The sequence below is a fragment of the Miscanthus floridulus genome, chromosome 1 (assembly GCF_019320115.1).
Source record: "Miscanthus floridulus cultivar M001 chromosome 1, ASM1932011v1, whole genome shotgun sequence".
Taxonomy (NCBI): Eukaryota; Viridiplantae; Streptophyta; class Magnoliopsida; order Poales; family Poaceae; genus Miscanthus; species Miscanthus floridulus.
In genome coordinates this window covers 188,298,630-188,369,515 of record NC_089580.1, presented here as the reverse complement: position 1 = coordinate 188,369,515, position 70,886 = coordinate 188,298,630, and the positions used below count along the sequence as shown (strand labels likewise).

Genomic DNA, 70,886 nt, shown 5'->3' with positions numbered 1-70,886 from the left:
AAATATATGATGAACCACCGAACAATGGTGCAAATGACTCGTCCTTCCCTTATTCGCCTTAGCTGATGTCTCAGCGGCTGAAAGGCTATGTTGTTGTTGTTGTTGATGTCTCAGCGGCTGTATTAGAACAAGGTTCTGATTATTGCGCACATTACATCACTCCACCAGTCAGTGACTTCACCGTATCACAGCTACGACGGCAACGAAGTGCAAATGCTCAAGGCCTGGTTAGGGCTAGATTTTTCCGCCCAATCAAGGACCAAAAAAAGTTGCTTTTACTTGTATATGAGAGCATCTCTGCCAGGTCCAACACCAATGTAGTGCACGGGAACACCAACAAGCTCTTCTATCCTCTCCACATAGAGGCAGGCAGCTTGGGGAAGTTCATTGTAACTTCGAACAGACGAAATGTCACTTTGCCACCCAGGCAGAACCTCGTAGTTGACCTGAAACACAAGGCAAGGCATATAAGAGATGAAATATATGCATTCTTAGTCTCTTATACCTGTTTAAATTGTCACTACTAACACCACAAGCTTTTGAGACAAGGATATTATATTGCATCTTAAAACAGAGAATAATGTACATTCTCAAAACAATGCTATGTTTCTACTCAAAGCGGCTTTACGCCGCGAAAACACAGTGAGAAGTGCATGCCAAAGCTTACCTGTACTTGCTCAAGGGTATCAAGATCCCCAGGGAAGGATTGTAGCTTCTGTCCATCAGGTTGGCTATAAGAAACACCCACCTTAATTTCTGACAACCCGGACAGAACATCAAGTTTGGTCAGATTAAGTGATGAGAACCCATTGATTTGGCAGCAGTACTTAAGCGCAACAATGTCAAGCCAACCGCATCGCCTTGGGCGACCCGTTGTTGTGCCAAATTCCATTCCAGCTTTCCTAAGGCGGTCACCTTCCTCTCCAAATAGTTCAGTTGGGAAAGGGCCAGAGCCAACTCTTGATGTGTAAGCTTTGACCTGCACGTAAAGCATACATAATATATAAGCAGTAGAGCATGAAAGAGGACTGTAATAATGAATAACGGTGGGTTTAACTTACCACTCCAATCAGGTCACCAATTACCCTTGGAGCAATCCCTAGGCCTGTGCATATCCCACCAGCTGAAGGGCTAGAAGAAGTCACAAATGGATAAGTACCAAAATCAATATCCAGCATAGTTGCTTGTCCACCTTCAACCAGGATTTTCTTCTTCTGCTGAATAGATTCATTTAGCACATGCACGGTATCAGCAATGAAGGGCTCCAAGCGATCTGCGAACTTCTTGTACCTCTCGACCTCTTCCTTGAGCATGCTTTTGCTGTACTGAAAGCCTTGAAATCTCGAAGCAGCGTCTTTGAACAATACATCAAGCTTATCCCCAAAAGTGTCCATGTGCCTTAGATCACAAACCCGCAGTCCATTTCGAGTTACCTTGCTGGAGTAACAAGGACCAATGCCTCTCTTAGTTGTCCCAATAAATGAATTCTCAAGCTCAGCTTCCCTAAGTCCATCCACAACCTGGTGCAGATCAAACAGCAGATGTGCACGGTCGGATACCAGTATTCTTCCATCACAGCGGACTCCATTGGACTCAAGACCATCAATTTCTCCAAAGAACCCTGGAACATGGATCACTGCTCCATTGCCAACAACACAAAGTGTCCCTTCATGGAGAATACCAGATGGAACAAGATGAAGGGCAAATTTCTTGCCTTCTGCGTTGTAGATTGTATGTCCAGCATTTGCTCCCCCCTGATAAAAATGTGGTTGAAACTCAGATAAGGCTACTAAACTAAGGAGAAGTAGCTAACTGATACTGACTGACTTGCCGTACTCGAAGACCATTATGTTAAGCATACAAAAATTAAGAGTGGAAAATGCAATTACACAGAGAGAAGTCCTGACAGACTATAAACATTCACCACAGAAATCAAGCAAAAAACAAATAAGTAAGGGACATGATGTGACCCCCAGGAGCATTAGTAATACTACATGTTACTGAAATATAGATTACTCTGGGATGCAAAACATGGTGAAATCTCAAGCTTGAATTAGTTTAGCAACCCACAAGTATTTGCTTTAAGAGCACGAAGCAACTTGCAGTACCAGGGCTTAACATAACATAGAAGCTTTGCATTTTATAAGTCTCTCCATCATATAACCAACCTTACAGGACAAATTCTTATGTGACCAAATAAAAAGAACATTCTCTTGCTTGAATTAACCAATCTATCCACTTGGACCATAAATCTATGATTTATCTACACTATGTATGAACATTCTAGCATGGTACAAAAGAGATTATCACAGATGCATGTCTTTTAGTCATATACCAAGTGTTTATCAGTAGCATGTTCAATTGGTCGTATTTGGCTTATAAGTCATGGCTTATCAACCAACGAACAGTATTTTTCTCTCACATCAAACCAGCCAGGCTTATAAGCCAAACCAGTCCAAACGAAGAGGGCAGCCAACATCGAGAAGATTCAAACATCCTAACACTCCTGTAAGAAACCAAAGGTGCAGCCAACATCGAGAAGATTTAAAAACCCATCATCTCCAAAACGACTATAAGGCTGGAGCTTTACTCTCCTTAATAAATTTCGCGTAAATTATGGTCATCAGCAAGGTGAAATCTAAACACAGATCGCTCTTTCAGCAATCATCATCAAGCCTAATCCACAAAAATAGCACCAAATTCCAACGATTGGCTTCGTGAACGACCAAACTTTGACCATCGCAGAAGCACGGCTGCGCCACAGAACTCAACTCCTCTAAGCATGGATTAGCACAATCAAGACTCCTCACCTGGCAACGCGCAACTATGTCGAAGCGGGGGGCGAGCACGTCGACGAGCTTGCCCTTTCCTTCGTCGCCCCACTGCGACCCCAGCACGCCGGAGACTTGGCTCAGCGACGAAACCCTATCCTCCGCGGAATCCGCGTGAACAGCCGCGGTCGCTGCGGAGACGGCGGCGGGGACAGGGGCCCGTGCCTTGGGGAAACGTACGGACTGCACCGCCGGGCCAGCCGGGAAAAGGAACTTTCCGCTCCCGGTGGCGGCGGCGGCGGCGGCGGGGTGGCTGAGTGTGGAGAGCGACATGCTGGTTCGAGGGTTTTAGGACGGCCTGGGTATGTGTCCTTTTCTCCGTTTTGTACGCGAGGGGGAATTGGATACCGCATTTTTTCAAAAGTGGAAATATACTTTTGTATATAGAGATGATGGGCCAGTTTGGTTGGCTGTTAATGCCAACCAGGCTCCAGAAAGCCAATTTGCAGCTGTTTGGTTGCCTGTAAATATAGATGGCCATCGGGCCAGCACGGCACGTCGTGCCTCCCGGCCCGTGCCGAACTGGGCTTCGTGCCTTACCAATGACCCAAGCACGGTCTGTCGGGCTATTTTTCGGGCCGGGCCGGTCCGAGAAGCACGGCCAATCCACCGTGTCGTGCCTGCCCGAGGCCCACGAGGGAGCGCCGCTGTCGGAGGAAGCCGAGGTCGCGGCCGTAGCGACGGAGTCGGAGAGGGAGCCTCCGCGCTGTGCCTCCAGGCACGACCTCCACGCGCTCGCTGAGGCAGGAGCCAAGAGGGAGCTGTCGCCGCCGCGCATTGCTCCCACACGCTCGCCGTCGGATCCGCACGGCCGGAGGCACTCGATGCCGGATCTCTATGGCCGGCGAGCTGATGGAGTGGAGGAGACGTGCTGGAGGTGAACCAGAGAGAAGCATCGAGAGGAAGAGAAGCAAGTGACCGGGGAAGAGAAGGGCGACACCGCGTGTGTGGAGGCGGAGTCGTGTTCGCGCGTGTGCGGTGTCGGACAGGAGGTTGCGGCGGCTGCGGCTGGGATGGAAGGGAGTTAGGGTTATGGAGGATAAGAATCTCTGTGTGTGTGTGTGTGTGTGTATATATATATATATTTGATTGGGGTAGCGGCCCTTTAACGGGCCTGTGGCATTTTTTGGGCCTTGTTGTGCCGCCCGTCGTGTCTAGGGAGCGGCCTAGGCATGGCCCTATGCATCGAGCCGTGCCGTGCTCGTGTCGGACCAAAATACCATGCTTCAGGCGGGGCTATTGTGCCACTGACTGCATGGACATATATACCGATAAATAGCCCAAAGTCAGGCTCAGCTAAGCCACTTTATAGGCCTTAACCTGGCTCTGGACAAAAACGAGATTGGTTTCCGTTTTCTGCTGTCCAGGCGGCCAAGCCGACCGCTGAAGTCTCGCCACCTCTCGCTCGGTCGCTCTACTCCTCGCTAGTCTTCTGCTACCGCCGTGTCGGTGTCGTCGTCCTCCTCCACGACCTTGGGGATGGTTGCTCTGCTCCTAGCTCACCTTCGTCCTCCTCTGGCGTGGGATTCAGGCGACCAGTGCCGTTGTCGGGGGCAACATCGCCAGGGATGCATCACCGTGTTCCGCGAGTACACGACGAAGGCACTGCCATTGAAGGGCCCATCGGTGAGCTCGAAGTCCATGCCGAGGACGAGCGACAGCTTGCCCCTGCCGGATGAGCAGCCTGTTCGTTTTGGCTTATTCGCTCGTATCTGGCTTATAATCCACGACTTGAACATTGTTTTTCTCTCACACCAAACAGCCAGCAGTACTTTCAGCCATGGTTTATAAGCCAATTCAGCTGAAATGAACAGGCTGGAGATCCATAGCCCCTACGTGTTGCCCACCACCTTGGACTACGGCGAGGGGCCCTCGGTGAGCAGGTCGTTAGTGGCGTACAGGGAGCTGAAGGGCACCGAGTCATCGGGCCTCGGGTCGCTACTGCTTCGAGGTGCAGAGTGTGAAGGTGGACAAGTACAGAGTGTGATTAGCATTTTTATAGCTCAAGATTTTGATACGATTACGGTAATCAATTGTGATTGTGAATGGTTAATGAACAGTGTTTTCGCTTGAGCTACTTTTCAGTCATGGAACAGTGTTTTCTCTCACAACATTTCAGCATAAGCATCAGCATAAGCCAAATTTCAGCATAAGCGAACAGGGTGATGAGTGGCAAGCCGGTCTCCGATAGGACGCACGTGGAGGTGCTCTTCGGCTCGTCGGCTCGTCGAGGTGCTCGCTACTGCTTCCTGCTGCCCACTACATGTTCAACAAAATGCCACAAAGGAGGTAAACTTACCCACTCGAAGAAGAGGTGACTCTATGCAACACAAACTAGACAACCAAACACATCCTGCACTAGCCAGACTTAGACAAAGGCAACCAAACACACCCTGCGCTAACCAGGCTTAGACAACACAGATAACCAAACAACAATGGATTGGCTTTGTGTGACTCTATGCAACACAAACTAGACAAACCAAACACATCATACGCTAGCCAGACTTAGACAAGGCAACCAAACACACCTTGCGCTAGCCAGGCTTAGACAACACAGATAACCAAACAACAATGGATTGGCTTTGTGGGAGTACGCTAAGGCTAACCAGGCTCCAATCCTAGCCAGGCTAGGACTAAGACATGAAACCAAGCACACCTGATATACTTTCGCATTGACTAGCGGTCGCTTTTTTTGAAAGTGGGAATATACTTTTGTTACTCATCACATACTTATATAAAGCTGATATACTTTCACATTGACTAGCGGTCGGATGTCCACGGCTGCTCCACCCCATCCGCTTGAATTCTTGCATCTTCTGCGCCAGCTCTGATTCCCACGCTCGCATCCGAACCGTCCGTTTTAGATCCACTGCCTACACTGCTCGAATGACTCATCCCAACCCCTTCCACATCAACGTGGCACACGTCTCTTCTAGGACATCTAGAAGATTCGCCCTCGCCTCTCCCACAACAGCATCGCGTGGCCTATGCCTCCTCCCCACATAGCCGGTGGGGCCTATGTCTCCTCCACACGTCTGTGGCCGCGGCTGGGCCCTATCTGCCCTGATGGACACCAACGCCGGTGATCTACACTTACAACATGAAACACTCAAATACAACATACATTTAAAACAAATAAAACATTTTGGACATACACTTGCAACATGTGTGTGAAACATATGCAACATCTAGATAAAACAATTGTAACATGAAAAAACACTTAATGCAACATAAGATTGAAACAGCTAACATATTTGGAACATATTTTTGCAACGTATGTGTGAAAATATATGCAATATCCAAATAAAAAATAATTACAATATACATTTGAAAACTGATGAAATATTTTAAACAAATGCTTACAACATGCTTCTAAAACACTTGCAAGAGGCCAGACTCGCCCCTTTGCGACTCGCGCCCTAGTGTCGTCGCCGTCGCCACAGCCCCCGCCTCTACCACTATTGGTCCCCCTCTCTTCCCCCTCTGACATCTCACTAGAGTCCAGAGGGACTAGGGATCCATCGTTTTTATAAGTTTTCCACTAGATCGAGTCATTTAGGGTTAGGGTCTCTCCATGCTAAATTTCTTAGTAATGAGGATTTATCTCCTCCTCCTCCCCCGTGACGGCGAGGGGTCAGGATGGATTCATTTTCTTCATGGAGAGTCTATTGAAGATGAGGGTGATAATGACGTCAACAGCTTTCTCGGCTTGACGACATGGAGACTTGGCTTTCTAGATGGCTGAAAGGATCAAGATGCCCAAGAAGGGGGTGAATTAAGCTAATTCTAAAATTTTTTGCAATAATTAAACCCTACAGTTAGCCCACTTCACCCCTTGTGCCTAGAAAGTGTTTCTATTGTTCTACCGCATAAAAGTTTAGCAACCTATATTCCAATCCTACTCTAGCATGACAATTCTATGAATGTAAAGACAAGAGTTGAATTGCTCAAAGTAAAGAGAGAAAGTGGAACGCGGTGATATTTTGTTGAGGTATCGAAGAGTCGCCACTCCCTACTAGTCCTCGTTGGAGCACCCGCGCAAGGGTGTAGCTCCCCCTTGATCCGCGTAAGGATCAAGTGCTCTCTATAGGTTGATTCTTTGATACTCCATCGCGGTGAATCACCCACAACCGCTCATAACTTGAGTTGGGTCATCCACAAGCTCTACCGGATGATCACCAAACTCCCAATCACCACCAAGCCATCTAGGTGATGGCGATTACCAAGAGTAACAAACAAGAACTATCATTTGACCACAACAAGCCTAATGAGAAGGGTGGATGCACACTTGCTACTCTCTTTTCACTAATGAGGCCTCTCTCTTAGATTCTTAAATCTCAATCACCTCACTAGGACCTTGCTCTCCTTGGCACTCTCAAGGGTATTTCTTAGCTGTTAAAATGAGCAAAAGTGATCCCTTGAGTGAATAGAGGAAGTATTTATAACCCCTCATTCAAAACGAACCATTATGTGTCACTACGGGGTGACCGGACACTCCGGTCAAGTTGATCGGACGCTTTGGTCAGTTCTCCCTGCCACCGAGCAATTAAGTTGTGACCGAACATTGACCAGACACGTCCGATCACAAAAACTGCTCTCTAGAACCTTACTGATGTTCACTGAACTCTGACACCCAGCGTCCGGTCACTTTGCTGCTCAGCGTTCGGTCAGTAGCTAGAACCTGACCAGCGTCCAGTCAGCACTAACCGGACATGTCTGATCAGGATTCTCCCTCTCTAGAACCTTGTTGTCGTTGACTGGACTCTGGCACCTAGCGTTCGATCACATTTCTTCTCAGCGTCCGGTCACAACCGGATGACTTCACCTTGATCTAATAAACTGACCGAACTCTATGCCAGCATCCGGTCACACCAGAACCAGCGTTCGGTCAACATTTGACCCTCCATTCACTTCCAACTCACAATCATATATGAATGAAGTTTGCTCTAATTGATCTAAGGGCTACTTTGGAGCTACCTAGTGCTAGATTTAACAAGTGTGCACCACACCTAATCCACTAGACTCACCTAGGTCAAGCTACCCATCCATACCCCCTTAATAGTACGGCCAAAGAAAAAACAAAGTCCTAAACTACTCTAAGTGTCTCTTCAATACCAAATGACACTTAGAACTAGTCCATCATTTCAAAACCAAAACGATTTCCATCGTAGGGGCATGACAACCATGATTGCATAATCAATTATTGTTACCATGACCTAACTTAATTGCATCTGCAAAACACACGTTAGTCACAGTAATCTTGTATTGTCATTAATCACCAAAACCCAACTAGGGGCCTAGATGCTTTTAATCTCTCCCTTTTTGGTGATTGATGACAATACAACCTCAAGTATGTAAAAAGAGATGAGGTTTTTAACATGCTTAGTTCATATAAGCTTTTGACAAAAAGAACAAAAGAGTTAGGCAAGCTTATTTGACCCAAGCCAACATGATGCATTCAATAGATATGGAATAAGCATGAGTATAGGTAATAAAACTCATTTGCATCGGAGTAAAAATGCGGAAGCAAAGCAAATGAGCATAACCAAGTGACACGACATACATAAAGATCAAAGTAGAGAGCACACATGTCATATATCACATAAATACCACAATCACATTAATATCACATGTACGTAGTTCAATGCATGAAGGTAAACATGAATGCATAATAGAGTATCACGCATAAAAATCCAAATATAATAGATAAGCTCCCCCTAGATATATCGCTCCCCCTAAGTTTATCATACTTGATCCCTCTCCTCCTTTGGCGTCAAACACCAAAACCAAAGGGTCGATCGACGGGACTGTAGCGGACAAGTCGGGCGCTGAGGTGCGATGAGCAATCTAGAACTGGGCAACATTATCATCTGATCCTGAGCTCTAAGTTATATGACCCTTTGTCATTGGAAGTGACGCTGAAGCGGTTTGGGTCAGATTTAGGACTAGTGTGGCCTATGACTCTGCAGGTATCACTGAAGCAGGTGGCTTTGATGATGCAACTGATAAAGGGAGCATCTCTGTGGTCCTAGTAATAGGAGCAACTATGGAAGGACTAGGGACATGTAGATCTAGCGGTGTCGGTAGCCCTATCAACTCATTGAAGGTAGCACCAAGGCTCTTAGAGACTAGGGTGTCTCGCACAAGCATCGACAAACTTTGAGCTAGTGTGAAGCCCGTATGTAGCGGTGTGAACCACGGGCCCTAGGATATCACTGGCGAAGCAAACCATTGGGACACCTGCTCTGTAGATGAAGCAAACTGAGTAGCTGTCTATCCCTGACTCTAAAGCCCACTAGGCTATAGAACTAGAGTCTATGAAGTGGTGGCACGCTGGCCAAGCTGAGGTGTAAGCTATGGCGGTGGAGCCCCAATAGCAGTCACAACATGCTGCATGAATCCAAGTAACTGTTGCTGCATGAGGAGCTACTGTTACTACTGGATAGCCTATTGCCGACGCTAGAACTCGTCATGTCTAGCCTATACCTGTGCTAGAGCAGCTAATGTCTCCTAGGCCTGACGAGCCTGATCCTGCCTTATCCGCTCAAGTATAGCAAGAAGAGCGGGGTCTATCTGCGGTGTAGGTGGAGCTGAGCTAGAACCACTGGCCTCATCATCATGTCATCGAGGAAGCATCTAAGGGATATCCTGGCAGTCATCATCTATACTATCGCTGGGGTCGCTCTCAACCATACCCTCCTACTGAGCTTCTAGCTGCTCCTCTTCTGTAGCTGCTATGCCCCTGATAATCTTATCCTGCTGGGCTATAGACTCTAGCACCTCTGGGCGACGACGTGGCTAGCTAGGTGTCCTCGCTGTACTATGGCAGAGCATCTGAGTCATGTTGTAAGCTGGAAACTCTATAGCAGCACCAGAATACTCTGCCAACATCTCAGGAGGCCTCACTATGACTGCCCTGTGAATCAGAAAGGTGATCCAGTGAGCATAGGGCAACTGTCGGTGACCCCTAAACCCCTCTGCAAGTGTATCCTCCATCTTAGATAGAATGATATCTCATACATCAAACACTGTCTGCTAAATCAGAGAGTTCAGTAGCCATAAGTGAATACGAGTCAACCCCTCGCGACATCCCATCCTTGGTAGCAGGGTCCTCCTCATGATAGCATCAAGCAGTCTGGCCGTAGGAGTAAGATATCTAGGTGTCCTGCTTGACCCATCGTTGAATGGCTCTATGAAGCAAGGTCGGATGAGATCTATGGGAGGCACAAGACCACTGTGAGAGCGTCTAGGAGGCTCTGTGTGTCCATAGCAAACCTCGTGAATGCGGATGGGTGACTCCTGTAACCTGAGAATCTCTCTGACCCTGAAGCTCATCAGCCTGTAGTCTCTGCCTCTAAATGCAAAGTGAATGAACCTATGAGCTGGGTCAATCCAAAGTGTAGCATAGAACTCATAGACCCAAGATGGAATATATCTACCTGTCCGTCCAAGTAAACATGTTAGCCCTGACAAGTAAGAGAGGTGAGGACGGATCTGCTCTCCAGCTGCTGCTATAATGGCCTTAATGGAACAAACTCGCTGAAATCTAAAGGCCACCCCATTGTTAAGATATGCATTATAGAAATCCTCCTGCAGTGGTGTATAGAAACCCTCTGAGGCACGCTCATCCCTCCTTAGTGGGAATCAATCCTCAAACTGCACGAACCTGAGCTGCTGCACCTGCTTGGCCGTGGCGGCCCTTAAATCCAGATGAGTCACTAAAGACGGACCCTATGATCTGGAAGGCGGATGAGAACCCCTCCGTTGTGTCTCTGCCCTCGGTGTCACCTAGGTACGAGTACGACCAATGCAAGTTGCCCGGATGGGCACACGCGAGTGCATGCCATGCATCCGGCGGCAGCGGCACCTGGATAGCTAGACACCGGCACGACATCCCATTGCTTGGTCACACACTCACTCGCAGCTAGAGCTCGGTCGATGGGTGGTGATCCTAGCCAGGCCACAGAGGTGAAAAATGGCGTCGCGCAGGCCCCCATAGCGCTTCTCCCCGTGTGGCGACTCAGCTATCCCGGGTGCACGACATCGTCTATCTGATGGCTGGCCATCGTCGGGAGCGAACAACGAGGGATGTTATTATGCCCCATCGTGTGAGTCGTGCTGGCACACGTCATCCATCTTCCATCAGATTAGATCAAGAGCATCCGTTCATACGTCGTCTTGCTATAGAGTATCGTCTGGTTAGCTTGGCTTATAAACTGTACTTTTTCAACCAACGAACATTAATTTTTCTCTCACAACAAATCAACCAACATATCAGCAAAGCGAACAGGGCATATGTTCTTAATAGTTGGTCCCACACCCTGGCTTTGTGTGTCCTATTTTTTTTACGAAAATCCAATGCAAAATCATTTATTAGCTTTTTATTATTTGATAAAACTTGTAATATATAGGTAATAGAGATCATGAAACAAGCTTAAATTTACTATGTATTTAAATTTGTAGAACTTTTCTTAATATATATTCGTGTATGCCGCAAGTTGTGGCAACCATAGGCCACAAAAAATTTATGACCCAGATGCAACGCACGGCTATTTATCTAGTTATATAGAAAAGATAAAGCTTGTTTCATGATCTTTATCAATTACGTTGTATAGATCTGGTTTATAGAAACCTAACAAAATCGTTCTCCCCTTCACTTTCTTCTATCCACAAATCAAAATTTCCCCAACATTACTCTAACCGAATCGAGGTTTCTTTGGCCAAATGACGGCCCTATCGACCAAATCTGTGGTCACCGCTGTTTTTTTTTCGACTATGGTCGCCGCTGCTTAGGGAAACGACGGGAGCACATCCTCGAAGGCGCTGGTGGTGGAGGCAAGCGAGGTGAACCCGAGTCCCAGCGCCTTGTGGAAAGAGGAGACCCGAAAATCGCAGCGCACGAAAACGCAGGAGCAACCCGCCCACTCGCCACCATGGCGCCGCTCGTGCCGATGTCGCAGCCATGGGTGGAGAAATAGTAAGCCCGCACCCCTCCCTCTCTTCCCCCACAATTTCCCCCCGGAATTTGGAATGGAGCACTGGCGGTTCTCTCTAATCGCGCTTGTTCTTGCTGGGGTTGCAGCCGGCCGAGGCAGGTCAAGGATGTGGCTCACCAGGAGGAGGTGATTCGGGTGCTCACCAACACCCTCCAGACCGCCGACGTGAGTAAACGCTAAACCCTAACCCCTCTTCCGCCCCCACAAAATTTCTTCTTTTTATTTGCGGAACCCCCTTGGAGATTTTCTTATTTTATTTGCTGTTTGGTCGCTTGCAGCTGCCGCACATGCTGTTCTACGGCCCGCCGGGGACGGGAAAGACCACCACCGCACTCGCCATTGCCTACCAGCTCTACGGGTATACCCTCGTGCTGGACCCTGTCTTTTAGTGTACGATTTCTTAATTTGGTTGTGCTAGCATGAGTAGTGTGCTATGTAATCTTGGATTGCCTGAGACTTGCCAGCATGAGTAGTTGCTACTGCAATGGAGCAATTGATGGCGAGTGCAGCTTGCTATAGTTGATCCTTTGATATTACTGACGATTATATATCCTTCAATGCCACAAAATACTCTTTTTTTCTTTTAAAATGGTAAAAAAGAACAGCAACGGTTGTGGAGATCCCTAATTTACTTGCATTTTCAGCCCATTCTAAGGTTCCATAGGCATTATTTAGCTTGAATGATTAATTTGCTGGAGGTCCTGTTAGAGGCTCTACATATGTGTGAGAATTTTTTTTGGAAGGTTGATTATTTCCATCAAGGATGGACCATCAAAATATTCGAAATTTATAATCTTGTTTTTATGGGGCGAAGATTGGCATGTCTGTTTGTACAATCTGTAACCCATGTATATGTTGGTGCTTATCACTGAGTCGAATGATACATAGTCAAGTTACCTTTTTGATGCAACAGAACAGCAGCAAAATAAAACTATATGTGTTTAAAATAGCCATTTAAGAGGAACTCTGACTAATACAAAAGTAGCGAGTATGATTTCCTCTTCGACTCACAATTGTTTTTAACTTATTGAGAATGACTGTCAGACAACCAGCGTTGCCTCTGTTATCTGTTTTATGCATGTGGTTGTGATGGTTAATTCCTCAAATTTATTCATGAAATTTGCATATCCATGCTAGTAAGTGTGGAAATGACATTAGAAACTGTCTTGTTTTGAAAAAAAAAAAACACAACACTACTCTCAGTTGGTTTGGGGACTCAGTTTTCTTCTCCTCTTTGGATGTTTCAGTCCAGAGCTGTATAAGTCGAGAGTTTTGGAGCTCAATGCTAGTGATGATCGTGGAATTAATGTGGTGAGGACGAAAATCAAGGACTTTGCTGCTGTTGCTGTTGGTACTGCACGGAAAGCGTAAGCTCATCAAAATTAGAAAGCTTTTCAATTCCATCCGATTTTTGTATTCCTTACAAGTTTTCTTGTTGTGATGGACTTCAGTGGTTATCCCTGCCCACCTTACAAGATTATTATACTTGATGAAGCAGATTCAATGACAGAAGATGCCCAGGTATATTGTCACACAGCATTCTTCTATATGTAATAAATGCTTCAGACCTAATACATATGTTAAGTTGATATTTTATATCCTTCTGTAGAATGCTTTGAGGCGTACCATGGAGACTTACTCCAAAGTGACCAGATTCTTTTTTATATGCAACTATATCAGCAGGTATTTTGTCAACACTCAACACCAACACCAACACCAACACCAACAAAGTCTTTAAGTCCTAAACAAGTTGGGGTATGCTAGAGTTGAAACCAGCAGAAGCAATCAAGGTTCAGACACGTGAATAGCTGTTTTCCAAGCACTTCTATCTAAGGCTAAGTTTTTGGGTATATTCCATCTTTTCAAGTCTCCTTTTATTGTCTCTACACAAGTCAACTTTGGTCTTCCTCTGCCTCTCTTCACGTTACTATCCTGACTTAGAATTCCACTACGCACCGGTGTCTCCGGAGGTCTCCGTTGGACATGTCCAAACCATCTCAACCGGTGTTGGACAAATTTTTCTTCAATTGGTGCTACTCCTAATCTATCACGTATATCATCGTTCCGAACTTGTCCCTTCTTGTATGACCGTAAATCCAACGCAACATACGTATTTCCGCGACACTTATCTATTGAACATGTCGTCTTTTCGTAGGCCAACATTCTGCACCATACAACATAGCAGGTCTAATCGTCGTCCTATAAAACTTGCCTTTTAGCTTCTGTGTTACCCTTTTGTCACATAGGACACCAGATGCTGGGCGCCACTTCATCCACCCTGCTTTGATTCTATGGCTAACATCTTCATCAATATCCCCGTCTCTCTGTAGTATTGATCCTAAATATCGAAAGATATCCTTCTTAGGCACTACTTGACCTTCGAAACTAATATCTTCCTCCCGAATAGTAGTGCTGAAGTCATATCTCATATACCCAGTTTTAGTTCTACTGAGTCTAAAACCTTTGGACTCCAAAGTCTCCCGCCATAACTCCAGTTTCTAATTCACTCCTGTTCGACTTTCATCAACTAGCACTACATCGTCCGCGAAAAGCATACACCAAGGAATGTCCCCTTGTATGTCCCTTGTGACCTCATCCATCACTAAAGCAAACAGATAAGGGCTCAAAGCTAACCCTTGATGTAGTCATATCCTAATCAGGAAGTCATTTGTGTCTTCATCACTTGTTCGAACACTAGTCACAACATTGTTGTACATGTCCTTAATGAGCTCGACGTACTTCGTTGGGACTTTATGTTTGTCCAAAATCCACCACATAACATTCCTTGGTATTTTATCATAAGCCTTCTCAAAGTCAATAAAAACCATAGGTAGGTTCTTCTTCTTCTCCCTATACTGTTCCATAACTTGTCTTATTAAGAAAATGGCTTCCTTGGTTGACTTTCCGGGCATGAAACCAAATTGGTTCATAGACCTGCGTTATTGCTCTCAAGCGATGCTCGATAACTCTCCCATAGCTTCATAGTATGGTTCATCAACTTAATTATCCGGTAATTAGTACAACTTTGAATATCCCCTTTATTCTTGTAGATCGGTACTAATATACTTCTCCTCCACTCGTCAGGCATCTTGTTCGATCGAAAAATATGGTTAAACAGCTTGGTTAGCCATACTATAGCTATGTCCTCAAGGCATCTCCACACCTCGATTGGGATACCATCCGGTCCCATTGCCTTACCTCGTTTCATTCTTTTTAACGCCTCTCTGACCTCAGATTCTTGGATTCTCCGCATAAAGCGCCTATTGGTGTCATCAAAAGAGTCATTCAACTGAAAGGTTGTGTCCGTATTCTCACCATTGAACAATTTGTCAAAATACTCTTGCCATCGATGTCAGATCTCATCCTCCTTCACCAAGAGATGCTCCCTTTCATCCTTAATGCACTTAACTTGGTTGAAGTCCATTGTCTTTCTCTTCCGAACCCTAGCCATCCTATAAATGTCCTTCTCTCATTTCTTCGTACTCAAATGTTGGTAAAGATCCTCGTACGCTCTACCCTTTGCCACACTTATAGCTCGCTTTGCAGTCTTCTTTGCCACCTTGTACATCTCTATGTTGTCCACACTCCTGTCATGATACAAGCGTCTATAGCATTCTTTCTTCTCCTTAATAGCCCTTTGGACTTCCTCGTTCCACCACCAAGTATCTTTAGCCTCGCCTCCACTTCCTTTGGTTACTCCACACACCTTTGAGGCCACCTTCCGAATGTTGGTTGCCATCTTCTCCCACATGTTGTTTATGTCATCTTCTTCCTTCCAAGAGCCCTCTTTGATAACCCTTTCTCTGAATACTTCTGACGTCTCCCCTTTCAGTTTCCACCACTTTATTCTTTCAATCTTAGCTTATTTATCCCTACGGCCATGCACCTGAAAAAGAAAGTCTACCACCAAAAGCTTATATTGAGAAACAACACACTCCCCTGGTATCACCTTGCAACCCAAGCATGCTCGTTTGTCCTTTCTTCTTGTGAGGACAAAGTCAATCTGGCTAGAGTGTTGTGTGAAGGTCACTAGATGAGATTCTCTCTTTCTAAAGAAAGTGTTGGCTATCATCAAGTCAAAAGCTACCGCGAAGTTCAGAACTTCCTCCCCCTCCTGATTCCTACTACCATACCCAAAACCTCCATGAACTGCCTCGAAAATTGCACTTGTAGTACCTACATGCCCATTAAGATCTCCTCCTATAACAAGCTTCTCACTGCTAGGTACAGCTCTAATCAGGCCATCTAAGTCTTTCCAGAACTGTCTCTTAGCACTCTCGTCGAGGCCTACTTGGGGGCATACGCACTAATTACATTCAAGACCATATCACCAATGACAAGTTTGACTAAGATAATCCTATCTCCTTGCCTTCTCACTTCCACCACACTATTCTTAAGCCTCTTATCAATCAAAACTCCTACTACATTTCTATTCGCGACTGTCCCTGTGAACCAAAGCTTGAAACCTGTATTGACCACCTCTTTCGCCTTCTGACCCTTCCATTTAGTCTCTTGAACGCATAATATATTTACACGTCTCCTAGTCGCGGTATCAATTAATTCTCTTAACTTACCTGTAAGCGACCCTACATTCCAACTACCTAAACGGGTTCTAATTGGTTCAACTAGCTTCCTTACCCTTCGCACCCGTCGATTCAGATGGGAAGACCCTTGCTCATTTTTTACTACACCCGGGCGCCGATGTAGCGCGCCAGCGCTACTAAGGATGCAACGACCCGATCCTTGCTCATTTGACACCGTGCCCAGATCACGACATGGCGCGTCACGGGGGTGACGACCCGGCCCTTGCCTATTTAACACCATACCCGGGTCCCAATATGGCGCGTCGCTAAGAGGGTTACGCCCCAACGGTTTTCTTTCGGGTTTCATCTCCATTAGAATGGCTAGATTTAACGTTGGCTCGCCACGCCTATCACAATCCTCCTTCTTTACGAGGGTGTTGTGGACTCCTTCATAGGTTGCCATTATAGGCGCCAGATAAGGAGGGCCACGGCCAGCAGTGCCTAAGGCAGTATATATTAGGAAATAAGAAATAATTAGGGAGGATTTTTAGGATCTCAACTAGAGTTTGTTGGAATGCACCTGGACTATAAAGGCTGCATTTAGGGATGTAATCGGATCATCGAAGAAGAATAGAACCTCCCAGCGGGTGGGGTTCCTCTTCGACGGTGGCTGCGCGCGGTTCTGCCGTTGTCGCCGGCGATTCCCCCACCGCGCCATTGCCTCGCTATCCTCTTCGCTCCAATTCCCAGTCTCAGCTCCTTCTCCAGTCTCCCCTGCGTACTCCACGGCGGCAACGCCGTATCAATTTGGTATCAGAGACCCCTGCCGGTGCATCGACACCAATGTCCGGCACCGCGCCTGATCCTGTGGCCATGGACGCAAAAAGCTCGATCGGATTCTGGGTCAACTCACCACCATCAACAACCGCTTGAACTCCCACGCCGCCCGCCTCGCTCGTGTGGAGAATGGCAAACCCGACGCCGGAAAGGGCGCTGGCGGGGAAGATGAATACGGCGCCGATGACGCCACCTACCGCGACGAAGTGGACGCCGACGCGCTCGACCTCGAGTGAGACCACGCCTGGGCCACCTTCCGCGAGCGCGTCCTTCGCGAGCGGGAGCGGTTTCAACGCGGCTTCGACTCCAATCGGGACTTCTACGGTCGGGGAGAACGTGGCGGCGACGGTCGCGGCTACGACGACCGCGGGCGCGGCTATGACGACTACCGCGGCCGCGATTTCGACGACCGCGACTACGAGGATCACCCGGGCCGCCGGTTTGATGGTGCTGGCCGCGAGTACGGCCGCAGCTTCCGCGACCACAGCCGCGACTTCGCCTACGGTGGTGGCCGGGCCCTCGATCGACCACGCGAGCCACACAGACCACCCAAAATCCCCTTTCCAACCTTCGACGGCGAGTCTGATCCCCTGACGTGGCTCAACAAGTGCGACAACTTCTTCCGTGGCCATCGTGTTCCAGAAGATGAGAAGGTGTGGATGGCGTCCCTGTTCCTCGACGGTACCGCGGCTGACTGGTACTACCAGATGCAACGTGACTTCGGTATGGTCTCATGGCCACGGTTCGTCGACTTCGTCAACCTCCGCTTTGGGCCGCTGATCCGCACCAACTCCATTGCTGAGATCAAGGCCTTGGTCCGCACAAGCACCGTGGAGGACTATTCGCGGCGCTTCCTGGCCCTGCTCTCGCGCTGTGACAACCTCACCACGCGGACGGTGATCGACCTCTACACGGGCGGATTGGGGCAGCCGTTAGCCCACGACGTCGAGATGCAGTACCCGGCCAATCTTCAGAAGGCCATGAGCCTCGCGCGGGCGTTCGAGCAGCGCCAGGCGGAGGCCTCTGCTGTCAACAGCTCTGCGGCGCCTAAGAGCTCGAGTCGCCACGCCATTGCATCGGCCGCCCCGGCTACGTCGGGCGCCACAGTGTCGGAGGGGCCGCGGCCGCGCTTCCGTCGCCTCACACCGGCAGAGATGCAGGAGAAATGCCAGAATGGGCAATGCTATTTTTGCCCGGAGCCGTACAGCAAGGAGCACAAGTGCACCGCCATGGGCGTCTTCCTCATGGACTTGGCAGACGGCGAGGACGACCCCTTCAGCGAGATCAATGACGTGGAGATCTCTCTCCACGCGCTCACCGGCCTCAACTCCGCTGACTCCATGTTGCTGCAGGTGACGGTGGGTGGTGTCCACCTACGAGCGCTGGTGGACACGGGGTCCACGCACACATTCATCCACTCGACGCTGGCCCAACGCCTCGGCCTTGCTGTCACTCCACGCGCCGGCCTCAACGTCTTGGTGGCCAATGGCGACCGGGTGCGCAGCCCGGGCGTCTGTCTCGCTACACTAGTTATCATTGGTGGCGAGGCCTTCTCCATCGACTGCTTCGCGCTCAACTTGGGCGGCTTCGACTTGGTCCTTGGCGTCCACTGGCTACGGACGCTGGGGTCGATCGTCTGGGACTTCGGCGCCCTGGCGATGTCGTTCTGGTACAACGGCCGATCTCACCACTGGACCGGCGTCAACAGCAGGGGATTGGCGGCTCGCGCGATCACCGATTCCCGTGCTGTGTTGGAGGAGCTTCTACAGTCATACGGCGACATCTTTGAGGAGCCCCGTGGTTTACCACCACCACGCCGCCACGACCACAGGATCCATCTCCTGCCGAACTCTCTACCGGTGGCGGTGCGCCCGTATCGGTACCCACAGCTCCTCAAAGACGAGATCGAACGGCAGTGCGAGGACATGCTCGGCCAAGGGATCATCCGGGAGTCGACTTCACCCTTTTCCTCCCCGGTGCTCCTGGTCCGCAAGCAGGACGATAGTTGGCGCTTCTGCGTCAACTACCGCGCTCTCAACGACGCCACCGTCAAGGACAAGTTTCCAATCCCAGTGGTGGACGAACTCCTGGACGAGCTGAGGGGTGCCCGCTTCTTCACCAAGATTGATTTGCGCAGCTGGTACCACCAGGTGCGCATGCACCCAGATGACGTCGCCAAGACTGCCTTCCGGACGCACCGGGGGCACTTCGAGTTCCTCGTCATGCCCTTCGGCCTCACCAACGCGACGGCAACTTTTCAGGCGCTCATGAACGATGTGCTGAAGCCGTTCATCTGCCTCTTTGTTTTGGTTTTTTTTTATGATATCCTAGTCTACAGTCCCTCGTGGGCTGAACATTTACAGCATGTTAAAGCGGTGTTGCAGATCATGCGCGATCATCGTCTCTTCGCCAAACGATCCAAGTGCTACTTCGGCGAACCGTCCGTGGCCTACCTCGGCCACATCATCTCCACCGAGGGAGTCACCATGGATGCTGAAAAGGTCGCAGCAGTGGAAGCTTGGCCGCGGCCGCGTACAACACGTGCCCTGCGAGGGTTCCTCGGCCTCACTGGATATTACCGCAAATTCATCGCGGGGTACGGCGGCGTGGCAACACCTCTCACTGCCCTCCTCAAGCGGGAGGCATTCACTTGGACGGCCGACGCGGAAGCTGCCTTCGTCGCTCTCAAGGCGGCACTAGTCACCGCACCGCTGCTTCAGCTGCCGGACTTCACCAAGCGTTTCGTCGTCGACTGCGATGCGTTCGGTGCTGGATTTGGCGCTGTGCTGCACCAAGGCGACGGCGCCATCGCCTTCTTCAGCCGGCCGGTCGCTCCTCACCATGCCAAGCTCCCAGCATATGAACGTGAGCTGATTGGGCCGGTCAAGGCTGTCCGTCATTGGCGGCCTTACCTTTGGGGTCGGGCGTTCACCATCTGAACCGACCACTGGAGCCTCAAATTCCTCCTGGACCGGCGCCTGACGACCATCCCGCAGCACACGTGGGTCTCCAAGCTGTTCGGTTACGACCTCACAGTTGAGTACCGCGCCGGCAAGTTCAACACCGTCGCCAACGCGCTGTCTTGCCGTGATGCGGAGGCTGCAGTCTTGGCCCTGTCCGGGCCCCTCTTCACCGACTACGACACCCTGCGTGCTGAGCTACACGACGATGCAGCGGCTTAGGACCTGTACCGTCAGCTTGCTGAGCTCCTGCAGGGTGGCAACTTGTTGACGGCCTGCTGCTCTACAACAGCCGTGTCTTCGTCCCGGAGGGCTCCAGCTTGTGGCCACAGCTGCTCCGTGATGCTCATGAGGCCGGTCATGAGGGTGCCCAGAAGACTCTTCACCAGCTGCGAGCTTCCTTCTACAACAGCCGCCTCCACAGCCTTGTCCGTGACTTTGTACGCGGCTGCGCTGTCTGCCAGCGGAACAAGACGGAACATCTCCACCCGGCAGGCCTCCTTCAGCCCTTGCCTGTGCCGACCCATGTCTGGAGTGACATCGCCATGGATTTTGTGGAAGGATTTCCGCGAGTCGGCGGAAAGTCGGTCATCTTGACCGTCGTCGACAGCTTCTCCAAGATGGCTCATTTTGTGGCCTTGAGCCACCCTTACTCCGCGCAGTCCGTGGCCCGGGCATTCTTCGGTAGCATCGTCCGGCTCCATGGCTTCCCGTGTTCGATTGTCAGTGATCGTGACACGGTCTTCACCAACCACTTCTGGGAAGAATTGTTCAAGCTGGCTGGGGTCAAGCTCCTGCGCAGCTCGGCCTTCCATCCTCAGACGGACGGTCAATCTGAGGTCACCAACCACATCATTGTCATGTATCTGCGGTGCCTCGCTGGTGATCGGCCCCGGTCTTGGCTGCAGTGGCTTCCTTGGGCAGAATTTTGCTTCAACACTTCATACCAATCCGCCCTTCGGACTACACCGTTTGAGGTCGTCTATGGCAGACCGCCTCCGGCTCTGATGTCTTACACGCCGAGTGCGGTCCGTGTGGCTGCTGTGGATCGCCAGCTCCGCGACCGTGATATCTTCCTGGCTGAGATTCGCGAGCGTCTCATCTTGGCTCAGGACACCATGAGGGAGCACCAGAACCAGAAACGTCGCCATGTGGAGTTTGCTGTTGGTGATTGGGTGCTTCTACGTTTGCAGCAGCGCACAGCGGTGGGCATCACGGCTGCCTCCCCCTCCAAGCTTGGGCCACGCTACTTTGGCCCTTATCAAGTCATCGAGCGGCTTGGCACGGTCGCTTATCGTCTGCAGCTTCCTCCGAAGGCGCGCATCCATGATGTCTTTCACGTCGCCTTGCTGAAGAAGTATGAAGGTGATCCACCTGCGTCCATCATGCCGTTACCAACCATTCTTCGTGGTCGTGTGGTGCCTACTCCGTCTCAGGTGGTGCGAGCTCGTCTCAACCGAGGTATCTGGGAGCTGTTGGTGCAGTGGACTGGCTGTTCTCCTGCTGATGCTACTTGGGAGCCGCTAGCTGATTTCAAGGAGCTCTACCTGGCGTTTCAGCTCGCGGACGAGCTGTTTGTTGGGGAGGAGGGAAATGTTGTGGACTCCTTCATAGGTCGCCATTATAGGCGCCAGATGAGGGCCACGGCCAGCAGTGCCTAAGGCACTATATATTAGGAAATAAGAAATAATTAGGGAATAATTAGGGAGGATTTTTAGGATCTCAACTAGAGTTTGTTGGAATGCACCTGGACTATAAAGGCTGCATTTAGGGATGTAATCGGATCATCGAAGAAGAATAGAACCTCCCAGCGGGTGGGGTTCCTCTTCGACGGTGGCCGCGCACGGTTCTACCGTTGCCGCCGGCGATTCCCCCACCGCGCCATTGCCTCGCTATCCTCTTCGCTCCAATTCCCAGTCTCAGCTCCTTCTCCAGTCTCCCCTGCGTACTCCACGGCGGCAACGCCGTATCAGAGGGCTTGGGACCTGCTATGTTGAGACAACATAGGCGGAGTTGTATTTTGTCAACGTGATCTTATTATTTTTCTATGGTACAAATATTGAATTTTTGTGATTCATGATTGTTAATGTTACAGGATAATAGAACCACTTGCATCGAGATGTGCCAAGTTTAGGTTCAAGCCTCTTTCAGAAGAAGTGATGAGCAGCCGCATTATGCATATATGCAATGAAGAAGGTCTTAATCTTGATGCTCAGGTATTTAAATTAGCCTTATTCGTGATGAATCAGATGATGTTTATATGCATCATACATTATTATGATAATATCTGGTCAATTGTTTGGAGCATTCTTTCATTTAATAATTACTTGGTTGAGATGCTTTGAATTCTCTAATTAGGCGCTGTCCACGCTGAGTGCCATTTCTCAAGGTGATCTTCGTCGTGCTATAACCTATCTTCAGGTATGAATTTTCTCCAAATCTACTATTTGGCATTAAGCTGTGCTCAGCTGATCGTAGTTCCATATACTTTTGGTTTGTTGCAGAGTGCAGCTCGCTTATTTGGATCTTCTCTCTCTTCCAGTGACTTGATCAGTGTTTCAGGGGTACAGCACCATTCACTTTTCTCCTCTTTTGTTTGTGAATATGCTAATTTATCACATAGTACGAATTTACTAGTTCCTGTATAGTGCGATGATGAATTAATTATTATTTTTTGCTTTATGCTTGAGGTTATATTGTTATAAAAAGTTTATTCATGCTTGATGATGTTGTTCCCCCAGAACTTAGTGTAGTTCTAGCCTTCAACGAAGTTTTACACACATAGCAATAAAATTGTTTATGCTTAAAGGAAATTAATTGTGCTTTTCCTTGGAAAAATATCTTATATCATGAGAAATTTTACCATGCAAGTAATTGGTGACCTGAACAAAGAGAAATCAAACTCGTCCATTCATCATGTTTGTCTCCCTGTGTCAGGTTATTCCTGAAGATGTTGTCAAGTCACTGCTTGCAGCCTGCAAATCTGGTGAATTTGACGTGGCGAACAAGGAAGTTAGCAATATTATAGCAGATGGATATCCAGTCTCACAGCTGATGGCACAGGTCATCTGTTTATTTTGTTTCTAGATGCCATACTTCAGTTAATTACTATTCCTGTTGATTTCATCTGTCACTGCTGCTAACTGTAGTACTTGTGCAGTTTCTAGATGTGATTGTTAGCGCGGATGATATTCAAGATGATCAAAAGGCAAGGATATGTAAAAAGCTTGGGGAAACTGATAAGGTTTGTCCGACTAAAATTACAGTACTACAGTTCTCATGTTCATCCTTTTCTTGTTTCCCATGACTTGTACTCTTCTAAAGGGAAACCTAGAACTTTTTTCTTCCACATGACTTGTTCAGAAATAATATGATGTTGAAGCCTGCCATATTAGAGTTGCATGTTTTTATCTTGTAGCAAGTCACTGAAACTGTATCCACAGATGTATCACATACTGAAACTTCTATAGTATCTGTAATGTTACATTTCTCACCTTTCCCCTTTTGGATGATTTTACAGTGCTTGGTTGATGGGGCAGATGAGTATCTACAGCTGTTGGATGTCGCCAGTGAGACTATTCGTGCTCTTTTTAACATGCCACAAACGCTGGTCTTCTAAGTTCATAAAGAGGAATGGTGGTTGCGATCCCTGCCTCCCTGGCGAAAGCTTTTCCTGCCTCTTAGATGCTGCCCAAGGCTAATCTGCCTCGCCATGCTGTTCCAATGTTGGTAGATTTGTGATGGGTTGAAAAGCGATGAACTCGCCCTAAAATCCTGCTGAACTATGTGCCTGTGGATGCCCAATATGACAATGAAAATTTCGCAACTTTACATCTTGAGTGTTATATTTCCTCTTCTACTCCCAGGTGATGCTATGATGGCAGAGAGCAGGTTAGCATCTATGACTTCAGATGCCTCCAGAGTGCTGCAGTTCACGCTATAATTTCTGAAGTTGTGCAATATTTAGAAAAGGGTTTTAGATAAGGGTTAATTGGATTTATGCTATTATAATTTTTGATGTTTGGAGAAACGTCATTACTATTCGTCTATTTTGAAGCATGCCGTTACAATTCTTTGTTTCCCACAAAAATGCTACTGAATACGTATGGACAAAGTCTGGGTCGTATATGAAGACGTATACTTCATTACCCCTGTCACTGACACGCGGGCCTCACATGTCATCTTCTTCTTCCTCCTCTCTCTCCATCCTGACGCTGCCATGGCCATGGCGAGCAGCAGCAGCAGCAAGCCGGCAGCCCGTGAGTAGCAACCCATCTCCTCCCGCTCCTGACGCGACCAAGCTCGCCCGCCGCGAGGACCAGGCCCCCTCCCTTCCTTCCGCGTCCCCCGCTCTACCCTCGTAGTAGTTGCAGCGCCATCCGCACACCTCGGGAGCGCCAATCGCAGTCGCCATGGGCAGCATGCCTCTGAGCTCGTGACCGGCTCCTCTTCGCTCCCTCTTTGCCCTATATAAGTTGGGCCACAACACAGCGAGCACACGCCTCCACCGCTCCATCACTACCCGAGCCCTTCCCCACTCTCCAGCACCCATTTTCGCCGGCACAGCCGCCATTGTCGAGCTCGGTTTGAGCTCGCTGTTCTCCGTCCTCCGACCTCATTTCCTCCTCCTTTGAGTTCGCAGAGGCACTACGAGTCAGTGAAACCGCTCCTTCGCATCAACCCACGCCAGCAACACCTTCGTCGCAAGCTCGCCGGAGTTGCCGTCCGCCTCGCCTCAGCTCCCTCCCTCTCCGGTCAGCATTCGACGACAAGAAGCCCACCATCGGCGTCGTGGTGAGCTCCTTCTCCGTTTGCATCTCTCCCCAGCGTATCCCGTGGCCCCTAGCTCAACTCTGAGCCCACGCCGGCGAGCAAGTGCAGTGTGCACGGGAGAGAACAGAGAGGAAGACAGCCCGCAAGCAGTAGCAGCACGCCGCGGGCGAGCAAGTCCTCGGCGCGCCGCCTGGGAGGCGAGCTCCGCACCGGCCGTGTCCTGCTGCTCGGTTGTGGCGCTCCCGTCGTCGGCTGCTCGCCCGCGGCGCGCGGGGTCACGACAGCGGCTCGTCGGCTCGCCCGCAAGCCCGCATCCGCCGCCGACGACAGCGCCCGCCGTGGCCGCGTCGGGATGGATTCGATATAATTCCCGGAATAATATGGAAGGAAAGTGATACAATTGTTATTGTGCAATGTGCATGCAACTCTCCCAACCAAACTCAAATTTATTTCAAGCTGTATTTTTTCCCATCTATCTCTGCTCGTGTGATCGTGTCAGTAATAATTGTAGCAGCTACATTACATTCTCTTCATGTCGACATTTCCTCTTTGTACGAAGTTCCTAAAGAAAACGAACATTGTCTCAAAGAAAGATCTAAAAATCTAGAAAATAAAATAATCGATCTATGTTTCAGCCAGAGAATATAAAGCTAATAATTGAGTGACAAAACTCACCGCTAACGCAACATGTCCAAACTCTAGATGTCTTCAAGACTTCACAACGTCTTTGGTGAAGTGAAGTGTACAATCAGCACTTGCAATCGCTTCGAAACACATTTAGCTCTATACATACAAATTTTGTACATCAAACAGCCAATTCTACACAAATGAAAGATCTAAATACAAGAGAATGTGAAGGAGAGAATGACCAATTGCTCTTCGTGGGAGTTCACAAAGCCTCCATTGGGCTAACCAGAGATGGGGATTTTTTTTTTCGTTTTCTAGCATGATCAAATCCAACCGACACACATGCTTGAAACTTATTGTGTCGTATTATAGTGATCCTACAACCCATATCATCCTACTCGATACCGATCACAATGTAAACTCATATAGTTTAGCCTAGATAGAAACATTTGTACTATAGTGCTGTCTATATTGCAATCCTGACATCGTTTAGTTCTATAGCAATACATTTTTTTTCTCACTTGTGTGGTCGCCTTACCAAATCCATAACGACTATTCGGCTTGTCTCCAATAGGTAGCGTCATTTTCTTGATTTTTTATGCCAAGTTGTCTGTGGCCTGGGCTGCTGTGACGACTCTTCATTTCCTCTCTCTGCTCTGTCTCTCCACCCCCTCCCCTCTCCTGCTCTGTGTACACCTTCTGGTATGCCGGAAGTATGCTGTATTTGTTTGAGCTTTTAGCTCCTTCGATTCAATATAAGTAGGTGGTAACTCCCCCGAATTGACCAGAAAAAAAAGTTGAGGACTCGTCCGGACGTCCGCGACTGCACTTCGCGTATGGCCTGACCCCACACGGCGTTTGCGCCCCACCTGACCCGCGCGGCGTCTACGCCCCGCACGATGGCACGACCCCTCGCGCCCTCCAGCGATTGCAACAGGTTGCAACATGTGCAAAACACCTGATCTACTTTTGAAATATTCAAATGTGGCATTTGAAACATACGTCTGAAGGCAGATGAAACACTTGAAACATGCGTCTGCAATACTCGCAAAAACACCTGAAAGACACTTGAAAACCATTGCAAAACATACGCAACATCCAGATAAAATACTTGCAACATATGTGTGAACACATATGCAACATCCAGATAAACACACTTGCAACATGCGTCTAAAAAACATATGAAACATTGGAAACAGATATTTGCAACATACGTGTACGCCCATCGCAACATATGCAACATCCCGATCTACTTTTGCAACATTCATATAAAACACTTGCAATATAACTCTGAAACATCGGAAAGACATGAAGCATACGCTTGCAACATCCGAGGAAAGAAGGGAGCGCGAGGTGCAGCGACAGCGGGCACGACCTCCTGGTGGGGAACGGTGGCGTCGGCAGCACCTCGATTCGGTGAGGAACGGAGCACGACGCGTAGGGGTGGGGACCGGGCACGGCGCGACGAGGCGGAGCGGTCGCGGCGGGGATGGAGCACGACGCGGCGGCAGACGTGGCGTGGCTCGACGAGGGATGGGGGTGCCACCGCGAGGCGGCTTGGGGTGGGTGGACAGCGTGGTGAGCCGCGATGAGCGAAGCAAGGAGCTGGGGATTTCTGTCGCCGTCGCAATGCAGATGGAGTAGATAAAGAAGAGAGAGCGCAGATGGGCCTATTGGGCCCGGTCGCTGTGCTAGCTCGGGAACGGAAATGGGTCATCCGGATAGACGTCGGCACCAGAGTATTAGCGCAAAAATATTTGAACTAGTGGGAGAAGAAGAGTTATTTTTATAGTAAAGTGAATACATGAACGAATAAAGAACATCTTCTATTAGAGCGGGAGTAGTTGTCTGACTTTTACCTGAGGTGTCCTAAGGTCGATTTCGATTTTTTCCCTTTGTGCTCCTACAAATGTCATAATATAGTGTTTTCTCACGCAAAACAAAACACTATCAGCCCACCAGCTGAAAAAACCGGCAGCCGAACAGGGCCTTTGAGACACCTAAAAGCTCTAGTTTGGTTTTGGCGAATTGATGAAACCCTAAGTGCTAACCTAGTTTATCAAGTGATCATGAGATAGGTAGCACATTTCAAGTGGAGAAGCTAATGAAGATCATAACATGACAATGGTAATGGCATGGCGATGATCAAGGGCTTAAACTTGAAAAGAAGTGCAAGGACCTAGGATGCCGCCTAGAGGGGGGGTGAATAGGCGTTTCTGAGAATTAACACCTTTAAATGCGGAAACAATTAGTAAAGGGAGTTTCCAAAATGGAAACTCCAAATAACGAGTAGTACCACCCCTCACAAGTTAGCCACAGAGTATATAAAAGATACTAAATGAATCTAGGAGCTAAACGCCTGCAACCAAAAAGTTAGAACACAATACGATTCAGTTTGGCGCAGGGGCTAATACCGGACGTGTCCAGTATGTATACTGGACGTGTCCGGTATTCACGACTTCAGTGGAACAGCCCCGAATTTGCTCCCTTTGATTTCTATCTTCAATCCAAACTGCAGGAAACTATTAGAGATAGTAATATACACAGAGTACCTGCAGAATAGCTAAAGCAACACAAATATCAAATGAAATGCGAATTTAGACACGACATTTGTTTTACCGAAGTTCGGACTCGTTTGAGTCCTACTCTCCGTTGAGGGGGCTGCGGGCGACCCAGCGAAGGTCAGCCCTAGAGGATACCACGAAGATCACTCTAGCCGAAGTCTTTTCCAACTCCTTTTTCTCCTTCCACTAAATGATTCCGAGGCGGCAGAATCGACCATTACAAACTTTCCGAAGCAACCACAATCTCTCGGTTGCTCTCCGGCAACACCTAGCTGTCTAGGACCGAAGAGTCCAAGAGTAACAAATGCGAATCACGAGATTGACAATATGCACAAGTGCTCAAGTGGTGGCTTGCTCTCTTTTTCAAATTCTCTCTTAACCCACAAATGAATTTTGCAATTTGTATCACACACTCACTAAGAGAGGGTTTAGGAGAGTTGGCAAGGCTCAAAAACGTGTATCTATCTCAGCAGAATCAGCAGCCTCCAAAGGTGGAGGTTTGGGGGTATTTATAGCCCCCTTGAAAAACTAGCCGTTTTATAGCCATGTCCGGTATGACTCATACTGCACCAACGGTAACTAAGTTATAGTGAAGTTGTGAGGCGTCGGAACTCCCAATGAATGCCGGGACTCCCGACCGTCGGAACTCCCGACTTACGTTGGAACTCTCGACCCTCAGCATATTTGAAAAACATGTAACTGAGTTAAAGTTAGTGAGGTGTCGGAACTCCCGATGCATGTCGGAACTCTCGATCGTCGGAACTCCTGACTCACGTCGGTACTCCTGACCCTCACGGCTTTTGAAAACTAGCCGTTGGCTTCTGGTCATCCATACCGGACACGTCCGGTGTGACCAGGACAGTGAAACCTCCAAGTCAGTTGAAGTGCGAGACATCGGAACTCCCGACCCATGCTGGGACTCCCGACTGTCGGAACTCCCGACCTACGTCGGAACTCCTGACAAACCAACCCGAGAACAACAATTTTACAGCTGCTAGACAAATACCGGACACGTTCGGTATTGCCAGACCAGCAAGAAATCAGTTAGCACTTTTGTCGCTCAAATACTCAAAACTCACATGGGTTGGCTTGAGCACTTATGAAACATTATCTATCAACATGATGCATCCCTCTTAGTAGTACGGCATACCTATTAAACTCAAGATCAAAACAAAAAAGAATTTATACCACTTGAGTTGATTTCTTTTGAATTGATGCCGTCCCTTCCAATCTTCATCAAGTAAGGGTGCTAACATGTTGATGTTGATCTTTTCACTTGAGCATAGCCATCTTGGGCATGTGAGTTAATTCCATTCATCAAATTTGAATAATCCCAAATGTATCAAGTCACTTCCATCAAATACTTCATTATAGATTTGATCCTTCACATCAATATGACCATCTTAGCTTGATTAGTACCTCAACTAAATGCAAGTACTTTCTTCTTCACCCTAGCTAGGTTCTTCGGCCGCCAAGCCGTCGCTTGCCCTTCACCCTTGCTTAGTACCTCGAAGCCTTTCCTTGCTATCTTCACCATCTCAAGCTATCAAGTCACATCTTGTGTTAAATCATCCATTCATATGTATTGTTATCTTTTTCATTTTAATTTAGCAAGCTTCAAATATGAGATCATTCCATATGCACTCCCTCATGTTTTATTAACTAATAATCACGAGCTTGCTTTCACATAGTACATGGAAATCCCACAATGAATAAGCCTTCATATGAATTCCATTTGCATTGTTGTCTTGTGCTTGAACTAGATTGTTTATACAACAACACATCATTTTAGCTTTCATTAAGTACCTGTGAGATAACCTATTTCTTGTTCACACTTAGCAAACGGGTTAGTCCTTTAATCACGTTGTCATTCAATCATCCAAAACCCACTAAAGGGCTAGATGCACTTTCAATCTCCCTCTTTTTGGTGATTGATGACAACTTGATTAAAGCTTACAAAATGATATAAACATTTAAACTTTTGGGTTCAATGATTTATGAGATGCTCCCCCTTAATATGTGCTTATGATTAGAATTCACAAAATGACCTCAAATATCAATTGCACATACTAAAATATATAGGAGACTCCCCCTAAATCATTGCATCCTTAGGGTGCATGTGTGTGTGACAAAGTGAAACCGTGATGCATATGACAAGATATATCACACAAGAATAAATATAAAAGCATCACATCAAATATTTTCATTCTAGCATGCATAGTCCTTATGAAAATAAATATGACATATGTAATTCACACATAGCACTCATTACAAATTTTCTCAAGCCCAGAAACCACTGATATATATAGATAAAGATCATGTCTCAAGAGATACATAGATAAAGTATAAGTAAGTCTCATCTCTCACATGATACAATCTATCTCAAATCCAAGATACATCAATGAAGCTCAAAAACAAACTACAGCCTGCAGTACATATCTTTAGGTACAAAGATAAGCAAATGAAACTATCCTAAAGCTTTAATCAGTCCCTCTCCCCCTTTGTCATCTATCACCACAAAGGTCCAACAATGACATACTAAGGATAAAGGGGCTATAAGCTGTCATAGAAAGCTAAGATCACTCATCATCATCATCTCGACCAGCATCCTCATCATCTGAGCATGCAACACTGGCTGGACGAGAACCACCCACACTAGACGGGTCATAGCCACCAGACCCATAGAAGCCACCACCACCTGTCAGGTCACTCCACCAATCTATAGCATAGTCGTCTGCAGTGCTAGGACATGGCTGAGAGTGAGTAGGCACATGAGCCTGAAGTGGTAGAGTGTCAGGGTGCTCAGGTGCCTGCTGCTGCTGTCTCTGAAGGAACTCAGCATACTCTCTGTCATATCTAGCCTGCTGCTGCTCCTTAGTCTCCTGCTCACTAGCTGCCTCATCTGATAGTGGAGACCTAGGAGGATCAAGCTCAAGCCTAGAAGCAATTTGCTTCAAGGTTCGAGTATCCTTCCTCCTAGCCTCCCTCTCCTTCTGCTGCCAGGTCTGGATGTCTCGACACATCCCAAATATGGAGCTGAAAAGCCTGCGGATAGACGAGGGAGGACTGCCACGGCGTGAAGTAGAACGTGAAGGAGCACGTGGTGAAGGTGAAGCTCCTGCTGGTGCACCACTCCCAGGTGCATCTGCCTCTGGTGCTACGGTTGCTCCTCCTAGTCCTGCTAGAGGTAACCCTGTCTCAGGCAGATCTGCAATAATCTTCAGGGCCTTGTGAATCTTATCATACTCGAATATGTGCCCTGTCACCTGCTCAATCATATGCATGATATAAGGAGCAAAACCACAGCCCTTGAGGGGCCTCTCTCCAACACTCCTGATCTCGAACCAAATAAAGTCAAACATGCTGAAGGGCCAAGCATCAGGTGTCATCCTATGGAGTAGGTTCCTGGAATAATCTATAATGTTGCCCTTGTCTCCACCCTTGCAGTTAATAGTCTTCCTGAACATCCTGTCTAGGTATCTGTAGGTAGGGTGAAGACCTAGAACCTTCCCCATAGCTCCTCTCTCACCACCAGGAGGATACATATAGGTGAGCTGCTCAGGAGGTAACACCTGCTCGGTGTGGATCCTGTCCCTTTGGAGATCATCCTCTAAGAAGCCAAGATGGGCGGCAAAAATATCATAGTCAACACTATACCACTGGCCCTCAAGCATCCAGTGCATCCGCCTCTCATCCTCCTCAACAAACAGAGTAGCATAGAACTGAGCTACTACCTCTATGTTCTAGTCATGCTAGAACTCCATGATCTCATAAACCCCAGTGCGCTGGCAAATGGCAATGGCATGATCAACTGAGGCCTTCTGCAACTCTATAACGTACTGCCAGTCAATCCACTGAGACCTAGCAATCACAGGGTTCCTGGTGAGAATAACACTAGAGTAGAAATCTAAGTGAAAGGCTGTCTGAAAGCAATGATCATACTGAACCTTAGGTAAGCTCCTTGGATCAACCCTTCACTCATCTCTAGCCTTCCTGGTCATACCCTTTCCCCTGTAGTCAACTCTAGGAACATAGGAGGGCACATTGGGCAGACGTGTCTCAAGAAGACCATAATGCATCCCCTGACCAGGCTGGTGCTGAACTGGAGGAACTAACTCCTCCTCCTCAATCTCCTGCTCCTCATCTGAGCTGTCACCATCTGATCCTCTATCAGTGCTCTTCCTCTTTCTTTCATCTCTAGACTCCACTCTGAACCCATCAGTGTCTGTGTCAGAAGAAGAGCTCCCAAACCCCTCTGCATACTGAGCTGCTGCACTAGAGGCAGCCCTGGTGGACCTCCTGCTGGTCGGCTAAAATCCAGGATGCATATCCTGTCTCGCCTTCTTGTACTTCTCAAGTGTTGGATCATGCCTGTGCTTGGACCTCGGCTCCTGTCGTCCACTCATGGTTGCTGTCCTGTATCCAAAGATTTCCAAAGAATTTTAGATACATGCCCATAGCTTATTCTTGAATTGTAATTAGACATAGATTCTTTTATCCAAGGTTTTACAATCACCTCGACACACCATTGTCACAAGGTTTGCAAAACATAGATACAGAAGAAACTGTGCCTAATATACAATTTTAGGATAGCATTGAATCAAAGGAAGCAGAGAGCCTGCTCTGCTAGGTCATACCGGACATGTCCGGTAGCATACCGGACACGTTCGGTATGGGCCACCAGCAACCCTAACTAGGGTTCCCTGATTCAAACCAACATGGATTAATACCAAACTTTAGGCATTGCTTCTTCATCACCAATGCAGCACAATCACCAAAGGAATTTTAAAATCATGCATTGACCATGTAGATCGGACGAGGTCCGTGATTAGGGTACCTTGAGAGGAGAGAAGAGAGAGCTATGTGAAATCCAAATCCACGGGCCTTCAATCCTTGATCCAAGCCTTCTGCAATGCAATCTCCCTCTCTCTTTTCCTTAGTGAAATCCTTGGTCGCCCTAGGTGGGAAGAGGGGCGTCGGCTGGTTGGTTTGGAGGAGGCAAGTGAGTTTGGGCCGAAGGGGTACGCTCTGTTTTTATAGTCCCGCTCATACCGGACACGTCCGGTATTCACAGGCTGGCCCAAATTATTCCAAAATGTGTTTTGTCTCTTCCAATCCCCTTTTCTATTATATCTTAGTCCAAAAAGGCATATAATCTTGATCCAAACCGAGTATCATCACTTTCCTTATCCAATGCCATAAATTGATTTTCTATTTTCCAAATATTTGGCATATACAAGATTTCGCTTACTTGAGAGAGAGAGACATAGTAGATTATGGACTTAAGAAAGCCATGTCATGTGTGATTAGCCAATCAAACAATCAAGGAGAGCTATAATCATCACATGGCAAGGCTAGGTCACAAAGACCAAGATTCAAATAGTTTTTCAAATTCACACTTCCTACTCATGCTAGTTAGGGGTTTTGAAAAACATCTCTCCTATGTCACATAAATGCACATTCTAACATATAAAGGGCCTTAGATGTACTTACAATGTATGTATGTAAACACATACCTTTGCCTTGAGCCCACAAGAATACCACTAAGAAGACAAACAACATGATGATCTTTATGTTGACCTCAATTGCCAAATAATCATGCTATATATATTTTCATCCAAAGAACTACAAAGAATGCTAGATAAATTTGTTAGTCCACAATGGTGTAAAATAGAAATTTAGCTCCCCCTAAATAAGTGCTCCAAGTAATTTGAATGACTTTCAACAAGCACATTGTTCTATTAAGAATTTGGGAGTCAATTTTCTATTTTGAACCACAACCAAATAATTTGCCATATTTAAATTTGAGTTGAAGAGATGCTCACAATCCACTTAGATTTGGTAAACCACAAACTTCTGAGTAAATTGAGTATATATGAAAATATATGAATCCAAAAACTCAGTTGCTTATTCAATTAGTGTTCTGGTTCCTACAATACCGGACACGTCCGGTAGGCATACCGGATACGTCCGGTAAGTGCAGGACAGACACAATTAATTCGCTGCTTGTGATTCTTTGTTTAGCTTTATTATTTATTGTATACTAGCATCTCAACAAATAAATTACTCTACTAGAGAGCGATCAAAAGCATCATATGGCAAACATGATAAATCTCAAGTGAAATTAATTAGCCACTTTTATTATTTCACAAATGTACCTATTTGTGAACTATAGAACACAAAACGAACAAAGTGACTATCCTAAAAGGTTTAGGTACTTGTTACCAATGGTGAGGATGAAATATATGAGATGTTCATTGAATTATCTTCGGGTCAACCATATAAGGGATTATGATAAGAATTGGTTGATAGATTGAGTGAATATAGTCAAATTGCTTGCTCAACCACCCCGAAGGCTTAATCTCATCACCAAGTACCTACATCATTAACCTAAGCACACTTTGGTACCCAACTCTTGTTGGGTCCTTTTGAGTTAGTCAACAAGTGCTTAGGTACCCAAATGGCTTTAGCACTAGTTTGTGGTGAGCACATCACCTTACTAATGCTAACTCCATTTGTGGTCTTCCTAAGCATATCATGATAAACAAATATGTTTGGCTTAGGTGAGTTACCATTTGGGCATTCATAGCTTAGATGCCCTTTTCTTTTACAAGCATAGCATATGTGGCCTTTGTTTGCTCTATGCTTGTTTTGCTTGTATGGACATCTTTCAACCTTGTGGCCCATCTCATTGCATCCATAGCATCTTCTTGTTGCAACTTGGGCTTCCTTTCTTACCTCTTTGTACATTGGGCATTTCTTGGTAGAAGCCTTTTGATTTGCGGCTTCAACCTTGTCGGCCCAACTCTTGTGTGGACACATAGCCCACTCATGTCCATACAATCCACAACCATAGCACATCCTTTTTCCATGTTTCTTGCTCTTGGTTGTGTTTGCCTTGCTTGAGATGTGATTCTTTTGTTGGGCTTTGGAGGAAGCAAGGTTTGAACCCTTCTCAAGCTTCTTCACCATGTTATCACGGTTATTTTGAGAAGGTTGTGCTTTCTCCTTACCCTTCAACCGAATCACATCTTTCTTTAATCTTTGCACTTCTTCTTTGAGCTCTATGTTTTCTATAAGATTTAGCTCAATCGAAGATTGGCTTACTTGAGGAGCACATTCATTAGTACAAGAAATATTTAATTGAGATGGTGTACTAGTGAGCGGATGTGTGAGAGGTTGAGAGAATTTTACCGATGTAATCACAACCTCATGAGCCACCTCAAGCATGATGCTTGATTCTACTACTTCCTCATGAGAGCACTTTAGATGAATATAATTTGCTTGTAGCATATTATACTTGCTTGATAGTTCATCTAGCCTTGCCTTGAGCTCGAAGTTTTAATTCTCTAGTTGTGAAACACTAGAAGAGGAGTTAGTAACTAAAGCATGATCAATTGATAATTTTTCATACCTCTCATTTATTGCCTTTAGTTCTTGCAATTTGGAGATGAGAAACTTTTCTTGATTTTGAAGCGATTGCTCTTGCTTCTCTATCTCTTCTTCAAGCTCATCATTCTTTTCAACTATCTTCATGATGATGAACTTGTCTTTATAGTTGAGATGATCAAGGTTGTAGTTGTCTTCAACTTCAACATCACTCTCTTCTTGATCATCCACTTGAGCCTTCTCCTTTTCTTGATCTTTCTTATTACTCTTCTTCTTGCTTTTCTTGGCCATGATACACAAGTGATGAGTATCATGAGATACTAAGATTGACTCATCACTTGGTTGCCACCGGGCTTGAGCATCGTAGCAAACAACTACTTGCTGGTCTACTGCCTCGGGACACGTCCGGTATGAATACCGGACACGTCCGGTACATGTAGGCAGACAGCAGGTCATGCGCTGCTTGCACTTCTTGCTTCAGCTCAGCACTCTTGAGGTCTTGTGAGGCTTCTTCGCTGTATGAAGATACAATGGACATACTTTCCATTGACTCGATCTCAAATGCATCATCATATTTGGATTTTCCATATAAATCAAAAAGTCTAGTCCAAATGAGATGAGCACTCTCCGGAGGTGGTTGTCCATTGAAGATTGCCTCATCTTGAACCTCTACACTCAATGTACTCAAAATAATATTAATAGCTTGAGCATTGAGTTGCACGCATATCTCTTCCTCTTTTGACAAATTTTTGTAGTTGCTCCAATCAACTATAGGAAGAGGTATGCTTGCATCCACAATATGCTCTATAAGAGGACTAATATCTCTAAAAGCAATGAGTACATGTATTGACCAAGTTAGAAAGTTTGAACCATCATTTTGGAGAAGCACCGGCTCCAACTCAATAGACGTCAACATCCTTTTCTCACGGCGGTGAAGCTTTAGGTGAGAACCTCGCTCTGATACCAATTGAAAGGACCTAGGATGCCGCCTAGAGGGGGGTGAATAGGCGTTTCTGAGAATTAACACCTTTAAATGCAGAAACAATTAGTAAAGGGAGTTTCCAAAATGGAAACTCCAAATAACGAGTAGTACCATCCCTCACAAGTTAGCCACAGAGTATATAAAAGATACTAAATGAATCTAGGAGCCAAACGCCTGCAACCAAAGAGTTAGAACACAATACGATTCAGTTTGGCGCAGGGGCTAATATCGGACGTGTCCGGTATGTATACCGGACGTGTCCGGTATTCACGACTTCAGTGGAACAGCCCCGAATTTGCTCCCTTTGATTTCTATCTTCAATCCAAACTGCAGGAAACTATTAGAGATAGTAATATACACAGAGTACCTATAGAATAGCTAAAGCAACACAAATATCAAGTGAAATGCGAATTTAGACATGATATTTGTTTTACCGAAGTTCGGACTCGTTTGAGTCCTACTCTCCGTTGAGGGGGCTGCGGGCGACCCAGTGAAGGTCAGCCCTAGAGGATACCACGAAGGTCACTCTAGCCGGAGTCTTTTCCAACTCCTTTTCCTCCTTCCACTAAATGATTCCGAGGCGGAGGAATCGACCGTTACAAACTTTTCGAAGCAACCACAATCTCTCGGTTGCTCTCCAGTGACGTCTAGCCGTCTAGGACCGAAGAGTCCAAGAGTAACAAATGCGAATCATGAGATTGACAATATGCACAAGTGCTCAAGTGGTGGCTTGCTCTCTTTTTCAAATTCTCTCTTAACCCATAAATGGATTTTGCAATTTGTATCACACACTCACTAAGAGAGGGTTTAGGAGAGTTGGCAAGGCTCAAAAATGTGTATCTATCTCAGCAGAATCAGCAGCCTCCAAAGGTGGAGGCTTGGGGATATTTATAGCCCCCTTGAAAAACTAGCCATTTTATAGCCGTTGTAATACCGGACATGTCCGGTATGACTCATACTACGCCAACGGTAACTAAGTTACAGTGAAATTGTGAGGCGTCGGAACTCCCAATGAATGCCGGGACTCCCGACCGTCGGAACTCCCGACTCACGTCGGAACTCCCGACCCTCAGCATATTTGAAAAACATGTAACTAAGTTAAAGTTAGTGAGGTGTCGGAACTCCTGATGCATGTCGGAACTCCCGACCATCGGAACTCCCGACTCATGTCGGTACTCCCGACCCTCACGGCTTTTGAAAACTAGCCATTGGCTTCTGGTCATCCATACCGGACACGTCCGGTATGAATACCGGACACGTCCGGTATGAATACCGGACACGTCCGGTGTGACCAGGACAGTGAAACCTCCAAGTTAGTTGAAGTGCGAGACGTCGGAACTCTTGACCCATGCCGGGACTCCCGACCGTCAGAACTCCCGACCTATGTCGGAACTCCCGACGAACCAACTCGAGAACAACAATTTTATAGCTGCTGGATAAATACCGGACACGTCCGGTATTGCCAGACCAGCAAGAAATCAGTTAGCACTTTTGTCGCTCAAATACTCAAAACTCACATGGGTTGGCTTGAGCACTTATGAAACATTATCTATCAACATGATGCATCCCTCTTAGTAGTACGGCATACCTATTAAACTCAAGATCAAAACAAAAAGAATTTATACCACTTGAGTTGATTTCTTTTGAATTGATGCCGTCCCTTCCAATCTTCATCAAGTAAGGGTGCTAACATGTTGATGTTGATCTTTTCACTTGAGCATAGCCATCTTGGGCATGTGACTTAATTCCATTCATCAAATTTAAATAATTCCAAATGTATCAAGTCACTTCCATCAAATACTTTATTATAGATTTGATCCTTCACATCAATATGACCATCTTAGCTTGATTAGTACCTCAACTAAATGCAAGTACTTTCTTCTTCACCCTAGCTAGGTTCTTCGGCCGCCAAGCCATCGCTTGCCCTTCACCCTTGCTTAGTACCTCGAAGCCTTTCCTTGCTATCTTCACCATCTCAAGCCATCAAGTCACATCTTGTGTTAAATTATCGATTCATATGTATTGTTATCTTTTTCATTTTAATTTAGCAAGCTTCAAATATGAGACCATTCCATATGCACTCCCTCATGTCTTATTAACTAATAATCACGAGCTTGCTTTCACATAGTACATGGAAATCCCAAAATGAATAAGCCTTCATATGAATTCTATTTGCATTGTTGTCTTGTGCTTGAACTAGATTGTTTATACAACAACACATCATTTTGGCTTTCATTAAGTACTTATGAGATAACCTATTTCCTGTTCACACTTAGCAAACGGGTTAGTCCTTTAATCACGTTGTCATTCAATCATCCAAAACCCACTAAAGGGCTAGATGCACTTTCAAGAAGAAAGAGAAAAACAAAAAGCTCAAGGCAAATGTATAATTTGTAGGAGCTATTTTGTTTTGGTGATCAAGACACTTAGAGAGTGTGATCACATTTAGGTTTGATAGCCGTACTATTAAAAGGAGTGAAACTCGTATCAGAATGCGGTTATCAAAGTGCCACTAGATGCTCTAACTTATTGCATATATATTTAGGATCTAGTGGAGTGCTAACACCCTTGAAAATGTTTGTGAAAATATGCTAACATATGTGCATAAGGTGATACACTTGGTGGTTAGCACACTTGAGCAAGGGTGAAGAGAACAGAGGAGATGCCAACGTCGGTCAAGTGATCGGACGCTGGATCCAAATGCACCGGACGTTGACTGCATGCATCCGGTCGCGTTGACTTGGCGGTACAGTGGCTAGGGTTTACCACCGGACGCTGGGCTGTGTCCGGTCGAGGTGGACCGGACGTGTCTGGTCGAGGAAAAACGGTTTTTGACCCTTACTGTACTCGACCGGACGCTGAGGCTCCAGCGTCCGGTCAGTTTTGTCGGAGCATCCGGTCAGCTTCATAGCCGTTGAATTCTGACGAACATCGTTTGAAGCTAGTGACACGTGGCGTCCATCTGTGGACCGGACGCTGCGTCCAGGGTCCGATCAGATGGACCGGAGCGTCCGGTCAGAGCGCAGTGTGCCCAGTAAAGAGGTACAACGGCTCTATTTCGTGGGGGCTTCTATTTAAGCCCTATGGCCGGCTGTGGCTCACATCTTTGGCCATTTTCATTGACATAACAACCTTGTGAGCCAAGCCAAAGTCCTCCTACTCATCTCCATCATTGATTCATCATCATAGTGAGATTGGGAGTGATCCAAGTGTATTGCTTGAGTGATTGCATCTAGAGGCACTTGGTGTTCGTGTTTCGCTGCGGATTTCGCTTGTTACTCTTGGTGGTTGCCGCCACCTAGACGGCTTGGAGCAGCAAGGATCGTCGAGCGGAGGTGGTGATTGTCTCCGGCTCCGATCGTGGTGATTGTGAGGGGTTCTTGACCTTTCCCCGGTGGAGCGCCAAAAGGCACTCTAGTGAATTGCTCGTGGCTTGTGTGATCCTCATCTTGTGTTGGTTGTGCGGCACCCTATTGAGGGTTTGGCGTGTGAAGCCAATTAGCGCGTGAACCTCCAAGTGAGTAAATCGCCACAACGATGAGTAGCTTGCCGGCAAGCAAGTGAACCTCGGTAAAAATCATTGTGTTCATCCTTTGATTCCGAGGTGATTGGTCTTCATTGTTATTTATCCTTATGATTGATTGGTTCACTCCTCTACATGGCGGTATAACTATCTTGATCACTCTCTTTATATTATCGTAATCTAGTTGACAAGCTCTTTAGTGTAACTAGTTGTGAGAGCTTGCTTGGTTGGTTGATGTAGTTAGTTTTTGAGAGCACACTAACATAGGGTAGTGTCATACCTCTTGTGTGAATCGACACTATCTAAACTAGAATTATGGTAGGTGGCTTGCATTTTGAGTAGGCTAGCGCAACACTTGCTTCGCCTCATAATTATCTAACATTTTGTTAAGTGTTGTTGTAGAAATTTTTATTAGGCTATTCACACCCCCTCTAGCCATTAGGACCTTTCAACACCGCTGAATACGCTTTCTGCGACTGTCTTCTCCTCTGAAGTCTGAACTTTGAATCGCTAAAGTCTGAAACGCTCGACTGTCCCCGAAGGCCCGAAGAAGAGTACATCGCCCTGTTTGTTTCTGCCTAGTGCGTCTACGACCGGCAGAAGCCGATGATCCTGCCCGACAGGTTGCGTCGCGCCGCTTACTATAATTGCACGTCCGCGAAAACACTCAGGTTTGGGCTACGGTGAAATTGCAGCTCCAAGGTCACGATTTGGATAAGGGTTAATTGTATCTATGCCATTATAATTTTTTCGTTTCTGAAGAACGCCATTACTATTTGCCTATTTGGAAGCATGTCATTACAATTCTTTGTTTTTCACAAAAATACCACTGAATACGTATGGACATAGCCTGGGCCTAGCTGCAGGCGTATACAAAGACGTATACTTCATTTCCCTATCACTGACATGCGGGCCCCCACATGTCATCTTCCTCTTCCTCATCTCTCTCTTCGGCTCTCTCTCTCTCCATCTCGACGTGGCCACGGCGGGCACTACCGGTGACGACGGCTGTGGGCTTGCGGGCTTGCGGGTGAGCCGACGAGCCGCTGTCGTGACCCCGCGCGCCGCTACTCGGCGTGCTGCTGGCCTTCCCCGGCGGCGGGCGCCTCATCCTCCATGGTCAGCGTCCGGCGGACCTCCTCCTCTATGGATACGGTAGCCACGGTCCCATCCCCGTCCCCGTGAGCTCCAGTAGGCACGGCCCCTTCCCCGCCCCCAGCCCAGACCGCTGCTGCTGCTCGGCGTGCTGCTGCTGTTGCTGCTCGCCGTGGTCATATAATGGCGTATAATGGCGGGTCGCCATGAGAGAGAGAGAGAGCCGGAGAGGGAGCGCTTGCGAAGCTGATGGAAGCAGCGGAAGGGCGCAAGATGGCTTGTGTGAGGAGATCGACGAGCTTAGGTCGACCCCGACAATGGCGGCGACGGTGCTTGGTGGAGGTGCTGGAGCAAGGAGGGCTTGTGCTGCTGTTGTTGCTCGCGGCTTGGAGATGCCCATCTCCCCGAGCGTGGCCATCACCTCCTCCCCAAGGCCGAGCTCCTCGAAGCTCTCGGCGGCCTCGACCCTCTTCCCCTTCTCCTGCTATGAGCTTCGCTCTGCAGCCCTCGAGGCGGGCCTCGGGACACCAGGGGACGAGGCGTCCTTGAGGTGGCGGAGGCGGAGACGCTTGAGGAGGAGCTTGTGCCGCGAAGGGGGAGCGGGAGTGGAGGTGGGGCCGAGGGTGGGGCGGCGGTGGAGAGGGCAGCGCGGAGGAGGCGGAGCCGGAAAGGGGACGAGCGGGAGAGGAGGAGGCAGCGACCCGCGGCGGCGGTGCCGGGCATCGCCATGGGCGACCCGCGGTGGCCTGGCGCTCGGGATGGAGAGAGAACCGGAGAGAGAGATTCGGAGAAGAGGAGGAAGAAGATGACATGTGGGGCCCGTGTGTCAGTGACATGGGAGATGAAGTATACGTCTCTGTATACGCCTGTAGCTGGGCACAGACTATGTCCATACATATTCAGTGGCATTTTTGTGGGAATCGAAAAATTAACTTTTAAATAGACGAATAGTAATGACGTTCTTCGGAAACGAACAAATTATAATGGTTCCAATTAACCCTTTGGATAATCGGCTCCGCGTTCTCCTTCTGCCTTTCATCGGCGCCCTCGCTCCCTCTCATCCAACACGCCGGCGCCGTTAAAAAAAAAACACGCTGGCGCCGCCCGCTGCTCGACCCTCCGCTCCTCCCGTCTACAGGCGAGTCTGCCCCTTCCTCAGCTTGCGTCCCCGTCTGCTCGAGCCGCCCCTCCCCTCCGCGCGAGCCGCCGGCGGGCCGTCTCTGCGCGCGTTCCTCCCCTGCGCGAGCCGGCGAGAGCTCGAGGCGCTCCCCATCTATGCTGCGCGTCGTCGTCTCCACCCTCCCCGCCCTCCGCCCGCTCCTCCGGCGTGGGCCTCTGCTAAACCATAAACCCCTGCTCCGCTCGCGCCTTCAGCCGTGGCCGTTCCGCGCGCTCTCGTCCTCCGCATCGCCCGCCGCCGCCGCTAGCGAGGTGGTTGCGTTTGAGGAGCACCTTACGCGGTGCGCGGCGGCGGGCAGGGCGCCGTTGCGGGTGGCGGTGCTGGTGAGCGGCGGGGTGGACAGCAGCGTCGCGCTCCGCCTCCTCCACGCCGCCGGCCATCACTGCACCGCGTTCTACCTGAAGATTTGGTTCCAGGTATGCGGTTCAGGAAAAATCACCTGTTTACCATTAAGCTGCTCCTGGAATGCTGTACTGCAGGATGGCTCGTAAACTTGCTCCTATAATTTGTAGGAAGATTTCAGGAACTTTTGGTCCGAGTGCCCATGGGACGAGGATTTAAAGTATGCACAAGCTGTTTGTGACAAGGTGTAGTTCAAATTTCTGATGGAACATGGCAAGTCATTGAATAGCTAGTCTTCAGCATATGTACGTGGATTGATTTTGGTTACATGGACCGACTTGAGGGCCTGATGATGTCTCATGTTTGGTTTTGTAGATTGATGTGCCATTGGAGGTGGTACATCTATCCGATGAATACTGGAACCATGTGGTGAGTAAGCTTCATTTGAGCCTTTTTTCCCCCATAGATTTGTACACAACACTCTTCAGGGCCTTTGTTTTAAGAAGCAAATACTGTGAATTTGATATCTAGGTGTCACATATGATCAATGAGTATCGCTGCGGTCGTACACCAAATCCTGATGTTCTGTGCAACACGAGAATAAAGTTTGGTATGAAGTTTGTATTTGGATGGCGATATGTTCTACTATGGAAATCCAAATTTGTATTGAGGTGCAGTTTTCTAACTATGATGTCTTGCTTATTTCTGTTTGGGCAGGGGCTTTCTTAGAAGCTATTGAAAATTTGGGATTTGATTACATAGCTTCAGGACATTATGCACACGTAGTACATCCTTCTGCTGAAAATACTGAAGCGCCATCTGTACTGCAATTATCAAAGGACAAGGTACTTTGCACATTCCCTCTCAGATAGATCATTTGATTTCTACAGAGTCATCGGCAGTACAAGTTTACCTTTTCCTTCTTCAAACTAATCGGGAATTCAGATTAGAAATAGTTACATAGCTGAATTGCTAATTTGCTTTGGTACTGTCATATAAATCACCTTTTCTGTTGTTTAATTGCTATTCCAGGTCAAAGATCAAACCTATTTCCTCTCACATCTATCTCAATCTCAGCTTAGAAGGCTTCTTTTCCCACTAGGATGTATTACGAAGGTTTGGTTGATTTTCAGCAAACATAGCTAGTATTTCATAGGCCGAACGCCACAAGTTGACTTTACTAAATTTTGTCCTGTATCATGCAGGACGAGGTTCGCAGACTGGCTACTCAAATGGGCCTTCCTAACCAAGGTAGGAAGGACTCACAAGGGATATGCTTTCTTGGAAAGGTATACACTGTACCTTTTTTCTTAGGGATCAATGTTTTTAACAAATCATATCATTGTGGAGCTATACAAGTATCTCTTTCTAGGTCAAGTTTAGTGAGTTTGTTGAAAGACATATAGGAGAAATGGAAGGAATCATACTGGAAGCCGAGTCTGGAGATTACCTAGGGAAACACCGTGGGTTTTGGTTCTATACAATAGGTCAGCGGCAAGGATTACGGCTTCCTGGAGGACCTTGGTATGTACCGTCTTTTGATGCATTCTCTACAATCTCTTGTCCAGTGATTATCATTGTTTCGCCCTACTGTTTGCTCTTGCAATGGGTCAAAGTTTTTCCTTCATCATATAAATATGTATGCTTTATTTGTCCTGAAACTCATCTGACTATAAAGGCCTTTCATATCTCGTGCAGGTATGTTGTAGAGAAAGATGTTCAAAACAATGTGGTTTTTGTATCAAGGAATTACTATTCATTGGATAAGCGGAGGCGCACATTTCGTGTTGGATCACTAAATTGGTTTGACAATTCTGGACCTGGAAACAACGAGCAACTTAAATGCAAGGTAACAGGGTACTACATACAGTAGCCTCAAGGGCACTATGATACTTGGTTATTAGCCTTTCCTATTTGGTATCATTCTGTTATGACCATCTGCTATTTACAAGCTACAACAGTGGTTTTGCATAAATATGGCTTCAATATGCTGATAAGAGTTCTAGTTGACTGATCAATATGAGGCAAGATGGTTTCCTATTTGATATCGAAACATTGATAGCCCAGGTTTAAGGGGGAAAGGAAACCCATATGAGGCAACCATCTTACCTTATCTAGGAAGTAAGAAGTTGTTGCAAGAGAAAACATATAAGCTAAACACCTACACTAAAACAATAGCATGACCCGACTAGAAAACCCCTACACAACCCCTAGCACCGGCCACAGAGGCATCCAGCGCACCCTCTACCCGCCTCCGCGCTGACTTCCATGTTCCCGGCGACAAGGCGTTGGTGCAGGCAATTGTGGGGTGTGCCAGCACAACAAAACTGGCCATCTGCACCCTGCCGGCCTACTTCAGCCCCTGCCTGTTCCGCTTATGATCTGAAGCGACGTCGCCATGGAATTCGTCGAAGGCTTGCCTCACATGAACAACAAGACGGTGATCCTCACGGTGGTGGATCGGCTCTCCAAGGCAGCACATTTCATCCCCCTCGGCCACCCCTACACGGCTATCACGGTGGTGCGCGCCTTCTTCGACGAAATTGTGTGGCTGCACAGTGTCCCTGCCTCCATCGTCGGTGACCACGACCCAGTATTCTATAAGTATTCACGAGCACCCTCTGCCGGGACTCGGGAGCTCTTTCGCCTTTCCAGGATTAAGCTGCAGATGAGCTTGGCGTTTCATCCCCAATCGGATGGCCAATCTGAGGTAGCTAACAAGGTGATTGTGATGTATCTCCGGTGCTTGACCAGTGACCGCCCCAAGAGTGGCTGTTGTGGCTGCCATGGGCAGAGTACTGCTTCAACATGGCCTTCCGTTCGTCGCTCGGCACTACTCCGTTCAAGCTGGTCTATGGCCGGGATCCGCCGTCCATGAAGGCGTATGAACCGGGCAATGCTCGTGCCCCCGCCGTCGACCCACTCCTTCAGGACCGCGACGACTTCCTGCTGGCCGCGCGCAAATGCCTTCTCCAAGCTCAGGATCACGCCAAGCTGTACTACGACGCCAAGCACACTCCTCTGGAGTTTGAGGTGAGCGCCTGAGTGCGGGTCAAGCTCCTTTACCACCCATCTGCATCCCTTCTGGCGGCATCCAAGGGGAAGCTGGCACCACGCTTCTACGAGCTTTACCAGATCCTGGAACGGATCGGCGACGTCGCGTACCGTGTACGCCTGCCTGCCAGCGCCCGGATTCACAATGTTTTCCACGTCGGCGTCCTCAAAGCCTTCCGTGGCACACCACCAGCCGAGGCCCCTCCTCTGCCGCCAATGCTCAACGGCCGCGTCATGTCTACACCGTCCGCTGTGCTGCACAGCCGTCTGGTACGGGGCCAATGGCAGATTCTGGTCTCCTGGGCCGGCCTGGCAGCCAGTGAAGCCACTTGGGAGCCTGTTGCAGCATTCAAGCAGCAGTATCCTTCTTTCGAGCTCTAGGACGAGCTCTTTCTGGAGGAGGGGAGAGATGTTATGGTAGGACATACCTACAGGCACCGTCAGAGGGCCAAGACAGGCGCCTAAACACTAGCAGCAAGATCAGAGGAGAGTGATTGGGTGCTTGCTGCTTTTGGCAGTCAAGAGTTTAGGATGGAAGACAACAAATAGCTTGTAATCACTATATATATAGTGTATGATCAAGGGAATAAAGCAAGCAAATTACAATCAATCTACACTCACGTCCATTCTCTATTGCCTCATCCCCTGCTGATTGTTCTTCATAGCCAGTCACAACGGGAAGGAAGCCAGCAGCTGAACGGCCAGCAACCTCCCATAGCTGTCCTATACGTTCACTTCCCCAGGGTCGTGACTGCACAAGGGGAAGGGTGTTAACAACACATCAACACAGTGGTCCTTGGCTCTCCATCTCCTGCTTATGCTATTGTTTGGATAAACTCAATCCCTCCCAATCCATATGGATTGGAGTGGAAAGTGAACTACTTTTCCACCCCAATCCCTTCCAATACATATGGATTGTACGGGACTGCTATGTTTCCAAACAAAAGCCCACACAATTTATATCTCTGCAAGAGTGAGGACCAGCTCAGTCCTTGTCTCCTTGAGGCAGAAACTGAAGCCCTCTCTTGCGGCAAAGTTGGCGCACACACTACAACTATCAGAGATCAATTTCCTCTCAGACAACCAGACGATGGTTTCCCTCCTTAATCAGAGGCAGAACTGGACAGTGTCTCACTGGAGGCTCTTTCCATCTATCGGGGAATTCAAACACCATACTTCAGAAACAACATGCAAAGTCTTCAAGGTCCATAGAAGCCAGAACAGTTCTGCACACATTCTAGTGCATCTCTCTGATGTATCCTGGGTCCCCTTATACTTAATCCATGTAAGATGCTCCTAATATAATTTTAAGTCCTTATATAAAAAAAACTAAGCACGTTGTGTTTCATTCAAGACTTCAACTTTATATGTTGAGATTTGTAGTTTTTTCCTGTGTAAAGTTATGCCTTCTCTTCCTGTGCTAATATGAAATTTCTCAACATCAGGTGCGACATAGCCCTGAATTTCACGATTGCACTTTGATAAAAGAGCACACTGAAGAAAATGAGGATGCTTTGGTGGTGCATCTGTCCGAAGATGACCAGGGCTTAGCAGGTGGTCAGTTTGCAGCGTTCTATAGTGAAAATTCATGCCTGGGATCAGGCATCATTTTGGATTCATGGGACAAGATGAGCTTCCCTGTCTGCTCAAGGGCACTCGAAATCGCTAAATTGGAGGACAAATCGAGCTTAGGGAAGCCAGTAAGAATCCTGAACTTGGAACATGTCGTGAAGCCAGAAAAAACAGGAGGAAATCAAAGTTGCCTGACAAATTGTTGTCGTATAATTCAACCCCGCCCCTCTTAGGTGTCACTGCCCTTTCATGGACAAGGTGGGCACTTCACTCGATTTCCTTACAAGAAATCAACTGGTTATAGATGAGTAGCTTTTGAGTAGTGTTAGAACCCGACAATGGCGGCGACGGTGCTTGGTGGAGGTGCTGGAGCAAGGAGGGCTTGTGCTGCTGTTGTTGCTCGCGGCTTGGAGATGCCCATCTCCCCGAGCGTGGCCATCACCTCCTCCCCAAGGCCGAGCTCCTCGAAGCTCTCGGCGGCCTCGACCCTCTTCCCCTTCTCCTGCTATGAGCTTCGCTCTGCAGCCCTCGAGGCGGGCCTCGGGACACCAGGGGACGAGGCGTCCTTGAGGTGGCGGAGGCGGAGACGCTTGAGGAGGAGCTTGTGCCGCGAAGGGGGAGCGGGAGTGGAGGTGGGGCCGAGGGTGGGGCGGCGGTGGAGAGGGCAGCGCGGAGGAGGCGGAGCCGGAAAGGGGACGAGCGGGAGAGGAGGAGGCAGCGACCCGCGGCGGCGGTGCCGGGCATCGCCATGGGCGACCCGCGGTGGCCTGGCGCTCGGGATGGAGAGAGAACCGGAGAGAGAGATTCGGAGAAGAGGAGGAAGAAGATGACATGTGGGGCCCGTGTGTCAGTGACATGGGAGATGAAGTATACGTCTCTGTATACGCCTGTAGCTGGGCACAGACTATGTCCATACATATTCAGTGGCATTTTTGTGGGAATCGAAAAATTAACTTTTAAATAGACGAATAGTAATGACGTTCTTCGGAAACGAACAAATTATAATGGTTCCAATTAACCCTTTGGATAATCGGCTCCGCGTTCTCCTTCTGCCTTTCATCGGCGCCCTCGCTCCCTCTCATCCAACACGCCGGCGCCGTTAAAAAAAAAACACGCTGGCGCCGCCCGCTGCTCGACCCTCCGCTCCTCCCGTCTACAGGCGAGTCTGCCCCTTCCTCAGCTTGCGTCCCCGTCTGCTCGAGCCGCCCCTCCCCTCCGCGCGAGCCGCCGGCGGGCCGTCTCTGCGCGCGTTCCTCCCCTGCGCGAGCCGGCGAGAGCTCGAGGCGCTCCCCATCTATGCTGCGCGTCGTCGTCTCCACCCTCCCCGCCCTCCGCCCGCTCCTCCGGCGTGGGCCTCTGCTAAACCATAAACCCCTGCTCCGCTCGCGCCTTCAGCCGTGGCCGTTCCGCGCGCTCTCGTCCTCCGCATCGCCCGCCGCCGCCGCTAGCGAGGTGGTTGCGTTTGAGGAGCACCTTACGCGGTGCGCGGCGGCGGGCAGGGCGCCGTTGCGGGTGGCGGTGCTGGTGAGCGGCGGGGTGGACAGCAGCGTCGCGCTCCGCCTCCTCCACGCCGCCGGCCATCACTGCACCGCGTTCTACCTGAAGATTTGGTTCCAGGTATGCGGTTCAGGAAAAATCACCTGTTTACCATTAAGCTGCTCCTGGAATGCTGTACTGCAGGATGGCTCGTAAACTTGCTCCTATAATTTGTAGGAAGATTTCAGGAACTTTTGGTCCGAGTGCCCATGGGACGAGGATTTAAAGTATGCACAAGCTGTTTGTGACAAGGTGTAGTTCAAATTTCTGATGGAACATGGCAAGTCATTGAATAGCTAGTCTTCAGCATATGTACGTGGATTGATTTTGGTTACATGGACCGACTTGAGGGCCTGATGATGTCTCATGTTTGGTTTTGTAGATTGATGTGCCATTGGAGGTGGTACATCTATCCGATGAATACTGGAACCATGTGGTGAGTAAGCTTCATTTGAGCCTTTTTTCCCCCATAGATTTGTACACAACACTCTTCAGGGCCTTTGTTTTAAGAAGCAAATACTGTGAATTTGATATCTAGGTGTCACATATGATCAATGAGTATCGCTGCGGTCGTACACCAAATCCTGATGTTCTGTGCAACACGAGAATAAAGTTTGGTATGAAGTTTGTATTTGGATGGCGATATGTTCTACTATGGAAATCCAAATTTGTATTGAGGTGCAGTTTTCTAACTATGATGTCTTGCTTATTTCTGTTTGGGCAGGGGCTTTCTTAGAAGCTATTGAAAATTTGGGATTTGATTACATAGCTTCAGGACATTATGCACACGTAGTACATCCTTCTGCTGAAAATACTGAAGCGCCATCTGTACTGCAATTATCAAAGGACAAGGTACTTTGCACATTCCCTCTCAGATAGATCATTTGATTTCTACAGAGTCATCGGCAGTACAAGTTTACCTTTTCCTTCTTCAAACTAATCGGGAATTCAGATTAGAAATAGTTACATAGCTGAATTGCTAATTTGCTTTGGTACTGTCATATAAATCACCTTTTCTGTTGTTTAATTGCTATTCCAGGTCAAAGATCAAACCTATTTCCTCTCACATCTATCTCAATCTCAGCTTAGAAGGCTTCTTTTCCCACTAGGATGTATTACGAAGGTTTGGTTGATTTTCAGCAAACATAGCTAGTATTTCATAGGCCGAACGCCACAAGTTGACTTTACTAAATTTTGTCCTGTATCATGCAGGACGAGGTTCGCAGACTGGCTACTCAAATGGGCCTTCCTAACCAAGGTAGGAAGGACTCACAAGGGATATGCTTTCTTGGAAAGGTATACACTGTACCTTTTTTCTTAGGGATCAATGTTTTTAACAAATCATATCATTGTGGAGCTATACAAGTATCTCTTTCTAGGTCAAGTTTAGTGAGTTTGTTGAAAGACATATAGGAGAAATGGAAGGAATCATACTGGAAGCCGAGTCTGGAGATTACCTAGGGAAACACCGTGGGTTTTGGTTCTATACAATAGGTCAGCGGCAAGGATTACGGCTTCCTGGAGGACCTTGGTATGTACCGTCTTTTGATGCATTCTCTACAATCTCTTGTCCAGTGATTATCATTGTTTCGCCCTACTGTTTGCTCTTGCAATGGGTCAAAGTTTTTCCTTCATCATATAAATATGTATGCTTTATTTGTCCTGAAACTCATCTGACTATAAAGGCCTTTCATATCTCGTGCAGGTATGTTGTAGAGAAAGATGTTCAAAACAATGTGGTTTTTGTATCAAGGAATTACTATTCATTGGATAAGCGGAGGCGCACATTTCGTGTTGGATCACTAAATTGGTTTGACAATTCTGGACCTGGAAACAACGAGCAACTTAAATGCAAGGTAACAGGGTACTACATACAGTAGCCTCAAGGGCACTATGATACTTGGTTATTAGCCTTTCCTATTTGGTATCATTCTGTTATGACCATCTGCTATTTACAAGCTACAACAGTGGTTTTGCATAAATATGGCTTCAATATGCTGATAAGAGTTCTAGTTGACTGATCAATATGAGGCAAGATGGTTTCCTATTTGATATCGAAACATTGATAGCCCAGGTTTAAGGGGGAAAGGAAACCCATATGAGGCAACCATCTTACCTTATCTAGGAAGTAAGAAGTTGTTGCAAGAGAAAACATATAAGCTAAACACCTACACTAAAACAATAGCATGACCCGACTAGAAAACCCCTACACAACCCCTAGCACCGGCCACAGAGGCATCCAGCGCACCCTCTACCCGCCTCCGCGCTGACTTCCATGTTCCCGGCGACAAGGCGTTGGTGCAGGCAATTGTGGGGTGTGCCAGCACAACAAAACTGGCCATCTGCACCCTGCCGGCCTACTTCAGCCCCTGCCTGTTCCGCTTATGATCTGAAGCGACGTCGCCATGGAATTCGTCGAAGGCTTGCCTCACATGAACAACAAGACGGTGATCCTCACGGTGGTGGATCGGCTCTCCAAGGCAGCACATTTCATCCCCCTCGGCCACCCCTACACGGCTATCACGGTGGTGCGCGCCTTCTTCGACGAAATTGTGTGGCTGCACAGTGTCCCTGCCTCCATCGTCGGTGACCACGACCCAGTATTCTATAAGTATTCACGAGCACCCTCTGCCGGGACTCGGGAGCTCTTTCGCCTTTCCAGGATTAAGCTGCAGATGAGCTTGGCGTTTCATCCCCAATCGGATGGCCAATCTGAGGTAGCTAACAAGGTGATTGTGATGTATCTCCGGTGCTTGACCAGTGACCGCCCCAAGAGTGGCTGTTGTGGCTGCCATGGGCAGAGTACTGCTTCAACATGGCCTTCCGTTCGTCGCTCGGCACTACTCCGTTCAAGCTGGTCTATGGCCGGGATCCGCCGTCCATGAAGGCGTATGAACCGGGCAATGCTCGTGCCCCCGCCGTCGACCCACTCCTTCAGGACCGCGACGACTTCCTGCTGGCCGCGCGCAAATGCCTTCTCCAAGCTCAGGATCACGCCAAGCTGTACTACGACGCCAAGCACACTCCTCTGGAGTTTGAGGTGAGCGCCTGAGTGCGGGTCAAGCTCCTTTACCACCCATCTGCATCCCTTCTGGCGGCATCCAAGGGGAAGCTGGCACCACGCTTCTACGAGCTTTACCAGATCCTGGAACGGATCGGCGACGTCGCGTACCGTGTACGCCTGCCTGCCAGCGCCCGGATTCACAATGTTTTCCACGTCGGCGTCCTCAAAGCCTTCCGTGGCACACCACCAGCCGAGGCCCCTCCTCTGCCGCCAATGCTCAACGGCCGCGTCATGTCTACACCGTCCGCTGTGCTGCACAGCCGTCTGGTACGGGGCCAATGGCAGATTCTGGTCTCCTGGGCCGGCCTGGCAGCCAGTGAAGCCACTTGGGAGCCTGTTGCAGCATTCAAGCAGCAGTATCCTTCTTTCGAGCTCTAGGACGAGCTCTTTCTGGAGGAGGGGAGAGATGTTATGGTAGGACATACCTACAGGCACCGTCAGAGGGCCAAGACAGGCGCCTAAACACTAGCAGCAAGATCAGAGGAGAGTGATTGGGTGCTTGCTGCTTTTGGCAGTCAAGAGTTTAGGATGGAAGACAACAAATAGCTTGTAATCACTATATATATAGTGTATGATCAAGGGAATAAAGCAAGCAAATTACAATCAATCTACACTCACGTCCATTCTCTATTGCCTCATCCCCTGCTGATTGTTCTTCATAGCCAGTCACAACGGGAAGGAAGCCAGCAGCTGAACGGCCAGCAACCTCCCATAGCTGTCCTATACGTTCACTTCCCCAGGGTCGTGACTGCACAAGGGGAAGGGTGTTAACAACACATCAACACAGTGGTCCTTGGCTCTCCATCTCCTGCTTATGCTATTGTTTGGATAAACTCAATCCCTCCCAATCCATATGGATTGGAGTGGAAAGTGAACTACTTTTCCACCCCAATCCCTTCCAATACATATGGATTGTACGGGACTGCTATGTTTCCAAACAAAAGCCCACACAATTTATATCTCTGCAAGAGTGAGGACCAGCTCAGTCCTTGTCTCCTTGAGGCAGAAACTGAAGCCCTCTCTTGCGGCAAAGTTGGCGCACACACTACAACTATCAGAGATCAATTTCCTCTCAGACAACCAGACGATGGTTTCCCTCCTTAATCAGAGGCAGAACTGGACAGTGTCTCACTGGAGGCTCTTTCCATCTATCGGGGAATTCAAACACCATACTTCAGAAACAACATGCAAAGTCTTCAAGGTCCATAGAAGCCAGAACAGTTCTGCACACATTCTAGTGCATCTCTCTGATGTATCCTGGGTCCCCTTATACTTAATCCATGTAAGATGCTCCTAATATAATTTTAAGTCCTTATATAAAAAAAACTAAGCACGTTGTGTTTCATTCAAGACTTCAACTTTATATGTTGAGATTTGTAGTTTTTTCCTGTGTAAAGTTATGCCTTCTCTTCCTGTGCTAATATGAAATTTCTCAACATCAGGTGCGACATAGCCCTGAATTTCACGATTGCACTTTGATAAAAGAGCACACTGAAGAAAATGAGGATGCTTTGGTGGTGCATCTGTCCGAAGATGACCAGGGCTTAGCAGGTGGTCAGTTTGCAGCGTTCTATAGTGAAAATTCATGCCTGGGATCAGGCATCATTTTGGATTCATGGGACAAGATGAGCTTCCCTGTCTGCTCAAGGGCACTCGAAATCGCTAAATTGGAGGACAAATCGAGCTTAGGGAAGCCAGTAAGAATCCTGAACTTGGAACATGTCGTGAAGCCAGAAAAAACAGGAGGAAATCAAAGTTGCCTGACAAATTGTTGTCGTATAATTCAACCCCGCCCCTCTTAGGTGTCACTGCCCTTTCATGGACAAGGTGGGCACTTCACTCGATTTCCTTACAAGAAATCAACTGGTTATAGATGAGTAGCTTTTGAGTAGTGTTAGAATTTATAATTTATAGATCTACAAATTATTTCGCTTTTCTAAACAAATTCTTGATTTTTTATAATTGTCTTTTCTAGATGTGATTCTTTGAGTAAGTTGGTATCGATATGTGGTTACCACGATCTATATTCCTTGTGATTCATCCTGTTGAGTTGTGCTTATGATGCTTGTGGATGGCGACTCCAGGGGTTCCTGAAGTTAATTTGCTTAAACCGAGTTGGTCAGAAGGATGACACTTATTTTAGGTTGATTAACCCACGAGGCCCTCAAAAGACTTGTCTTTGTTGATAGATTGCTCCAAGCAATCTTCGTGGAGAGAGAATATTTTCTACATGGTTTGCACTTCGTCCATCTATTGTTAGGGAGTAGAAAAGAGGAATGACATGGTTTTGGCTTGAATTCACTTGTCCTCTTTCCAAATGAGACCTAAAGGTGCATAACATGCAAAGGGCTGTGCCATGTACCAAGTACCATATATTCTAGCTATAGTTTGTATTGGGACGGGCATGTGAGAGTTTATCATCAATACTACTCCCTCCGTTTCAAATTATAAGCTATTTTTGCTTTTACTAGGTGCATAACTTTTATTGCATACCTAGAAGAACAGTGTATATTTGGGTATGTATATAAGTCTAAACGATATATATTTTGGAAGAGAGAGGGTATCTATTGTTGCTTAATAACGGGTACGAACAAATCCAGGTATTCAACCTGGCTCCCTTTGGAACACAATAATTTTATGCGAATTATACATAATATTCATAGGAAATAGTTCATTTTCAAAAAAAAGAAAAACCCGCATAAAACAGAAAAAATTCCTCCAATCCAAATGAAAACCGCGAATGAGCTGTCAAATGAAAACCATCGAATGAGCTGTCAAATGAAAACCACCCGGTTGTTAAATAAAACAACTGTTGATAAGTTTAAGCAGACAAAGGAAACAAGCCCCCAAATCAAGGAACCAACGCGAAAATCAAACTAAACTGATTTGTTGGCTGGTATTAAATCAATCGGCTGATTTATTGTGAGAGAAAAATATTGTAGATTCTAGTTGATAAACTGGCTGACAAGTTAAGTTTAAATCAATCGGCTGATTTATTGTGAGAGAAAAATACTATAGATTCTAGCTGATAAACCGACTAATAAGTTAAGTGAACAGGCCGGCAAAGCAGGGGACCAGGCCAGGTCAGGCTAGCATGGTGCGGCGGCCTTTATTCCTGACGGAGGGGGGCGGGCCCACGATGTGAGCTGCTACTGGCTACTAGGGATAGGGATAGGAAAATAGGGTAGGATACGGGGGAGTGGGTTATGGATTTGGAAATGCAAATTAAATGCTAATCCAACGTTTAAATGCAACAAGGTTTGGGTTTGGATTATACTAGGGTCCACATGTTTTTTTTAAAGAAAAATAAAAGGAGCACCGGTCATCTCCTGCCTACAGCACCCAGGCACCACCGCACCAAGCACACACGAGAGCACCGCCAACGAGTAACAAGCATCGCCCCTTCACGGCCAGCGAGTAGCAGCAGGGGGATGAGCATTGGGCGCTTGACGGCGAGCGGCAGGCTGCACGGGCAAGCCTCCCTGGCAACCGGTGGGGACCACCTTCATATGCACGGACAGGTTCCATGCATGACCATGGGAGGACGGAGGCGAACCAGGGAGGCGGGAGCTCGCCTACTCGCGGCCGTCGATTTCGATGAAGATGGCCAACTTGAGCCCGGATCGATCTCCACCCCGCAGCAATCGAGCTGCTCGCCTGTGGTTCTTGGCTCCCCTCGCTGCTCCGATCTTGTCGCTACAGTGCTATTCCTCTCATAACCCATCCTTTCCACTGGGATAGATTTGTGGGTTGAGAGACCATCCTATCCCAAACTCAAACCCCCATGTATCCCAATCCAGTGAACCAGTTTTTTCCCCCCGAATCGTAGACCCCCTTCCCCCTCTGGCCAGAACTGGCCAACAACAACCCAAATGGCGGCAGGCGAGGCTTTTGCACAAACCCCCTCCGGACAGCTGCGTAATCTTAGAGCCAGGCTCGGCGGAAACGCCAAGGGGCAGAGAAGCTTCTCCTGCCCGGACCCGGTTGCCCGCTGTCGTCGCAACGTCAAAGCGTATAATTAGCAAGGCGCAGCGCGACGGGGCAACAGCCAACGCCGAGGAATAGACAAGAGGACACGCTGTCGTCCTCTTCCCCCCTCCCCTCGTCGCGTTGCGGGCTCGCTCGGTTTCTGGGTTTTTGGCCGGAGCCTGGGAGGATCTGATTCCTTCCGAGCTGGGCCGCCGTTGCTGGGAGCTGCGTCAAGGAATTGGGGGTCGCCCTGCTCCCGCCGCCGCGTGGAACTCGATCCTGGAGGAGGTGAGCTTCCACCTGTCCTGTTGCCTCCCCTGCAAGCTGTCTTTGTGCCGCTGGCCTTTGTTTTTTTTTTTTACTATAATTTCTATTTGTGCCCGTGTGTGCATGCATGGTTCTTCAATTTCTTCTTCTTTCTTCTTTCTTCTTTCTTCTTTCTTCTTTCTTCTTTCTTCTTTCTTTTATCAGTCAAGAACTGGATAGGTAATCCCTTTGTGGTAGGTGCTGAATTTGGCCTCGAGCCAGCGGTGTATCTGCGTTTCCGTCCTTTCTTACCGGCGGCTGCTCTGCCGGTGCGTCGGTGATACAACCCAGCTCAGCTGCGGTGGTGGTGGCCAGTGGCCTGGTGGGTGCTCGGTTTTGCGATTTGATGCTGGCCCTTCCAGTCGACAGCTGAAATAAAGCGCGTTCAATTCTAATTTCTATTGCCATATCAAATTTGACGCAACAGTGATCTTGGATTGTCCCTTGTTCGCCTGGCCTCATGTCCCATCTCAAGCCATGGCCTAATTCTGGTTTGTTCATGGTCAATCCTTCCTGCAGCCTGTTTTTCATCTGTTTGGTTTTAAATGTCAGGAATTACATAGCCCAATTTAAGCACGGGAATTATTTAAAGCAACTTCATTTTCTTTTTTTTAAAACAATCTTCTTCTTTTTTTAACAACTACTTGGCCTCCTGCAATCGTAGGTAGGAGTATTTTACAGCGCATTCACACCATTTCGTCTAATTTAATCACACCATTTCGTCCTTTTGGCGCGCCTAAAAAAAAGAATAGGGCCTAGAACTTTCGGTAAATCAACAACAAATTGATTCCGGTGGTGATACCAACATGTCCTGAAAACGAGTGGTTGACCTGCACTCGCACCAGCAGCAGTGCAAGTCATCTTCCTTGAAATCCAGTCCGTATTTCTTGCTCTCTTTTAGCTTCAGCGATCGGCTACCAAATCGCGTCCGACCGTCAAGGTCACGCAAACATGCGTTGCTCGCCAGTTATTACCAGCATAACATGGGTTTTTATTTAGTCTTGTCTGATCAACTCTGGCCTGGTCAAAGCCTGCCTGTTGACCACGCCCCTTTTTCTGCAACTGCAACCTGGCAGGCCGGGCACCACAGCTTACACACAGTTTCCTTCTCGTAGTACACGAACAAGTGTGTTTTCACGCGTGCTGATTGCTGTGTCTTCGAAATTAACACTAATAAAAGCCTGATTGATCAGCTCAGGATAATTGTTAATTAGAATTCCCCCTTTTCATTGTCTCTTGGGACTAAATTCCTGCTTTGCTCCCTACTTTAGTTTTTCTATTTGCATTGTCACCCACTGACAGCTTTTACTTTTTTTGCCCTCCTTTTTCTGCATCCGGGGGCTGATACAGTACAGGAGTTGTCTGCCCTTTTGCTGAGCACATCTTTTTATGGGCTCTTTATTCTTTATTATAAGCTGTAGTTACTCAGCTGATGGGTTACCAAACCACGGCATACAATCCGGAGCGTTTTCCCCTTAATTCTTTAATGGGGGAAATTCATCTTGTCTGCAACGCTCTGGTAACTGCAAACCAAATGCAGTGCCTTCAAATTCTCCTTCCCAATCTCACTACAGAAACCGAGAACATCGCATTAGCTTTATCCAAGGCCAAAAAAGGACATCTTCTCGCATGGAAACTGCATGCTTGTTTTGTACTCTGAAGTTTGGCTGGCATATTCTCATGATTCTTTGCCCAATCTCTACTTCATTCCAGCTGTACCTGTAGACTTCCAGTCCTCTGCTACCTACAAAATGTCAGGTACATATTCACACTATGTCATTTATCTTTGTGACAATATAACAGTTACTGTTCATCCAAATGACTAACTTTCATTCTCTCGTTCTTTCTGAAGTGCGCCGTCGGTCAGCAAGCATGGAAGGGCTGCTCACGCTTGATGACAGGAAAGAACGGAGATCAGATGTGGACAACTCAGAGGACGAGCGAAGGCGGCTATCTATCGGGTCACTGAAGAAAAAGGCACTGAATGCATCAAACAAGCTCACACATTCACTCAAGAAGAGGGGAAAAAGAAAGGTGGAGCATCGGGCATCATCCTTCACAATCGAAGATGTCAGGGATGAGCAAGAGGAGCGAGCCGTCTTTACCTTCCAGCAAGAACTTCTGAACAGGAACTTGCTGCCTGACAAGCATAATGATTATCACTTGTTGCTGAGGTTTGTGCACTGAATACTGTACACACCAAAAGCTACAAAAGCAGATATAGCTCCTATCAATTCGCAGCATAAGAATATGACAATTGGAATTCCACATTCTTTGAATCCCTGCAGGTTTTTGAAGGCTAGAAAATTTGACACTGAGAAAGCGATCCATATGTGGGCTGAGATGCTCCAGTGGAGGAAAGAGTTTGGAGCAGATACAATACTAGAGGTGAGCTTCTAGTAGCTTTTTGTTGTTAGCTTTGTATTTGTTTTGATGGTTGTCATTGCTCAATGCTCTGAGGTCTCATTGCTTTTTTGTTCATCTTCTTTTTAATATAATCGGCAGCTCTCCTGCCCTGTTCGTTTCATAAGAAAACAACAATACTAGAGATGAGGCTAATGCTTTTGGGTTAGTTGGTACAATAACATTATAACCATACAATTCTGGCTGCGATTTTTTATTGGTTCATAGGTTGCATAGTGTTAGTGTAGGAAATGCCTGTCACCATCTTCAACTAGCTGTTTTTGACATGCAAGTGATAAATGGTGCTAATATGTCTTTATTTGCAGACCTGCATCTCTAATCTCAAATGCGCATTCGGTCAAAAAAAAAATCTCAAATGCGCCCTTTATGTTTCATGAATCGTGAAAAGCTATAACAGCTTATCAATTGCAACTAAATCCTGCAGGACTTCAGTTTTGAAGAGCTAGATGATGTGCTATGCTATTATCCTCAGGGCTACCATGGAGTTGACAGGCAGGGAAGACCAGTATACATTGAGAGATTAGGGAAAGTGGAACCAAATAAATTGATGCACATTACTACGGTTGATCGCTACATGAAGTATCATGTGCAAGAGTTTGAGAGAGCCTTCAGGGACAGGTTTCCTGCATGCTCTATTGCAGCAAAAAGACATATCGATTCTACAACTACTATACTAGATGTCGATGGTGTGGTATGATGATTCTTCTCATATTTGATGGGTTTTATCTCTTTGTGGATGATTAGCTTACTAACCTCTTATTTTGCATCCAAACACATTAAGTAAATTTTGGATTCCTGCAATATTACTGCTGCTGATTATGAATCATGCTGCAGGGTCTCAAGAACTTCAGCAAAACAGCAAGAGATATGTTAAGTAGAATGCAGAAGATTGACAGTGACTATTATCCAGAGGTATGTGTACTCTTGTTGCTTTTCCTGATCAATACTTGACCGCCAGACTAGGTAACAATTTATTCGTATGCTCAGACGCTGCATCAGATGTTTGTTGTGAATGCTGGTAGCGGTTTCAAGCTACTATGGAATTCTGTGAAAGGCTTTCTTGACCCTAAAACTGCTTCGAAGATACATGTGAGCATAAATGATCTCTGGAACTACATTATTTCCTTCTTTTGTCCAAATAAGTATAAATTTTCATGGAGCCTCAATTATAGGTTTTGGGAACAAAGTTTCAGAACAAACTTCTGGAAGTAATAGATGCAAGGTATGTTTTCTATTATAACCATATTAAGCATAATTTCTCGATCATAATGATTATGTCCCATTAGCTTAGATTGTGTGTTTTCTTTTGATGTCTATAGCCAACTTCCTGAATTTTTGGGGGGGACATGCACTTGTGCTGCTGTGGGAGGATGCCTGAGGTCTAACAAAGGTCCATGGAATGATCCAGATATTATGAAGGTAACTTCATTGATTTATTTCATAACCATATACCCATATAGCCACATCTGTGTTTATTATTGGGGTTGCTCGATGAGTTTCTGTTTTACAATGAGTTATGATTTAAGGTAATTTTGAAATGGGAAACATATAGTATGTACTATATATTCTCAGAAAATACAAAGCCACTTTGAAACCAGCTAGATGGCTAAATTTGTCAGGTTTCCATTGTGCGATGGTCAGTGATATCTGGTTTTTGAGTTGTGGTGCCAAAATTGAACTCTGGCTATAGTTTGATGGCCAAAAATGATCTTTATCCTTTATTATATGCTCGTCAAGCAAACAAATCTTTCTTCAGATTATATTAGAACATAAATTTTGTGCAATACATGTGATTCCCAACTGAACATAAGAATTAGATTGAATATCCTCCATCTAACTTCATGATACGGCGTGGACGGCGGGGAGAGCGTAGAGGAGATCGGAGGAGCAGCTGTGATTGAGAATTAGAACGCAGAGGATATCGAGGCAAGGGCGGTGGGGGATTGTCGCCGGCGGCTATGGCTGAAGCGCTCGCAGCCACCGTCGAATGTAAACCCCAACCCACCTAGGGGAGGTTTATTTCCTTTTTCGATGGTTACAAATCAATCTAAGGTGCCCTTTATATATCAGGTGCACTTGCCCCAAAGTTGCCTTTCCTAACAAACCTGGCCTTAGCCACGGTTAGGCCCATGTTGACGCCTAGGCCGGCTCCTATACTGGCAACCAACGAAGGAGTCCACAACACTTCCCTCCTCCCCAACAAACAGCTCGTCCGCGAGCTGAAACTGCGTATAGCGCTCCTTAAAGTCCTTGACAGGCTCCCAGGTGGCTTCAGCAGCTACACGGCCCTCCCACTAAACAAGAAGTTCGCACTGTCCGCGGTTCAAACGACCACGGACAACCTGCGCTGGAGTAGGTACCACTCGGCCATGGAGGATGAGTGGCAGTGGCACTAGCTCGACTGGAGGGTCGCCCTGGAACTTCCTCAAAAGCGCCACATGGAAGACATCATGGATCCGGGCCTTAGGAGGGAGGCGCAGACGATAAGCCACAGCACCCAGGCGCTCAGTGATCTGGTAAGGCCCAAAGTAACAGGGCCCAAGCTTGGAGGAGGAAGCTGCAGTGATGCCGACAGTTGTACGCTGGTGGAGATGCAGCCAAACCCAGTCACCAACTGAGTATTCCACGGAACGCCGCTTCTGGTTCTAATGCTCGGTCATGACATCCTGGGCCAGCAGCAGTCGATCATGAATATCTTCCAGGAATGCGTTGCGGTCACGGAGCTGCTGGCCCACATCAGCTAATCTGGCCGTGCTGGCTGTATAGGACAGCAAGGTTGGCGGGGCACGACCGTAGACAACCTCAAAAGGAGTAGCACGGAGGGCGGATTGGAAAGAGGTGTTGAAGCAGTATTCCGCCCATGGTAACCACTGCAGCTAAGAACGTGTACGATCGCCTACAAGACACCACAAATACATGATGATGACGCGGTTAGTGACCTCAGACTGTCCGTCCGTCTATGGATGGAGATCAGAGCTGCGGAGCAACTTGACGCCTGCCAGATGGAACAGCTCCTCTCAAAAGCTGCTAGTGAAGACGGGGTCCCGATCACTCACTATGGAGCATGGAAACCCATGAAACCAGGTAGCCGCTTTGGCGGGCGGCACTGTCCAACGCTACGTGCCGCCACACCAGAGGGCCAGGGCCAGGATGCCATTGACATCTCCGGCCCCGATGACCCCTACCCCGACAATTGCGGCACCACCGGTGAAGACCCCGGCTGTCACGACTCCGGCAGTCTCTTCACCAGCGTCACCAATGCAGGCAATCAACCCCGCACCAACATTCGTGGACAAGGTGCCTTTGTCGCTGCCTCTACGAGCCGCAGCACCGATCCCTCGGGCAGGGCCATGGCTGTTTGCATGCGCGGATTCCCCGCCGGCTCAGCAGCAGGCCTTCAAAGCTCCATCGGCCGCTTGGAGTACGCCTCCAGCGCAGCCCTGCTCTGCTACACCCATAGCAGGGGTGGCTGCTTGATGGCCCCAGGATCTCCCGCACGGGTGAGCCGACTAGTTCACCGGCGTTGCCGACCACACACTATGGCTATAGGTAAAAGAAGGAAGGAAGAACAGAGCGCGCACACACACAACACAAGCACCAGCGTTGGTCGGAGCTCTGCAGAGGAGATGGCAAAACTGAACTCGCTTTCTTTACTGAGTTGCAGTGGGAAACTACATATACAACTCTACCCATCTAATCCTAGTACAGACATGTTAGGCTGCCATATTGCTACAGTGACTACATGTGATAGTAGGGCTGACTTTGGCGTCTGCCCGGTTACAGTGTGGCAAGAGAGCCTTTCGGCCCCTGCCCCTGCAGCGGCTACAGTGTAGCAGCAGGGGAGCCCTTTCGACGCCTGCCCCTGCCGCGCATACAGAGGTGAGCAACAAATTATTTAATACTTCTTCCCTAATCCTGCTGCTAACTCTAGAACCTACTCCATGTCGATCATCTTCTTCACCTTCGTGAACCGAAGACGGCTGACCGGCTTGGTGAGGACGTACGCGAGTTGCCGACCAGTTTCAACGAACTCGATGACGATCTGCCCTCCATCGACACAGTCCCTGAGGAAGTGGAAGTTGATGTCGATGTACTTGCTCCGGTCGTGGAGAACCGGATTCTTCGCGAGGGCGATGGCGGGCTGGCTGTCCACCATCAGTGCTGGTGGGTGAGCTTCCACACCGGTCAGCTCGCCCAGCAGCCGGCGCAACCACACAGCTTGGCACGCCGCTGTGGCCGCCGCCAGGTACTTTGCCTCGCACATGGACATCGCCACCACCTTCTGTTTCAACGACAACCATGAGATTGGATCTGACCCGAGGAAGACGAGCACGCCAGAGGTGCTCCGCCGTCTGTCGATGTCCCCCGCCATGTCCGCATCGCTAAACACAGTGAGCTGTAGCCCACTTCCGTCGATCTTGGGGAAGACGATCCCTGACCCACCGTCCTCTTGACGTAGCGCAGCAGCCGCTTCACCGCAGCCCAGTGATCCTCTCGGAGGTCCTCCATGGAGCGGCTGACGTAGCCCACGACGAACGCAATGTCCAACCTCGTATGGACAAGGTAGTGCAGACCGCCGACGATGCTCCGGTAGAGTGATGCATCTACCTTCGTCGTGGTACTGGCCTTCGTCAGCTTCAGCCGCTCCTCCATCGGAGTCACGCACGACTTGCACTCAGCCATGCCGCTCCGCTCCAACAGCTTCGAGGCGTACGCGCTCTGACCGAGCGTGAGCGTCTCCTTCCCCTGTCTCACCTCGATGTCGAGGTAGTAGGAGAGCGCGCCGAGATCGCTCATTCGAAAACGAGTCGCCATCTCGCACTTGAAGCTGTCGATGTCCTCCGCACGTGCGCCAGTGACGATCAAGTCGTCCACATACACGCCGACGACGAGCTCCTCCTTCCCCCGTCGCCGCGTGTAGAGCGCGTGCTCGGTTGCGCACCGCGTGAACCCAAGCTCGCCCAACGTGGCGTTAAGCTTGGCGTTCCACGCTCGCGGGGCCTGCTGCAACCCATAGAGCGCCTTGCGCAGTCGGAGCACCCTGTGCTCCGCTCTCTTGACGGCGAAACCCGGAGGTTGCCTAACGAAAACCGTCTCCGCCAGCTCGCCGTTGAGGAGGCCGATTTTACGTCCAGGTGATGGACGCGCTAGCCCTTCGCTGCTGCCAAAGCCAGCAGCAGTCGGATAGACTCCATGCGCACTACCGGCGCAAAGACTTCCTCGAAGTCGATGCCCTCGCGCTGGACAAAGCCTCGGGCGACGAGGCGCGCCTTGTGCTTGACAATGACGCCGCGCTCGTCCCGTTTGACCTTGCACACCGACTTCAGGCCGATCGGACGGTATCCTGGAGGTGGATCGACGAGCTCCCAACTCTCGTTTTCTCGATCGCCTTCATCTCCTCCAGCATCGCCCGTGGCCAATTTGCATCGCGCTCGGCCAGCGCGAACGTGGGTGGTTCCTCTGCACTGACGAGAAGCAGCTCTGGGTCATTGAGCAGCCGACCCACCAGGCATGAGGACCCTGTGCCGTCGACGATGTCGTCCAGCCTACGGAACCACACCTCCTCACCGTCGTGGAAGGCATCCACGAACTCAGTGATGTCGCTTGGAGGTGAGGCGAACACGATCGGCGTCGATGGAGTCCCCTGTCCCGTCAGAGTGGTCGGCACAGCACCTGGAGTGCTCAGCACCCCGGCTGTAGTGCTAGGCACTACTCCTAGACCGCTCGTCATCATTTCTGGAGTGGTTGGCACCACTGCAGGAGTGGTTTGCACCAGTCTTGGAGTGGTCGGCACTACTGCAAAACCTCTCGGCTCCGCTATGGGAGCATTCGGCATCCGTCCTAGAGTGGTCGGCACCACTGCAGGACCGCTCGGCACCACTCCTGGAGTGCTCAGCACCCTTCCTGGAGTGTTCGGCACCGCCCCAGGAGTGCTCGGCTCTGTTGCTAGAGTGGTCGGCACCTCCTCTCCAGCGTCTCCACCACCGTGGATACCCAAGTGCTCGACGATGAAGGTGCTAGTGAAGTCGTCAGCTTTCCCTGTACCCGGACTGTCCTAGTCCCAGGCCGTCTTCTTGTCGAACACGACGTCGCGCGAGACAACTACATTGCATCCGCGTGGGTCGTAGAGCCGGTATGCCTTGGTACCTTCCTCGTAGCCCAGGAGCACCATCGGTGTGCTCCTGTCCTCCAGCTTGGTGAGGACCGGCTTCGTCTTTCTGACATGGCTGATGCAGCCAAATGTCCGGAGGATGGACACGCTCGGCTTGCACCCATACCAAGCTTCGAACGGTGTCACGCCCTTCAGGGCCTTTGTGGGCGCGCGGTTGAGGATGAACATCGCCGTGGTCACCGTCTCACCCCAGAACCTTACCGGCGTGGTCTTGGCCTTCATCATGGATCGAGCCATGCTGACCACCGTCTGATTCCGTCGCTCCACCACGCCATTCTGCTGTGACGAGTACGGCGTGGTGTGGTGTTGCACCACACCCTGATCCGCGCAGTACGCAACGAACTCCATCGAAGTGAATTCGCCACCGCGATCAGTCCGCAACATGCACAGCTTCTTGCCGCTCTCCGCCTCCGCGCGCGCCTTGAACTTCTTGATCGCCTCCGCCGCCTCGTCCTTGCTCGTCAGGAGTTGCAGCCACATATAGCGACTGCAATCATCCACGAGCAGGAGGAAGTACTGCTGACCACCGTTTGTGGCTGGCGTGATTGGCCCGCAGAGATCGCCGTGGACGAGCTCGAGAGCGTCCGTCGCGCGATACTTGGCCGCCTTTGGGAACGGCAGCCTCCTCTCCTTCCCGGCCAGACAGCTGTCACACAGCTCGTCTGCGTGCAACGTCGCCATCAGGAGAGTGGCCTCATCATCCTCATCAGCCTGTGCTAAATGAGCCTCAGCCTTCTTCTCCTGCTTGCGATTTGGGCACTCCTTTGCCCAATGGCCCGTCTTCCCGCAGCACCGGCAGGCGTTGGGGTCGACCTTCTACTTCTTCTCCGAAGAAGCCTTGCCGCGGCGCTTGCCATCGCCACCGCGGCTGGAGGAGGCTTCCCAGGAGTTCCTCTAGGCAGCCCACTCCTCCTATGTCAGTAGCAACTTGCCGCTGTCCATCGTTGTTGTGGCCTGCTCGATGCGCTCGTCCACCGCCCGTAGACGGCCTGTCACATTCTTAATGGTGAGGGTGGACAAGTTCAGCATCGTCTCTATGGAGAGAGCGATCTGGACGTACTTCACTGGCACAGAGTTGAGGTACTTGGAGACCGCCTCTTCTTTGTCAATGGTGACACCATGGCTCCTCAGCTTGCTGATGAGCGACTGCAGGCAGAGGGAGAAGTCCTCCACCGACTCATCGTCCTTGAACTTGAGGGTGGCGTACTCCTGCTTCAGCAGCTGGGCCATCGCCTTCTTTGCGCGGTCGGAGCCGACGCGCATCGCTGCAATGGCCTTCCACGCCTCCTTAGCAGAGTTATTCGCCCCCAACGACTCCCTGTACTCCGCTGGCACAGCAGCGAGGATAGCCTTCAACGCTGACATGTCGTCTTCTTCGTTGTCGGTGTCCTTGTCAATAGCATTCTAGAGCCGTCGGGCTCTGAGCTTGATCTTCATGATCACCGCCCACTCGTCATAGTTGGTGCGAGTCAGCGTCGGCCAACTGGTGTCGCTGACCTTCCGCATCGTGCGCACGACGACCTCCTGTCGTGGCTGGGCAGCCATTTGTTTGCCCCTGGATCTCCAGCACGGGTGAGCCAACCAGTTCACCGGTGTTGCCGACCACATATTATGGCTAGAGGTAGAAGAAGGGGGAGAGAACAGAGCGCGCACACATACAACACAAGCACCAGCGTTGGGCGGAGCTCTGCAGAGGAGATGGCAAAACTGAACTCACTCTCTTTATTGAGTTGCAGTGGGAAACTATATATACAACTCTACCCATCTAATCACACAGACATGTCAAGCTGCCATGCTGTTACAGTGACTAGATGTGACAACAGGACTGGCTTTGGCACCTGCTCCTGCTGTGGCTACAGTGCGGCAGGAGAGCCTTTCGGCGCCTGCCCCTGCTGCGGCTACAGTGCAGCAGCATGGGAGCCCTTTCGGCGCCTGCCCCTGCCGCGCATACAGAGGTGAGCTGCAGATTATTTAACACTGCTCGTGTAGGGCACCATCGACTCCACGTGCAGGCGCTCCATGGATTCGAGCCAGGCAGATTAGATTCCTGGCAAATCAGATGGAGCAACCAGGTTTGGCACCTTGAGGAGGAAGGTATGGATCGTGCACCATTGCAGAAGCATATTCCATGGGATGGAGTTGATTTTGGGGAGCCATATGTCTTCTGCCTCAACTACGACTGCAACAATCTTCTCTGCACTGCAAGGTCTTCTGCTCCAGCAATCGCCACAGCTTGAGGACGAGCTGTCTTGGAGGGGTGGAGTAGTGTTATGGCAGGCGGGGCCGGCCCAGGGGGCCACGTGGCACTGTACCGGCTCTGATTAGATTCGATTAGATTGATTTGGTTTGTTAGGAAAGGAATAAGATAGATTGAATCAGTTAGGATATTACTTAGGGGTCAAGTAAGTTGTCTCTATAAAAGGGTCCGTCATGTATCAATTAGAGGCAAGCAAGAAGAAATCTTGGTCTCTCTGCTAATCCATCTATCCATAGCCTTTTCATATCACTTGGTAGAATACTACTACTGTATTTGGTACATGTTGTCATACCTTGTCTTTTCCATGCACCATCTGACAACTATAGTACTTTGTGTGTTTGATTGTAGCTTGCACATAACAAGGAAGCAAAATTTACAAGACATACCAGACGTTTATCCGAGATTGAGCAAAGGAGGAGTTCATTTGCTAGGTTACATCTTTTGAAGGTAAACTCTGCACTGCCCTACTCATTGAATCATGCTAAATTCCTTAATATGGACGAAACCTTCTGCTCCATCAGTTACAGTTATTCTAGCAACTAATTACTGTTGTGTTTTTTTTTTCTCTCGAATGACAGGGTAGAAACAGTGACACGTCAACTGTGGAGTCAGGGTCTGAAATTGATGATCTTGGTTCTCCGATGATGAGAAGCACAGTGGGGTGTAGTCGATTGGCCCCAGTTCGTGAAGAGGTGATATTTTAAGCTCTAACAATGTAGCCAAGTAGCTTAACCTTGTCGGATTGTGCTACTTTTAAGTCTTTCTTGTGTGTACTGAACCTTATGTTTTACATAGATGCAGATGAGAGCTCAAGACTCTGCAGCTTATTACAGCTGTGACGATCACTTTGTTGTGGTGGACAAAACGGTTGACTATGGTCGAAGAGGATCAATGTCAGATAAAACCAGTGCTTCAGAAGTAAATACTCAAGTTCGGCCACTGGATGCTAGCACAGCAGCACACATGGCTGGTATGCTCATTGATTTTTCTGAAATGTAAATTTCTGTAATATTATGAATGTGCAATTTATTCTTTTCCCAGGCATTTAACTATTTTTTTAAAGAAGGAATAGTGAGCTCCTAAGTACATGTAAAATGTTAGCTTTACATTTCATGCACGCTATGGTATATGTCGAACTATAAAGAAACCTCAGCGACCAGCTCAACAGTAATAGTTCGAGTGACTAAGGTTCAGTAACCTAGGATAGCACGCTGTTCAAGTGTTTTATGCAAGGTATCAAGTCGTCCAACTAATCATGATTAGTCAGGCTTATCAGTGGCATGGCGATCGATTATGCACTACTATTAGTCAAAATTAGTTGCGATTAGTCTGGCCGATCAGTGGCATGGTGACTAGGATCAATTCAATGATTTGAAAACAGTGAGTTTTATATTTATCACTATAGAACAAATTGTTGCATTTGTTCTGTTGAGTTTATCTACTGACCATATCTTTACTTTCTCTAGGTCCCTCAAGTAACAGACGAGGTACAGTAGTACCTAAAGAGGTTTCAGATGAAGGAGCATTCCATCGCTTTGTCAGGCTACTTCTGGCTTTTATTGTCAAAGTCTTCGCCTTCTTTCACATAGTATATACTCAGCAGGAGACGAGGGCCAACAACCCACTACCTCTGGCCGAACCAGAACCGATTTCTGACGATCATCCGGCAGTAGAGACTTTCAATGTAGACCACATCAGTCTGGTCATAGAGCGCCTTCAGAGACTTGAAGGGAAGGTCTATGAGCTTGGCAGCAAGCCCCCAGCGATTCCTATGGAGAAAGATCGATCCCTCTTGGATTCATGGAATAGGATAAAATGTATTGAATCTGACCTGGAGCGAACAAAGAAGGTAAGTCGCCATTACATATGTCAGTGTATCTCCATTTCTAACTGCTGAAGGCATTAGTAATTAGAACCCATACAATAATTAGGGAATATTTGCATTTCCTAATTAAATGTAAACGGTGGTAGCATCGATTTTAGATTGTTAAACATGGTACAGGCGGAAATGAAGGCATTTTAAATGTTGAAACGCAAGTGTTGAAACATTTTTGGACACAAGGCAACTAAAACTCTTCTTGTTTTTAATAAATGATAAAAAGAAGTGGAGGAATATAGCATTCTTATGCATCCGTGAGAACAGATGGTTGAAGACTGTTCAGAGAAATCGCTATCTAAACTTGCTGCGAATGTCAAATGAAAATAAGAGAACCCCCCTTCTTTTTGTCAGGTGCTGCAAGCCACGGTGATGAAGCAAATGGAAATCGCTGAGTCGCTAGAGGAAGTGATTAGATCAAACCTACGTGTAAGATCAGCTACTAGGCTCTTTTCTGTCTTCAAACCTGGATTGCAATGTAGCTACACTGTTGGTCTCACTATCTTGTCCATCATGCAGAGACGAAGATTCTGTGCGTAATAAGGAATCAGCACTGCTGAAGTAACAACATACTTTATCATGGGGTTGAAGTCAAGGGTACATGTGGCGGAGAAAAGTACGCACACGAATTCGATGGGTGATGTGAAGGCCGTCCAGTCAGTTTTCACATTACTGGCACAAAAGATGGTGACCACGGATAGTGAAAAAATCGGTCCCCTTTTTCATATTTTTCCTTGTGACCCTAAGAAGCCTATGCATTTTTCATGTTAACAGATGATGTTAGGATGGCAAGGGCTAGAAAAATAGAAGAGATAGAAATGTGGAAAGTAGGTACAGATATGAGGCACAGTGTGCCTGAACAAGTACCCATATGGTGATATAAACGTGCGCATTTATGTGATCTTTGCACAGAATTGTGCGATATATTATACTATTTCTTATGAATCCTAGGAAGGAACGTGTCAGGGCGACTCAATCTGCAGACGTGGAGAAGCGCGGGAACGATGAAGCGGAGCGCGCGAAGGGAGGATGGGCTCGCAAGCAATCGTAGGCCCAGGTCCAGGAAGCCTAACGCCACTGTATTTGGGCCGGAATGGATTCATTGCATGCTAAGATCCGCTTGCGTGCGGCTACTTAAGGCCTAGGCGCCGTGTATCTGAATCAGGTTGTATGAACTCATAATCCTTTCGAAAACTGAAGAAGCCGTCCTCCCTACTCCCGTCTCTCGCGTCTCCTTTCTCTCTGCTTCTCCTTCTCCACGAATCCACTCCTAACACACACGAGATCGACCACGACCATTTTACACGCTTCCAGCAGCAACGAGGCACCATGGATCTGAACATTAAGTTGGTCCTCAACGAGTTGAAGGCGAGGTCGCGCTTGGCGGTCGTTTCGCTGAGCTGGAGCAAGCCCACAAGGTGCTCGACGATTGGCGTCCAAGGGTCGATGCCACCATGGACGACCTTCGCCTGGAGATCGGCGCTCTGTGCAAGACGATGCATCAAGTGGTTCTCGTTACGGGAGCCCCCTCATCGGCGGCCATCCTCACCAAGCCTGGGATGGTCGCGGCGTCCTCGTCTGTCAGCAACCTAGCCATTGGCCCTGATGGGCACCGCGTAGCATCGCATCACTAGGAGCTCGAGGCTGAAAGCCCTATGTTTGATTTTGGATAATTAAAACAACCAAGTGAACTAACCTTCTACTCTAGTGCTGTGATTGAGAAAGGTTAGTTCACATCTCATTTCCTCAAAAAAGGTTAGTTCATATCTAAAGTGGAGCAAGATGGCACTCAAGGTAATGGAGATGTCCACATGCTGATGATTAAGTGCTCCAACTTTGAACAAGAAGAAAGAGAAAAAACAAAACCCTATGGGCTCAAGGCAAAGGTACGAATAGAGATTTTGTTTTGCCGGTTAAGACACAATAGAGTGCGTGATCAGGGATAGATGGATGTACTATTAAGAGGAGAGCTCTAATTAGACAATTCGGCATTTAGTGCCACTAGGTGTTAGAATACTTTGCATATGCATTTAG

General features: G+C 48.1%; 3 protein-coding genes and 2 pseudogenes across 5 annotated transcripts in view; 4 read left to right on the top strand and 1 right to left on the bottom strand.

The window, feature by feature from the left end:
- Positions 1-3,149, bottom strand: part of LOC136505984 (adenylosuccinate synthetase 1, chloroplastic-like) — a 3,252-nt gene extending 103 nt beyond the window's left edge. Inside the window, exons 1-4 of the mRNA XM_066501112.1 lie at positions 2,811-3,149; positions 1,062-1,754; positions 668-979; positions 1-446 (exon numbers count right to left, since the gene is read on the bottom strand). The exon at positions 1-446 is cut by the window's left edge and continues 103 nt beyond it. Coding sequence (XP_066357209.1) covers positions 276-446; positions 668-979; positions 1,062-1,754; positions 2,811-3,104 — 1,470 coding nt within the window. The 5' untranslated portion in view covers positions 3,105-3,149 and the 3' untranslated portion in view covers positions 1-275. The remainder of the gene's footprint in view (positions 447-667; positions 980-1,061; positions 1,755-2,810) is intronic.
- An 8,333-nt stretch (positions 3,150-11,482) lies between these two features.
- LOC136551525 (replication factor C subunit 2-like) lies at positions 11,483-23,980 on the top strand. The gene is made up of 12 exons (XM_066543061.1): positions 11,483-11,808; positions 11,914-11,992; positions 12,106-12,185; positions 13,075-13,194; positions 13,279-13,348; positions 13,437-13,510; positions 22,243-22,363; positions 22,506-22,568; positions 22,652-22,711; positions 23,085-23,210; positions 23,308-23,391; positions 23,668-23,980. Exons 1-12 carry the CDS (start codon positions 11,765-11,767, stop codon positions 23,764-23,766), a joined length of 1,020 nt encoding a protein of 339 aa, XP_066399158.1. The 5' UTR covers positions 11,483-11,764; the 3' UTR covers positions 23,767-23,980.
- Positions 23,981-42,231: 18,251 nt separating this feature from the next.
- Positions 42,232-47,443, top strand: LOC136505972 (uncharacterized; annotated as a pseudogene).
- Positions 47,444-48,400: 957 nt separating this feature from the next.
- On the top strand, positions 48,401-53,905 carry LOC136551507 (uncharacterized; annotated as a pseudogene).
- Positions 53,906-55,742: 1,837 nt separating this feature from the next.
- On the top strand, positions 55,743-70,067 carry LOC136551485 (phosphatidylinositol/phosphatidylcholine transfer protein SFH13-like). Of its 3 annotated transcripts, none has more exons than XM_066543048.1 (15): positions 55,743-56,105; positions 57,837-57,881; positions 57,976-58,297; positions 58,412-58,511; positions 58,972-59,238; positions 59,382-59,459; positions 59,535-59,636; positions 59,720-59,769; positions 59,867-59,966; positions 67,325-67,423; positions 67,555-67,668; positions 67,778-67,946; positions 68,443-68,825; positions 69,207-69,281; positions 69,372-70,067. In XM_066543048.1, exons 2-15 carry the CDS (start codon positions 57,875-57,877, stop codon positions 69,390-69,392), a joined length of 1,887 nt encoding a protein of 628 aa, XP_066399145.1. In that variant the 5' UTR covers positions 55,743-56,105; positions 57,837-57,874; the 3' UTR covers positions 69,393-70,067. The 3 variants fall into 3 exon arrangements, with proteins under 3 accessions (XP_066399145.1, XP_066399132.1, XP_066399138.1); XM_066543035.1 differs by having other exon boundaries at positions 55,747-56,105; positions 67,772-67,946; XM_066543041.1 differs by lacking the exon at positions 55,743-56,105 and adding an exon at positions 56,424-56,445 and having other exon boundaries at positions 67,772-67,946.
- Positions 70,068-70,886: the final 819 nt, after the last annotated feature.

What these genes read in the sequence shown, in the direction of transcription:
- LOC136551485 (XM_066543035.1), top strand. An exon ending in AAACTGCTTCGAAGATACAT is followed by an intron (nt 59,637 to 59,719) that starts GTGAGCATAAAT and finishes CCTCAATTATAG; the next exon opens with GTTTTGGGAACAAAGTTTCA. An exon ending in TGGCCCCAGTTCGTGAAGAG is followed by an intron (nt 67,669 to 67,771) that starts GTGATATTTTAA and finishes TGTTTTACATAG; the next exon opens with ATGCAGATGAGAGCTCAAGA.
- LOC136551525 (XM_066543061.1), top strand. Translation starts at nt 11,765, where the DNA reads ATGGCGCCGCTCGTGCCGATGTCGCAGCCATGGGTGGAGAAATA. An exon ending in ATTGCCTACCAGCTCTACGG is followed by an intron (nt 12,186 to 13,074) that starts GTATACCCTCGT and finishes TGGATGTTTCAG; the next exon opens with TCCAGAGCTGTATAAGTCGA. An exon ending in GTGCTATAACCTATCTTCAG is followed by an intron (nt 22,569 to 22,651) that starts GTATGAATTTTC and finishes GGTTTGTTGCAG; the next exon opens with AGTGCAGCTCGCTTATTTGG.